Below are 70462 nucleotides of genomic sequence, written 5' to 3' on the forward strand. Positions count from 1 at the left end.
AATACGAAATAGTTGTTTCGGAAAATAGAAGAGATAAATATAATATGATCAATGGCTAAAATTGAATGGCGCCTAAATGCGCAAGATCCAATGATTTAGAAAAGTGGATGAAAAAATGGGGGGAAAAAAATTAGGTTTAGGGTTAGCTTTACGGGTTAAGCTTTAGTAAATAAGATTAATAAATAAGGATTCGGATGGCCAAAACTATAGGAAAACAAATTTCGGATTTAAGTGAATTGATAACAAATTTCGGATATGACCAAAATTATAATTAGAGATAAATATGAAATAGTTGTTTCGGAAAATAGAAGAGATAAATACGAAATAGTTGTTTCGGAAAATAGAAGAGATAAATATAATATGATCAATGGCTAAAATTGAATGGCGCCTAAATGCGCAAGATCCAATGATTTAGAAAAGTGGATGAAAAAATGGGGAGAAAAAATTAGGTTTAGGGTTAGCTTTACGGGTTAAGCTTTAGTAAATAAGATTGCTGCAGACCTAATAAAATTAATAAATAAGGATAATGTAAGTTAATTTGGCCCTTCTTCTAAATTTAGCACCGCAATTTTAATAGTTTTTTTGCAACAATTTTAAATATTTTATGTTTACCTTTTTCTTAAGGGAATGTTTTAGGATCTTGATGCAACAATGTCTGCATATTGAATTGAATAATCTTTTGTTATTAGCTAGGCCTAGTGATTACCTTCATAGATTTCTTAATTGGCTTAGATAATTAAACTAAATTTGAAAAGAAAAAATAACTAAATTGATTGATATTATTCAATTTAACGACTAAACTACAATTTTGTAAACTTTTTTTTTTTTGAACAAAACAATTTTGTAAACTTGAATAATTAAATTGAACAATCTTTACGATTTAAAGGAATAAAACGTTGATTTACTTTATAAATTTACCTTACACTCATTTTTAAGTAAAATCAATTTTAAGACAACAAGTTTTGGACCTTATAATAACTAAATATTCGAATGAAAAAGTGAGGAGGGTGGTAGGGCACGTTGTGCCCAAGAATGATGACTATACTATACTATTTGGCCATATTCTCATTTGAGGCAAAAAGAAACAGAACTTTAGATAGCTGAAGAGATAAAGAGATAGACATGAAGTGATTGGCAATAAACTTAAACTATTTGGGTGGCATGCATGCCAGATACCAACCCGTCATCGTTCAAGCATCAAGTCAAGTGATGTTGTTTACATATACCAACATCAACTTTTTAAATGGTCCAAATTATAAGGATGCCTTCACATGGATTAAGTTCTTCGTTCAAGAGTTATATCATCACCATTTGACACCAACTTGTGAAAAGATATTTGAGAAAATTTCAAATTTCAACATATTACTTGACACAAACTTAAATCCGTTTGATATTTTGGTGTGACTTTACATTTTCACAAGCAACTAAGGAAACTAATCTTGAACTAAAGTATTGTAATACATAAATGGGAGACAAGTTCTTCCTATGAGCTTTGACTTATGTTGGTGGAATGGAATGTATGGCCTCAAACCAATTACAACACGAGAAACCATCAAATCTGCATAAACAATAAATCGATACCAAACCAAAAAATTTGAACAAAAACCATAAACAAGGCCCTGTTTGGATTAGCTTATTTTAGAGCTTATGCAAATAAAGATGCCTATAATGTATTATTTTAAAGCTTGTTAATGTAGTTTAAGAAAAAACAGTTTATGAAGGTATAATTTTCGTTTGTGAGAACTTATGAATTAAGATAAAAACTTATTTATTTGCATAAGCTCTTTTTCATAAGCTCAATCCAAACGAGGCTTAAAACAATAATGCAGTAATTAAAAACAGACGAGAGAAGAAGACCAGCGTCAATAATTTAAATGGTTCAGCCTTAAGAATCACTCCACGGAATAGAGAGAGCTGCAACAAAAAATCCACTATGAGGAGAAACGAGATCCAAGTCAATAGAATACTTCCCTTGGAGCAACAATAAGAATACCCAAACCTTTTTCAACACTCTATTTTCACACATTTCTTTGATATCTCAATCTCTCTAATTCTTTTCACAAGTAGACAGTTTACAAGAAATTCCTCACAGCGCGCACACAAATATTTTCAATGGATTCTCCACAAGATTACTAACATAGTGATATCTTATACTAACAGATTGTAACTTCCTCCCAAATGTTGCACGTTTGTTTATAATGACTGAAGTCTAAGTGTTTCATCACTTCTACTTGTACTAGATTTGTAAGACACTTCAAAACCCTTGCCTAAGTTCGAACATGAGATCATGATTAAATTTCGTGTCTTCTTATCCTAATGCTCATAGATAAATTCATTTGCTGTGAAGTATATGAAGAAACATTTGAATATCAAAAACATTACTAGCTTGTACTTCATTTACTACTGGTTCCAGACCTGAGAATCTACTCTAATTCAAGATACAGTAGCAGTAACAAAACTTTAGTTTTCATTCTAACATAATGACAAACAAATAAGCAAGTTTTCATCCCAACATAATAACAAGCAAATAAATAAATAATGGATAGTGCCTCAGCCAAAAAAAAATAATCGTTGGATAGTAACACGTATATAAGCATCAGAGTTAGATAACACATTTACAAAAGATATGCTATTTCTTTTTTCCTAGTAAAATAAAAATGCTCTTTTCTGGAGCGGACGTCATTCTCACTGAGGATCACCTCAAAAAAAATATCATACTCAGTAAGGGGAAAAGCTCCAAAAAAAAAAAAGGCATGCTATGCTACTACTACTATTATGATGAATTCTCAATTTACCCATTGGAAAAGAGTAAAAGCCACCAACAACATGAGAGAAAAGGCAAGTTGGATGAAATCTGTGGAATTAAATCCCAGAACTAATGCCTAATTGTAAGCAACCAAAAAAAATTCCGAGCTAAAGCTGTTGTCATCTGAAGCAGGCCATAAGTGAATCGTGACAAAGGCGCCAATACTTTTTGTAAGGTAGGGACATCCATGGCATTGGTGAAGGAAGAAGAGTTCCGCGCTTGTATGGCACTCTAGCAAATAAAAGCCAAAATAAAAAATTTAAAAAAGGGAAAAAGCTATTAAATCTAAATGAAAATAGAACTAAACAAACAGAGGAACTAGAAGGAGCATCAAATCACAAGACCAACTTAGCACTAGTTGCCAGGATACATTACCTCTGCCCAATGAGAATTCCATGAGCTGCTTTAGCGATGGTTGACCCAGAAACTCCCAAAAATGCATTTCTGTAGTGAGGTGAGATAACTTTTCCTGAAATACAACCCATTGAAGTAAGCACATAATGTTTTCTCATGCAAACATACACCAGCGAAAAATAATGCGAATTCTTACTGCTCCAATATCACAGCAATCAAAAATTCACAATTGATATTTCAATCAAGTCTTCAAATTCATTTTCAATAAATGTTTGGAAATATCTTTGTTTCTAATATAGGTGTTCTTTTTACGTTGATATGCAAGAGGAGAGGAACTTTCACAACAAAAAAATAAAAAATATATCACGGCCTGATTTACCATGACAGATCATCACGAATAATTCACAAAAGTAGTATACATCCAATTTCTTCAAGTAAAAGTAAAAGCCATTGACATTAATAAGAGAAAATCTACAGAGATAAAACATATATACGGATTTACCACAAGACGTCACAATAAATTTCATTACTTTACCAACATATAGGCATATCATCGCAATCAATCAAGAAAAAACCAAATAGAAGCATCAATATGAACCCTTAAGTAATAGTTTCAGGCCTCACCTATGCTCAAATAGTTGCTGTGGAGAATTGAAACCAGAATACTCGATTTTTCTCTATTGAAATTGTTTAGATGCAATGATTTCTTAGATGAGTTTACTTCATTAGCAAAATCCCGATTTGCAGAAGCAGTATGATTACTCTGACAGTCACAAATTTCAAGCCATATTCCACAAGGGAATCTTCCTGGTCTCGTCAACCAAAGAAATATCTTGATATAAGGTGTAGCATGAATTATCGAAATAGTAACTTCAATAAGTATGCAGATAAGGTTGATGGTCGTGTCAACGATACTAAAGAATATGTAGAAAACGGAAGTAGTTGGTAACAGAAGTAAGAGTGGTGTAAATAATAGAGATCCAACAATATGTTGCTTCACAGTGTAGTCAAAGCTATCCAACCTCTGGCGAAGAGGATTCGACTTCCGACCCCTGCCAAAACAGTCAGTGACTTGATGAAAATAAATGAGAAAGCAGAGCAAGGATTATGCAAAATGTTTGTGCATCTATAACGATTATTCTTCAAAAGGATACTGAATCACAAATAGAGTAGTTCAGCAACTATGAAGGTTTAAAAAAAAATACAGGGGATATCATGATCCTCATTTCTGTTACAAGTTATCTTCAATTTTACAGATGCTTCGACATCTTAACGGCTAACAATAATTGGTTCTTGCTCCCTTAACATCACTGTCAATGTTCTCAGACATACCATAGTAAAAAGGACAGATATCAAATACGACCTACTAGATCACCGATATTAGGTGAGTATAATATGTCTCTGCAACTTGTAATTGTTTAAAAAAAATAATCGTTTCAAAGACCCGTATTGTAAAACTTACAAAAACCTATAGATATCATATATAAACATTCCATTTATGAAACAAATTCCACATTATGATGTTCAATTCTCATTCAAATCAATGCCTTACTTTCAGCCTATCATCTCAAAGAGAACTAGTATTTGTTACCTGAAAAGCCGCCACAAAGCTGCTAATGCCTGTATTTGTGTTGAATATACAAGTGAAATAAACCAATGAAGAGTTGAAACATGCAAGGTTCCCAACGCAATCATGTCTATGATCAAAGAAGCAGGTACAGTGAATCCACAAAGAATTCCTAATATAGAAAGGCCTCGAATAATATAATTGAAGATGAAACCCACAAAGATCCAGAGTGTTGACCATACTTGGATTACATTCAAAGAAAGCATACCAAGTACACCTGCCAGCTCATAATTCAATTTGAAGCCTGCAGGGTCTCCCATTAACCAAACACACCCGGAGCGCAAAAATGTGGCAAACCAATGGATAAAATTCAAACCCGACAAGCAAATTGATTCTTCATGATATAACAGTGACCATCCAACCAAGTTTCCCAAGAGAATATCAACAACCAAAGATGACCACATAGAATGCCTATGCATTGCAGCTTTCTCTGCATATTCAACACATGATTGTGACCTGGCACGCCAAAGAATAGTGTTAAACATGGAGAAAATATACAATCAATATCCTTAAGAATAGTGAATAATTGAACAGCAAAGAAAACATTTAATTTTAGAACATAGATTTAGTTACATATATAAAAAAATAATATAAAATAGCACTGACATAAGTTTAAAGAAGACAAAGACGATATGAAGCGATAAAAACCAGAGTAGTTAATAGCGGCGCTATAGCGGCCAATAGCGGCCGCGCGGTGCGGTGCGGTACCGGACCGCTATGCAATAAGCCATGGCGTAGCGTTATGAGATAGCGGCGCTATAGCGGCCGCAACACTGCATAGTTGTTTTGCAGTCTTGCACCGCTATTTCATTTTACGTGAAGATACAAGATTCTCCTTGGTTTTAAAAAAACAAGGGTATTTTTGTCATTTTCGTCTAACCCTAATAACTTCAGTTTTCTCTCTTCCTTCTTTCATTCTCTACGGCGCCTTTCATCTCCTTGGAATTATCAGTTCTTTTCTTTAGGATTTAATGTTTTGAATTTTGGTTAAGACTTTTGAATTTTGATATTATGTTGGAGACTTGAAAGCTTTCGTAATGTTTTGAATTTTGGTGGTTTGTAACTTTGAATGATTTTGAGTAAAACCTTTCATAAGATTTAGGTGGTTTGTAACTTTGTGTGATTTATGAATGTGTCATGAGATTTGAATGTTATATTTAATTTTATATTAGATATATGTTTGTTTATAATTTGTAGTATTATTTGTATAATTTGTCCTAAAAGTTATGAAATAGCGGTCATAGCGCTAGGCGCTATCCCGCTATAGCATTTTTTGGGTCGACCGCTACGCGCCGCTATCCGCTATTAACTACTATGATAAAAACAAAATATCGCCTATCACTTTCAACTTCAACCAAACGAAAATTGTTCGAACTAAACATTATAGTGTAGTGAAAATTAGGGTGTTCCTGACCAAGTTTGGTTTGGCAAGTTGGTACGCTCAGCTGCAAACTAAACCTTTCTTCACAGCTCACAAATTTAAAAAACCAGACTGAACCACGGATTCTCAAGGAATTACATGAAAAAAAGCACTGTGATGGGATTGTTAGATTCAAACCATAATTCATTGGTGTTTCTCATCATAAAAATATCTTGTTATCTCTTAATACACTCAAAAGCCATCATCCATAGAAAGAATAACTTAAAACTCATAAACGCAATATTTCAATGTAAATAAGCAACATCAATGCAAGCAACTCCAATATTATATTTGTAATATAAATAAAACCGTGTGTGTCTAACATATTGATGAGAAGCATATTATAGGAGGCGAATGGGGAAAAGCAAAGTAGAACAAGTAAAAAGAGAAGAAGTAGAACTGGATGGAGAAAACATAATGGTATTGCAATCCTGAAGTAGGCAAACCCAACTTGACAAACAATTAACCAAATACCCTAAATTTCTAAAAACCTAAAATAACCCAATTTTATAAAAATACTTCACAGTTCACAACCCAAAAGACACTGAAAGCCAAAAAATCACAATCAATTCTCAATATATAATGTTATACACTACACCTAACTGTGTAAATACAAATATTCAATATACATTTGTATATACAAAAATATTATTGAGCTCGTATGATTCAATCTAACCTCAAAATATTTATTTTGGGTAAACGGCACAGTAAAGAAACTGAACTGAATTGCAGTTGGATTTCATTTAACCATGTTAGTTAGGTTTGTTTTCTTGACCACCCATACCCAAGCATCTGTTTTATACGAAACTAAACTACATGGACTTCATAAACTAACAAGTGAGATATCTCCAAATAATGAAACCAGCCACAAATCAGATAACTTAAATATTTTACAAAAAAAAATCATATTACCTGAGGTCATTGTCCTGAAGAAGAATTGGCCAATATAATATCTGACAACAACGGACTCGGATATTTATCCAAGCAGTCTTCTTGAACACATTTACCAATGTCACATACAACCATGATTCTGATTCATGATTAAAATGTGTTTGGAAAAACTGAAGAACAATATAGAAGACCGTGGAGAACGAAGCCAAAAACTTGCAAAATAGATGCCCAATGATAACAAAAAACCTGAAAAAACACGAGATCGTCAAAGCTTGAATAAGAGGGCAAGATATAATGCATTGATAGTTGAAAAGCTTGAATAAGAGGGCAAGATATAATGCATTGGTGGTTGAAGTGGGTACATTGCAAATAGGGAGAGTTGGCTCAAGGATCTTCTTGGGATCACATGTCTGTCAAATGTTCTTTTAGCAGCAGATGTGCAATTAATTGCCAGAACAACTGTATCCTGGGATGAAATTGAAAAGGCACATTAGCATCTAGGACAAAATATGCTTACACAAATATAAATATGGTAAATTTCATTACCAAATCAGTGAATTTCTTCTTTGTATGAAGCTCATCGACCCACTTAGGATTCTTAATGGGAGTTTTCACTTGCTCATTCGAACCAAAACGACACAATGAGAAATGATGAGCACCGTAAGAAGGGGTTTCATAAACTATTACCTACAATTGTTCAAATATGATACATATCTGTTAGAGAAACCGAAAAGGTTTTGATATCGGCTACATGCAAAAAGACGAGATGTAAAAGAAGAAATTGTGACTTACATACGTGAACATCATGTTCTGACAGAGTTAGTCCATTGCAATGAATGTGGTGCACTTTAGGAAGCCTGTCAATTCCTACATCGTTCTGTTCAGAAGAATCAAACATCAGCACGACCCAATTACTTTTTCCAATAAAAGATTGACTACTTTTCCTCAATGGTCCATCTAATTGAAGGAAACTGCAACTCCTACAGTTATTCTTTCTCTGTACACTTGTACTTCCTTCTGCCGATGCATTGCCACAATCAGAGAACTTTTTTCTATCGACTTTTGCTTCAGCTGTCAAACTATTGCTAGTAGTGTCGGTGATACACAGACCAAGTACAGAGAACACAGACCTCTCCTGAAGAATTGTGGGCATGCTTTTGTGTATGTCATTAATGATCCCCTAATAGAGAGCAGTAGCTCATAATGTTAGTTATTCTCATTAAACCAGATCATATCAGAAACCATATATGAAATCTTGTATGGAAGAATTATTTGAAGACTTAACAGAGGAATTTTTCCCACAAATATCACAACAGTCATACGGTCAAAGAACCAAGATTTCCTACAAAACTAGGGATCCATATTCTTTGTAGTTATTGAAGCACACAGAGAATCAATTTCTACAAAATTGTTATACAACATTTCATGTAAGAATTGTGCCCAAGAGCTCATCCTAATCAATTTCTTGTCCTACCAAAAGTTACCTATTTTTCCCGACAAATTTCCAATAAGCTGGCATAAATTACACATGGACCTTATATAAAGATTCGAGATACTGATACCCTACTGAATATCCTAAAAGGAAACTTAATCTTTATTTAAACATGACAACACTTGCAAGATCTTGACTAATAAAAAAGAGCAGTTCGGTGCACTAAAGCTCTTGCTTACGCAGGGTCTGGGATAATATAAAATTTATTAATATCACAAAAAAGGAAACTGAAAATTTCCTCAGCAATTAATGGTTATTTCAGTTGTTTCACGTAAAACTGCATGCAAGAGATTGTGAAGTCGGACATATTAATATACCTCAATGGCAGGACTAGAACTAGAAAGCAAGACTTCACTACAAGTAAAGGCTACAACAATGTCAAGGGATGATGATGAGCAGGTGACAAACCACCCCAATAAAATACTGGAGGAGGATTCTTTATTTGATAAGAGCTGCCTTGGCCACCAAAGTCTACAATGTTTTTTCATCTTCACCTTATGATCTACATGTAAACTAAACTACAAATCATGAAGTCCCTGCACCGGATAAAAAGCACGAATTCACTCAATTATAAATTCTCAAATTCTCAGATAAAGTATAAATAAGAAGGTTTATATGGAAAATATAATGACAGAATTCCGATCATGAGCCACAAGTCATCAATTGATAGAAATAAAAACATATAAACAATTCGTCTGTAGTTTCGTACAGTTTCAATTATTATACATATTACGCATTCTTCATAAATTTCCATTTTAAACCAACATCTGCTTACTTTGTGATGGCTAGATTTTTCTGATTGAACTTGATCTTAATTATTTTTAAATCATTATATAGCATTTTTCTTTTTTGTTTTTATTTTTCGTTTTGGTTTCCATATTTTTCGGACACTAACAACAACAACCAAGCCTTATCCCACTAAGTGGGGTCGGCTACATGGATCAAATGGCGCCATAGTGTTCTATCATAAACCAAATTTGGATCCAACTCATTGACCTCTAAATCTTTTCTAATGGTTTCTCTAATAGTTTTCCTAGGTCTTCCTCTACCTCTTTTAACTTGACTCTAAAATATGGATATTTCTCCCGACCGGGATTCAAACCTTGGCATTTGAGAATACATACAAAGTGTTATTTCACAGAATAAGCTATTCTATTGGTTAAGTAAATACACTGTCATAAAAAGTAGTCAAGTTTTTCAATGGCTATCAAACAGCTTATCGATCGAAATCCAAATAACCTTCTTTTGATATAACTATAACATATCAAAGAAGAACACAATAATAACAAACCTAACAAAATTCTAGATGGAGGATTATGATATATGATGGAACATTATGACATGATTTAATCATCGATTTCAAATTCTAATTAAATAAACCTATAATCAGTTGGTAATTAAATTATAGAGTGAATTTGTAATTAAAACCTAATTAAATAAACGGAAAAAAGAAAAAGTGAAAATTTGAATAGAACTAGGGCAATTACTGAAACTGAGTTAGTTAAAACTCAGATGAAGGATCTGCAACTTTTCTGGGTAGGGTTTGGAGATTCATAATTGAAGAATGAGGGTTTGCATTTCCATCACATAAAAGAGAGAAAAAGGCAAAATATATATAACAGCAAATACAGAGAGAGACACAGAGAGAGAGAGAGAGAGATGCGAAGAGTTACCACGGTGGAGGTATTTAGCATCGGCGGTGGTGATGCGTCGGTAGACGGCACCGGAGGCGAGAATTAGCGAAAAGCGGAGAGTGCGATGGTGAGTGAGAGTGTAAAAGAGGAACCTTGTGAAGACAAGGGAAAATGAAAGCTAAACATATGCTGTCAAAAATAATTTCATTTCCTTTTTTTCATTTCACATTTTTCTAATTTCTCTTTTTGTTTTTTTAGAGGTCATTTTTATATTTTTTTTTTAACTTATAAAAACAATTATCTGCAAAAATTATAATTTAACAGCGTTTAGAGGTGTATTCCCTGTCCGTCCCACTCTTTTTATTAGGTGTAAATTACGAATAATAATTTTCATAAAATTACAATTTGTCTGTCATCCGCCTGGTTATGTTGAACTGTGGACATGTTGGTTGATCGTATGCCCTTAGTGAGACAAAGGGGGGTTGTGTACTTGTACGATCTCCGATGCCTAAGTAAATAAGGGGTTCAAGAGGAGAAGTCACAAGTTTAGGGTAAGAAGTGTCACACATATCCCAGGGCTAAAGCATGGTATATATAGGGGGTTAGGTAGGGCTTGATTGTCAAACCTTATCTTGACAATCATACTCCCTCTGGTTTCAAATGTAAGAAACTTTTCACTTTTTTGGTTCACTCAATAAATGATGTATGTGGTCTTTAATAAAGACCACATACATCATTTATTGAATGAACCAAAAAAGTGAAAAGTTTCTTACATTTGAAACCAGAGGGAGTACATGTTAGTACAGACATGGGTAGCCCTCGGTCTTGGTGAGCTACCCTTGACATGTGTAGGCATGGTCGACTCTCGAACCTTGTGTGTAACCCTCGGCATGTACCGTAATTTGGTGAATTTTAGGACGTGTCCGTTGTATGGTGTCGTTTGCGTAGTGAACTCGGGTCAGACCCGAGCAGAGCCGAATTGAGCTTTATCCTAGTCCAAAATGGTGGGCATGTCATAAATATATCCTTTTACATCCAATATGCTCGGTGGGAACGATTCAAATGCAAATGTTAGTTGAAAACACACACGCCTTGGAGTTCTCTAATTGCACTTCTCATCAATTTCTTCATTGCTTAGGTGTTGGTCGCTTCGTTTGTTAGGCGGTGTGTTTATCACTTTTTTTTTGGTAATTTTCATTAATTAGTTAGGTTGTATTTTTTTAATTGCATTTTTATCCTAAGTTGAAAATGTTAATCCACACTTCACAAATTTAAATTTTTAGCGATGTTGAACATGTTATTGTATACGATGTACTATCAATTTAAATAAACAAATATTGTTTGTTTTTAAGGAAAATAAACAAATATTGTTTTGTTTTTGTTAAAAAAACAAAATAATAACTAGTTAACGTGGCGTGCTCAATTTGATTTTTTTCCTATCAGACAGGATTTTTTTAACGATTCTCTCGAAAAAAGGTTTGAACAATGTTTGAATAAATAGTTTAAACAATTGTTTATAGTGTAAGAACTTAACAACATGCAATTATAAAATGTTAATATAATCTTAAAAAACTTAAGATATTGGAGTGTGCTCCTTATTTATCAAAAGTGTTAGCAAAATAAAATTTAATTTTTATGATTTTTTTTTTGGTAAGGAATTTTTATGAATTTTTATTAATCATAATAGTGAATATTGATTATATTTTAGGATAAGTTATAAAAAAATTAGTATGTGTCCTATAAAGTAATTTTTTTTGAAGAAGTGTCCTGTAAAGTAATGTAAAGTAACGTTTTTTTTCTTATAAATTGATATTTTATGAAATATAAAAAGTCTGCATATATCTCTTTATTTCATAAGAAAATGTCGTTAATTTATTAGTTTATAAAATAAGTGTATCGACGTACTTAAATTTGCTAGTGTATCATAAAAGCTGCCTTCAAAAAGAGGCTCTACTATTATATATTTCTCAAAAGCTATGTATAAGTTCATATGTAGGCCAATGACGAAAGCTTGTTAAAATATGATATAAGTCGGTTATGAAATCGTGATAAGATACGTTATTGATTTATCCAAACAAGTTGATATTAAATTATATGTAGGGGCTGAGATTTAAATCCTAGATATTCACTTATTTATCTTAAAATATTAATTTTTAGTCATCAGACTACTTCAGGAAATTTTAAGTGGTGTGGGGAACACATGTGTGTAACATTTCATTTTTAAAAGCATAAATATACATAATTATAATCTATAGTTTTTCATATTTTTGATATATTGAATGATTTCTCAATTTCAATGTTAATGAAAATCAACAAATTGAGAAGAAAATCAAAACTCCTAGTTCCAAGTGTGACAATGTGGCTATTGCTTCTCTTACGAATTAAAAAATTTGGGGCTTCTCATTTTTGTATTTTTTACTGGAATTAAGGTTATTGTTATGCAATTTGTTGATTGATAAAAATAAAGTATTATTGTACCAAATTTTTTAATAATAATAAAGTATTATTAATTTTATTTTAGTTTGTATATAGACAAAATGAAAATATTTATTTAAAATCTCACACACATAAACCGAGAATCTCATATTCAAACCAGGATCATGACATCTAGCCTAACAATTATTATTTGAAGGTTTCTATTTTGATTTGGATGTTTTTTCACAACGGGTTACCGACTAAGGACAATTTGGTGACACGTAACATCATTTCTCACGACTCTAAACTTTGTGTGACTGGATTCGGTGGATTGGAAACAACTCATCACTTGTTCCTTTCTTGCCCCATTTTTGCCCCTTTGTGGTGTATGGTTAGATCTCGGGTTGGTATATCTTCGACTGATCCGGATTTATTACATAACCATCTTGTTCAATTTATTCATTTTTATGGAGGATTGCGAGCTCGCCGTTCATTCTTGCAGCTTATTTGGTTATGTTGTACTTGTGTCATGTAGAACGAGCGAAACAACAGAGTTTTCAAGGCTATGGAAAATACAATTAACCAGATGTTAGATAAAGTCAATTTACATTCGTTTTGGTGGTTGAAAGCTTATAATGTTAATCTTGGTTGAAACTCTCATGTGTGACGGTCGAGCCCTTTTGTTTGTATGGGTATCGACTCTATTTTCTTGTTTATTTTGTCTTTGGTTACGTGCTGACGATAAACTTTTGAGGTTCTTTCTGACAAACCTTATGCTAGTAAGGACTCTCAATTGGTGTTAATATAATATTTTTTTTAAGAAAAACAATTACTATTTGAATATATTTCTTTTATAATTTTATAGTGTGAGCATTAATGACATGGTTAAACTTCACCATCACTTTCTTGATTTTTTGTCGAAAGTAGTGAGGCTACTTGACAAAAAATAAAAAAGACTTGTGTTAATAGACAATTACACATAAGCTTAAAATAAGTCATCCAAACGTTGGTAAAATACCATTGATATATCTTGATCCAGGCTTTCCATCAATGATCTAATTTCACATCTTACTTTGGTCATATATTATTTTTAAGGGTCCTGCTAACCGGTGTCCTTGGGGCACTGGTTAAGCATACCATAAAAGGGAATTATTCCAACCTTTTTGTTTGCCTCAATATATATCTCTATCTATAGAATATATATTCATATCATAATCCAAAATTTTCAGCAAGACATTTCAGTCATCCTCTTTTCACGCCAAACTACCTCGCTCACAACAAATGTTCAATAATGTATACGTAACTAAGAACATGCATCACGTTATATGTGGGACGTGGGATCCAAAATGTACATGCATGTGTTTTCCAATTGAGACATCTCACGTTCTCAGATTGTTTTTCCAAAATTTGGCTTTTCATAATTTTTCTTTATTTCCAAGTTTTTTTTTCTTCTTCCCTTAACCTGGCCTTCCTCGCAAATAGTAAAACCTTAATTTATTAAGTTGTCCCTCTTCACATTCTTATCGATCAATTATTTAAAGAAGGATTTTGCTTACATACGCTGATAGGGTTCTTTTTAAGTATCTCAAATCAAAAAGTTACTTTTTAAAACATGTAATTATTTAATTTTTAATGTTTTGAGTACACAAATTTTTATAAAAACTCGTTTATATATCTCTCGGTGCTTATGAAACATCAAATATAGTGTATTTTTGGTTCCACTTTTAGAGAGATCATAACTAATTTTGGAGGAGTATAATTGATTCTAACATATGACATATCTAGTTGTTGTTGAGTACAATTGATTATGCTTTCATAATTAATTATACTTGAAGCTAAAATTTGTAGTTTTTGATTCTAGAATTGATTTCCACACACAAATTTTTAATTCAACTCACTTTTACATGAATGTATTAAAACACAAGTTACTTTTAGTCATAATTACTTTTAACCGAAACCAATTCTATATCAATTATATCAAATTCAATTTTTATCATGACACAACCACTCACATACAACGAGTAGTACTTCCGACTTATTCAACCAAAAAAATGTACTCCCACGTACTATTTTGACTGGGCAGTCCATTAACTTAAGTATTTAAATTAACTAAAAAGAACTAATATCATAATTAACGTATTAAAACAAGATTTCATAATAATCATTCAACTATTTCACTAATTTTTTGGTGGCACAATAAAGTAATGAATATTATTATGCGACAATCCCTCCCTCGTGTTTAATTTAGATAATGGTTTATAAAACACACATTTTTTGTTGATGAAAGCTAAAATTTTGGAGGGTTGTGGCAGAGAATGTTGATTAAGTGGGAAATGAATTAAGAACCATTACAAACGAGAAAAATGATGAAAAGGTGAGAGAATTTAAAAAAAAACATTAAACAATTGATTCATATTATAAAAAGAGAGTTGAAAGAAAGTCAAGAAAGGAAATAAGAATACGCGTCATAGTTTAGTTGAAATTGACCTTAATAACGAAGCCACCACCACGTTGCGTCACCGAACCAAGACGCACACTGGACGGTGGACCCCATTTCATTCCCGAACCACATTAGGTTCGGATATTCCTTTCAGTCTTTCTATAAATTAATTCTTACGTGAACGATTCGCTTTAACGCGTTCGTCATTCTCGCTAACCAAATTTCTCTGGTAATTCCTTTTTCTCTTTCAATTACTCATTTCTTGCTTTAACGCGTTCGTCATTCTCGCTAACCAAATTTCTCTGGTAATTCCTTTTTCTCTTTCAATTACTCATTTCTTGAATTTTGAATAATTTTCTTAGATCGATTATCAGAAACTGATCAATTTCTTGTTTCTGAAATTGTAATCACCGATTTTAATTTTAATTTTAACTTTTTTGAATATTTTATTACTTGAATTTAACCGATCTTGACTCCAAACGAGTCAAAAGAGATTTGATTTTGAATTTTTATTTCAGATCTGACTTTTTTTCTTTCTTTTTAATTTATTATTTGCGATCTGATTTTGTTCTTCCAATTGTAAAATAACCATAATTGATGAATCATCATGATTTTATTTCTCGTATGTAGTTTTTTTTTTTTTTTAATTTCTTTGCATATTTACGAAATTATGATAATTTTAGAAGCAGAAGATCATGTTAATTACTATATAGCAGTTAGTTTGCACTGAATGATTATGATTGAAATTTTGAGATGTATTAACATTGTTAATTGTTGATTAATGGTGTAGATTGAGGAAAAAGTGATAAGGGTGAAGGTGATTCAAGATGGCATTAGTTTCAGGAGGAAGATCAACACTAAACCCTAATGCACCACTTTACATTCCAGCTGCATTTCGTTATGTCGAGGATTTTTCTCCGGAATGGTGGCAGCTGGTGACAACACTGAAATGGTACCATGATTACTGGCTTAGCCAGCAACATGATGATGAAGGCTTTTATGATGATGTAGATGAGTTTGACGGCAATGATGTCGTTGATTTGCTTCCTGATGCGTTTGATCTTGATGCGGATGAAGATCTTTCGATTGAAGCTCAGCTTGAAGAGTTTATCAAGTCTTCTGAGGCACAAGGTATATAATCAATGTTGTTAAATAGTTGCGCGATAGTGTAGTGAAATTTGAACAAATCGTTATTTTCTGTAATCTGCGATTGACAACACTAAACATACCGTTATTTTTCAGAGGAAAGTTTTGTGGAGCAAGGAGCAAAGAAATTTACTGGATGAGCTAAAGAGGAAGCTTCAAACACATCTACCATAGACGCTGAATGCGACGGTCTTGCCTTAGCTTTCGGTTATTTAGCTAATGTACCATGTCAGTTTTAACTTTCTGTAACTTCTTGTATAGGCAAGGTTTCAATTTTCAGTCATTCCTTCTTACCAAAATCTATGGTAAAATAGAGAGGAAAAGAAGAAAAAAAAATGTAAAAATATTTCAAGTACCGATGTTGTAAGAGCTGTTATATGTAATATGACAAAATGAAAAGAAAAAAAAAAAGAGAGAAAAAAAAGATTTGTTTACCCATAAACTTTCTTACCTGTCTTCAAAATGGATGCATTCATTGTTTCAAATTTCGTTTGACAGAACTCAGAAGTGTATGGAGTTTGAGAACACCATACAATACATGTCCAGAAGCAATCAATTGACCAATTGTAATAATAAACTTACTCAAACATGTTAGTATTATAGCATTTTTAAAAATATTTAAAACAGAAATGATAAGATTCAAAAGTATTTTTATCAAAACAAGAATGTTTTTAGCTTTTGTTCTTTTCAGTAATGAAGTGCAAAGATGCGATTCCCTTGTGCAAAGCAAAGGGTCATGCTAACTAACGTCCGGTTGACTATAGAAATTTCAAAAAATGTGCAAATATATCGTATGTTAGAACAGACCTCTCATATTCACAAAAATATCACTTATATTTGCAATTTTTTTTAGCTTAAAGCTTTCTCACTTATAGTAGCACAAAGTGATAGTACAAAGAGATCTCACCCTTTGTTGATGAAAAAAAAAGATATTTACAAACTGCAAAGAGATTTGCACTCACACGGAGATGAGTTTTGAACTTGAAGTCATAATTCTTTGAGAAATGCTAGCAATACTCTCTTTTGAACATTCTCTCTAGCACTCACTTTTTTATTGGGTAAAATCAATGTATGTCCCACCACTTTATGTGGGTTCCATTTCCAAAGTGTAGGTCCCACATTGATTTCACCAAATAAAAGAGTGAGTGCTAGAAAGAGTGCTCAAAAGAGAGTGTTGCTAGCATTCCTATTCTTTATTTTTTATTTTTTGCTTAGAAGTTATAGAACCTTATTAGTCATATTAAAGAAATTAAAACTTGAGAAGAGGATTCAAATATAAAAAATATAGGTGCAAACTTTAATAATCATAGTATTAGTGAAGGTTTTTACAAGGGATGGAGTGCAGGTGCAGAAAGGGACTTCAAAATTTGTTCTTAAAAATCCGACAATTAAAAAGTACCAGTTTGAGTAATCATAAAGTGTAGATGTTACTTACCAATTACCACTATATCTGTACATGAAAGACATACAAATCCTACGACTCATTTCAAAACTACATACAATCATCGAACGTGACACCTAAGCAGCAAGGAGTGTACTAATCTCTACTCTCATTCTATATGTTGGTAGGGCAATCACATTCACACCAACTTGGTGGAGAAAAATGAACGCAAAAACTTCTAATTGCAAACACATTTTGCCTCCAAAACAAGTCTGTTCAGTTACATCTACTACTATCCTTTCTCAATGAATACCACACGCAAACTAATTCAACTCATTTTCATGCAGAGATCTCTGTCCTTGCCCCCACGTATTCTGTATCTTCATCTTCAAGTTTTTTCCTTCTTTGAGCTTCAAGTTTAGTTTGGTTGCCAATAGCTTCAGATAGAGCTTTTGGTAACCAAAAACCTGGTTTTTCAAGGGATGGGGCCCGGTCAAGTACCAAGGGTTCTCTCAAAGTTATTTCAATTCCATCATAGGTCCATAATTTCATGGTTGCTTCACCTTGGATACCCAAAGAAAACCAACCTAAGCCAGCTATTGATATGTCCATGCAGTTGACATCCCAACTAGATCCAGATACTTTTACTTCCCTTTCTTTCCATGTACCTAGTTCAGCTGCACGGTCATTACCAATGGGAGGCTGGAATAAGAACAAAAATGAAAAACATAAATTAGGGAAAACTGTGTGTTAGAACACCAAACCTGACTCTAAGGTAAATAGATAAACAAACGCACAAAAGAAACAAATGATTGATCGTACAGTTCGGCCAATTGTGCCTTAGTCTCTGTCAGTTGGATGACGCCTGTTTTTTTCCTTCTAATATGCTATGTTTTGGGTTACAAGGTATAAATTGTGATTAAAAATAAATACTATGGTCTTGATTGTAGAGTTCCGCTACACTCGAGCGTTCGTCCATTTACCAGTGAATATGAGCCATACTCGACCTATAGACAAACTAATTTCGTAATAGAGATAATTTGTTTTACTCCATGCAAGCTGCACAAATTTTCCAAGCAATACATCTGAAAACCAACTCAACCTACACTCCCCATGGGCCATACTTAATTTTTGTCACATTAATGTGGTTATCTATAATGTACATCTGAGATTCCAAGATTTACACTTTAATGTGAGAGTATTACCAGAATCACGATAGCTCACTGTAAGCTTTAAATTAAAGGATTATTTATGACTTTTGAAACAACTTCTGTTGATCAATAATTTATATTACTAACTAGCAGGACAGTGTATAACTTATTTCTTCATAGACTGTAACTGAAAGAAAGATAGTGACAGGACACTGGTTTTGGGCCTAAGACCAATAACCAAGCTGAATAGAGGGAATAAGAGTCTGTTGGAATATTCCCTGATTTTAAGAAATCTCTGTTATAAAAGAGAGGGCAGTGGTTCGTCAAAAAAAAGAATAAAGAGAGGGCAGTGGAGTGGGAAAATGATTCAGAAAAGCTGTTAGAGTCAGTTAGGAGAGGTTTCTCTCTGGTTAGGGAGCCTAGCTCTGGTTTAGGAGTTCCTAGAACTCTGGTTTACATTCTGCTTTTCTGCATTTTCCAACACTGTGGAGCTCTTAAGCTCGTCTTTACCATTCAATAATATACAGTTTCCTATCTTGATTTTACGGGTTCTATGAGATAGTTTAGTTACGACATACTATCTTTTATGTTCACTCAATTACTCCATGTCCATGATGCAGAACAGTTGCCACTAACAGGAATTTTTACTTGCGTTCAAATGGTATCTTGAACTAACTTAGCTACAATGAAAAGTAATAAAACATTTATGGCGTTAGTAAAAATATTAAATTTAATATTAATACATATAATTAAAGATAAACACTTGTGCAAACCTATACGCTTATATATACCTATAAGCTCCTATACTTATAAAGTAATCCCAATCCCAACTTGCATGCTACTGATATAATAACAAAATCTAAAAAACTGAAGAATAGAACACGTGGCCCTTGAAGCATTTTAAACAAATTGGGAACCCTAATAAAGTATGTAATTTCTTTTTTAAAAAAATAACAACGATAACCAATATATTCACTGTGTGTGAGGCAACAAAATTGCCTAGAAACAATTGTAAATGGTGCTCAATACTCAAATATATCGAAGTACCCCTACCTAGTACCCTCAACCCCACTTAAGAAAATCAAAAGATATACTTATCATTAGATTATTCGAATATGATGATGTATTAAAGCATAACCAACAGAGAAACTGTGCAAAATATTCCATCATATCACGCCTAAAGTGAGATTTGCAAGACCAGAGAGGGATCAAGACAAATAAATCAATCAAATGGATTGAACAAAAGATGGTCAGAATATGGAAACGTGCCGATTGTATCTCCTCAGCAGTGCAAAGTATAACAGGAAAAGGCTTACCTGCAGCCTGACGCCAACATGATTATTCCAAATATCATTAGCATTTTCTATTTTTCCCATGTGTAGAGAAACATTTGGTGATGCCCAAACAGTGACATACATTGTTTGAACAGAGGCTTCAATTAGATCAAGTCTTGCCAAGCCACCAACATGTATAGCTTGTCCAGCCTGCAAATTAAAACCAACATGTAAGATTCAAACAGCATCTCCTTGTGAAATATACGTCAATATTGTCAATCGCGTATTGCGTAAAATAGCGATTTGTTCAAATTCTGCTACACTATAATGTCATAGCGTCGCTATAGGATCTATTTGACAACCTACATAGACACATACATACATACTAATACACATAAAAACCTTACAATCTCAACTCAACTCACTACAGATATTCATGGTTCATAATCTCCAGAAATCAGATAATTTCTCGCATTGTTAAATAGCCAACACACATAAAAACATTTAAATAAGAACTATTCTCATTTCTGTTAGCTATTAACTAATGCACATGCAAAAATCACACATATAATCGTACATAATCTATGCAAGAAAATAAGAAAATGACAGTAGCAATAATTGACTTGCCTTAATTCTATATGAACGAGGTTTAAGTTCCTTCCGTATCTCAACCATCTTTTGTTCCTCCCGATTTAATCTCATCGACAATAAATATGGATGCAAGAGCCCTGGAGTATCAAACATCTTAGCCTTGGCTGACAAAATTCCTGCAATCCTCAAGATCCCAAGTGTCGTCCCAGGAACTGGAGCTTCCGTGAGCTTGGTAACTTTGGCTCCTTCTTTCTTCGCAAATGCATTGATCAGAGTAGACTTCCCAGCATTTTGAGCCCCAATAACCCAAACATTCCCACGAGGACCAGCCAAATCCTTTACAAACGACAACACATTCCTCACACCTAAATCCTTTCGAGAACTGACCAAATAAACTGCGCTTAACTTAGGCGCTCCTCCCGCACTTGCACGGTGTCGAACCCATCTATCCAATCTCGTTGGAGAAACTTGTGATGGTAGGAGATCGACCTTAGTAGATACAAGCACAAGCTTTGGCAGTTTCTTACCCTTCTTCGTATTCTCCTGCATACCTTCCAACGCCTTAAACAATGATTTCACAGCTGTTCTCGGGAAAGAACCATCAAAATCAACACAATCCACAACCATAACAACAACAGTAGAACTACCACTACCAGCAGGATTCATCAACCTAGTTGAAATCAACCTATCAAAATCAAAATCCGGTATCAAATTCTCCGCCATATAATTCTTCACTTGCCCATAATTTCTCAAGGAATGACACCTAGCACAAACAGTAACCTCTTCTTTCACCTTCTCAGCTTCCCTAACCATTCTCTTCTTCTCAGCTTTTGAAACCTTCTTCTTCTTAGCCCTCTCTAAAACCTCCTCAGTAACATTACCATACCCAACACCTGCATGTGTAAACCCATCCAAATCAACCTTATCATCATTTTCTTCACCAAGTAACATAGCTTCCAACTCATCAGAATCCCACTCAGTCTCATCATCATTTGACCCTTTATCTTCTTCTTCACCATCATCCTCTTCATCATCTAATTCATAATCTTCTTCTGAAAAAGCTTCAATTTTGACCTCTTTTTGTTGGTAAAAACCAGGAAGATTTGGATCATTATCTTGCATGAAAATTCCACAACCAGGGCAAATGGGTCCAAGAGCTTCATCTTCATCTCTTCCTTCACTCAAAAGTGGGTTTCTACTATCTCTTCTTGGAGTGGTTTTTCTTATGGTGGGGTTATTCTTCACAGCAAAAGCAATAAAGGAAGAAGCTTTATGAAAGCGTTTAGTAGTATTACCTGAGAAATGGCGAAGTGCGTGAGAATGTGAAGTGTTGTTGAAGATGGAAGTGAGGTTTGTGGAGGGAAGTGCAATTGTAGAGAACAAGATAGCCATGGCTTCGCTTCCAACTTCCAAGTGTAGTGTAGACTGTAGACAGAGAGAATGAGATAAACTGGTTCAGGGACTTAGGGGTGGGAAAAAAAAACCAAAAACCGAACCAAACTGTTGAATCGAACCGAACCGAACTGAACCGGTATTAAACTGAACCGGTGTATAAAAGTTCAGAACCGAACCCAAATTGACACAAGAATTTTCGAAGATTAATTTATAATTTTGAATATTATTTTTCCCTGCTAGAAAATTGTGACAGAAGAAAATTCTAAACACAAGGAAACTGTAACCGTCGCTGAACTGAACTCAACTCGCCGGAAAACCAGTCGGAGTAGGTCGCCGGCCACCGGAAAATTCAGTAAACTCGTTCAGGTTCATCTTTCTCCATTTTTCGTAATTACTTTTTCATCTCATTGTATCACCCGCGGATACGATTCCTCCGCGATTTCCGGCCGCGACTTGCAGGAGAGCTCCATTCTCCATACCGCGCTAAACTGACGCGATTGTGGATTCTAGCTTCGCACATTGCATTGCAAATTTTGAAAATTACGCTTTTACATATAACTCTATATATGTATATTTTAATTTAGGGTTTTTGAAAGTTTAGGATTTTTGTCTCTTAAAAGTTAATGTTGCATAAGTTCTTCAGCTTGTTGCTGGTCTATTTGCGGCAAAAATCCGCAAATGGGTCTAAATTGCGGTCATGGTTACTCTTTGAATCATGATATTGCGTCAAACTGTGGCCGATGAGACCGTAGTTACAATGCCGTTGAGTAGATATCTAAAAAATTTATATTGCTGTTGTCGATTGCAAAATAGAACCATAGCTTGAATGTTGAATAGAAATCACTATAGCACTGACACTTCTGATGGGTTTGGAAGGTCACTGACACATGGATACATTCAATTACTTCATTTTTTTTCCTTCAAATTTTAACCTGTGTCAGTGTCAGTGTCAATGTCGTGAATGGTGTCAGTGCTTCATAGATGGAAGTTGATATATTCTTAAAAAGTTCTATAGTGTCTTGTGATTGGTTCGAAGTTTCATGTAAACTGGAGCTTTGATTCTGTGTTTTTTTACTGTTACAAAGCATGTATAAATTTTTCTCTGGAACTCTTGGCAATGAACATGGGATTTTTTGCCTTTTTCTTTTGTTGGAAAACTAATAAGATTCTAATGGATAAATTTTTCTGTGGAACTCTTAGCACTGAACATGGGATTTTGTTCAAACTATGTTCATTTCTCTGCAATTTGTATGATTCAGTCATTTCTACATTAGCTCAGAAGTTATGAATTTCAGAGACATTGTATTGTTTTACACTTTATAAAATGGCTTTTATGAGTGGTGAATTCGGCTACTTATATGTTTAAGACCTTAAGCTTTTGTGCATGCTAATGGCATGTCTCTGGGATAACAGGAAAATTATTCTAATATCTGAACGTGTTTCTTTTATCCTGTTATCAATTAGGATCAAGATAGACCATTTACCTTTAAATTTCTCTTACTACAGTATATCTGGTCTATTCTCCCTACTGGGGCTTTTATAGGTCTTCTCCATATATGTCCAAGCACTAAATCATCTAAGACAAGATTCTACCATCTTCTCTACTATGAGGGTTATCTCAATTTCTTCTTTATAATTGTATTTCTAATCCTATATTGTCTTACGCAATCACTGATCCATCATATCATTCTCATCCCTTGCGACATTAAGTTTATTTTCCTTTTTGGACTCTTATCGCATAATGTTTAGTTTCATTCACTTTAGCCCTAAGATAAGAAATTTTTTATTCTCAGGTTTCATTCACTTGATACATGGAATCGTCAGCTGAAGATTATGCTGCATTTGAAGAGAAAGTTCAAAGGACAGTGTACTTTTTCAACATGTCTCCGCAAGTTACGGAATCTGTGATTAGAACTGCGCTCGACCAGTTTGCATCTGTGAAAAGTGTCAAGTTTATCCCCAACTACCTAGGACCAAGCAGCGTGCCACAATGTGCATTGGTGGAATTGGATTCTGCCAAGAAGGTCAAGGAAGTGATAGCAATGATCAAGCAATATCCTTTCATGATGTCAGGGATGCCGCGGCCTGTAAGAGCTCGTCCTGCTGTAATGGAAATGTTTGATGATCGGCCAATGAAGCCGAAGAGAAAGATGAAGTGTTGTTGGTTGGAGCAAAGTGACCCTGATTTTGAGGTGGCGATGGAACTGAAGAATCTTACACGTAAACATTCTGCAGAAATAGCACTCATGCACAGAGTAAGTTCATTTCTAATAATACATTTTTTTTCTCTCTCTTATTGCTATTACTATTCCAATAACTTCTTCGATTTGCAGAGTAAGCCTCTAGAAGTAGATGTTGAACATATGAATTTCCAACTACATTTTTATTTTTAACGGAATAGCAGTAACCTTAAGCATGTTTATTTGTAAGTATGAAACTTACTAGTAAGTTTGTGGGAGAAGCCAGTGGAAATGCTGATGTACCAAGTGATGCTGGATTTCTTTTGGGCCATTAGAACATAGTTTTTATCACTTATACTGATGATAAGAGAGCTTAGGGTGAAATCGACATAACAGAAAACATTAGGTGCAAAGTTTTAAATAGGCAAAAAGTCGAGATGAAAAAAATGGTCTTTTCATATAAAAAAATATCGGAGACTATGGATTTCAAATTCTACGAGGAGTTGGATCTCAAAAAACTGTTTGGATCATTGGTTGATTTGTTAACACGTATACAGGATTGTGATAATTTATTTTATTTATTTTCAAGAAACTGTATGGTACATCGGTTGATTTGTTTTACCCCTACCATGTGTCATGTGAAGCCAGTTTGCTCTGTATAATCCATACCCTGACATTGTTCTGTGAGAGAACATTACTGGAAGGAAACACTCATGTTTAAAATGTGTTTGTTGTGGGAGAGTTGAAGTAAAAAAAAAAAAAAAAAAAAACTCCCCCAAAAGTGACCTATGTCTTCAAAGTAAATTTTATTCACTTTGAATTTTAGCAAGTTATTTTTCTGATGCACTACAAAATAAATCAGAGGTCAGTACATCCGTAATTGCTAAATATAGAATAGAGACAAGCTCGCATAAGAGAAGTCCAAGATTTTCTGAAAGTTGTATGTTACTGATGCAAAAACTGAAATCAAAATGCATCCTTTTACTTCTTTGGGTTGAAGAACTCACTTTTTTCATATTTTTTAACAGTTCATAGTATGTTTGAACTCTAAACGCAATTGCTTCTAGTTTATTCCTAGTAGATTACACACACTCTTATTTTAATTTGTATGGAAGATCATCTAGTCCCCTCTGGTGCCAAAATAACACCAAACTGACTTGTTAACCATTAAAAGCATTGTTGTCAATCCGGATTGCAGAGAATAACAGTTTATTCAAATTCCACTGCCCTATATTGCTATATTGTTGCTAAAACCATTATTTAACAACAGTTTGTATTAACTCATGTACCGCCACTGATTAAAATTATGTTTGTTGATGTATTCTATGAGAGATTCTGTGTTAAGTTATTCTAAGTGTGTTTATTTGCATGCATTTTTTTAGGTGCTGTTAAAAGAAGAAGAGAAGTTGGCAGCTCAGCAGGCCGAAACTCTTAAAGTTCATTACAAAAAGTTTAGGATGATAGATGGCATTATGAGTGACAGAGACAAAACTGCTCTTACTTTGGCAAGAAAGTACAATCTGGCTGTTGCTGATGAGTGAATGGTTCATTTGGACTAACTATTTGTGTAAATAGCCTTTTCTTTTTGATTAGGATAAAACTAATTTGCACCCCTGACCCTGCTACTGCTGCTAAAGAAATTCCATAGATACATGATAGGTATATAACATGCAATTTGATCCTTGACTAGTAATTGATTTTAATATTGTTTTCTTGTGATCGGATTCATTGTTAGTGTTTTGTCTAAATCGAAATTTTATTCCATTGGAAAATGCTAAAAATCGCCCAAAAAAATTAAGACTCAAGCGAAATGCAATTATTGAAGTAGAGTTACTTTTCTATCCTTATGAACGGTTTTCTGGATTATCCTTTCTCTGTGCATGGTAAGCTATTCACTTAATTTGTAAAATTCTGTAGTGAAATTTTGGTACATAAAATAGCAAAGCTCTATATTATTAGATGAACTTTTAGAAGAACAATGTTATTAAGTATACTGATTCATTTTGGAGAATAAATCATCTGTCGGTTTTGCTGTGGATGATCCATGCCCACTATCACTGCATAGTTTGACATCAACATTTTTAATCTATACATCAAAATATATTATTAAAATTAAAATATTAATCATAATCATTAATTTATTACTATCAAAAAACACTTTCAAAAAATGTGAAAGATTTATCAAATTTCTCATATATTTTTATCTTTCCCCCAATGCCCTTCCTTCCCCTCCCCTCTAAACTCCCAAACAAAGCTTAAGTTTGAGGTTTGGTTTAAAAAATTCATATTTCATTTGTCTTATGTAAAAATAATAAATAATAATCAAATAAGTTTTTTATATTGTTCTAAACATTTTTTTTGAGCAAATATTGTTCTAAACATGTGTGCAAAAAAATTGTAAATATTTTAGATTTAAAGGATAAATAAACAAATTTTATTTTAGCAAGGACTAAAATTGGCAATGCAATTTTTTTCACCAAATATACCAATTATTTAATGAATTACTATCCATTTCCTTTTTAATTATCACTTTTTGACATTTTACATAAACCAAATCAATCAATAAATATTAATACTTTTGATTATCTAAAAAAAATTATAGAATAATTTATAATTTTACTATAATAACCTTATTCAATTAATATCTAATTATATTTTTTCCCGTAATTAATAACTAAGAGCAATATTAGTAAAATAATTTCTAATGTTTGCAGTGAACTTTAAAAGTGAGAGTTAAATAAAAACAAATTTTTTCTTAAAAAAAGAGAGTTACAAAAAGGAAGGGAGGGAGTAAAAAATTGTTATAAATGTGATCGGATTTGCAAAAAACGGAGGGAGTAATTTCTTGATCAACCAACCAACCAAAGACTAATTAATTTGCTTCATATATGTTGATGTGTGTAGTAGTTGGTCGATCGTAGTTGAAATGAAAGTTCAACCAATTCAGTTATTGTAAACCAACAAACAAACATAGAAAGATAAATTCGCAGTCAAGAAAGAGAGAGAGAGAGTTGTGAATTCTGATTCTTCCTTCGAATGGCAGCAACCAATTCTCCACCATGGAAATTTCACGTGTTCTTGAGTTTCAGAGGAGTAGAAACTCGCAACAAATTCACCGATCACCTCTACGCAGCGTTTAACAGAACCGGCTTAACAGTTTTCAAGGACGACACAGAGCTTCAGAGAGGTGAAGTTATTGCACCGGAGCTTCTAAATGCGATCGAGCAATCACTATCTTCAGTGGTCATTCTCTCTCCTGACTACGCTTCTTCCCGGTGGTGCTTGGATGAGCTAGTTACCATCCTCCGATCTCGAATCCAATTTGGTCGTTGTGTTTTTCCTGTGTTTTATGACGTGGATCCCACTGATGTGAGGCACCAGCGAGGTTCTTTTGCAGAGGCTTTTGTTAAACACGGTGAAAAGTTTGGAGATGATAGTGAAAAGGTGAGGATGTGGAGGGAGGCTTTGGCTCAGGTTGCAGAGTTGTCTGGTTGGAGCTCCAAGGGTCGGTAAGTTTTTATGCAAAATTATATATATGTTTGTTGGTACACTGAAGCTCACACAACTGAGAGGTTTCAGATTTAAAATATTCAATGCAGTTCAACTACGTGGTTAATCATTCTTTAAGAAACATGTTAATTAAGTTTAGTAGTTGATTAATGAAAATTACAATGTGTCACAATTTAGTAACCATTCGGTCACAACAACGTTGAACGTCATAAGCAACAATTTTGAAATTAATATTATTAATATACATGCAAACACCTGAAAATCACCGCAAGTTTTTTCATCCAAAAGGATACACATCTTGAACACCTTGGTTATGAAGACTTTTGATACAAGGACTTGATCGAATCATCAGATCTGATACCACTGTTGGGTCGTGAGGGATCAGGGATCATCATATTAGGCTTTGAGCAATCATATACATGACTTGGACACCACATCTTAACCCAAAACCTTAAGGCATTGTGTTTATGGGTCCTCTCACTTATATAATGTTCATTGCTCAACATCCACTTTTTCATTCAAAGTGGGATTCTCACTAAGAAATGATCACTATTTTTCTCATTTCATGACTCTAATTCAACAAGTGGGTTACCAGAAGCAGTACTAACATTTTTTGTTTCTATTATTTCCTTGATGAATTTTTTTTGTTAAAAACAATAAATAGAATTAAAGTAACCTTATTAATCAAAAAGTATGATAAGAATATTGCCAAAAGTAATATGCTATACAATATAGATATAAATGAAACCATAATCAAAATAAGTTGTCACTCATGTTCATTTTGTTCGTTAATTATCATTCATGTTAAATATTAGTTAACTCATTTCAAATTTATTCTTTATAGGCGTGAAACAGAACTCATTGAAGAAATTGTTGCAGAAGTATGGAAAAAGTTACAACCTAAATTGCCACATTATGATGATGAACTGGTCGGAATTGATTCAAGGATAAATAACATGTGTTCACTTTTAAGGACAGATTCTGAGGAAATTCGCTTTGAGGGGATATGGGGCATGGGTGGCATAGGAAAGACAACTCTAGCCAAACATGTCTACAAGAAAATCCATAACCAATTTGATGTCAGTTGCTTTCTTGAGAATGTTAGAGAGGTTTCTAGTGAAAGAGATGGTCTGCTTTGTTTACAAAGAAAATTGCTTTCTCGTCTAAAAATAAGCAGCATGAAAATTGAAAGTTTGGACCAAGGAAAAGAGACAATACGGAATCTTCTATTCAATAAAAAAGTTCTCCTTGTCCTTGATGATCTAAGTTCTGATATCCAACTAGAGAATTTAGCTGGAAAGCAATGGTTTGGTCCTGGGAGCAGGGTAATAATAACAACTAGAGACAAGCATCTCCTAGTATCACTCTGTGTGTGTGAAATTTATGATGCTCAAATCTTAAACAGTGATGAATCCCTTCAACTTTTTTCTCAAAAAGCTTTTAGAAGTGGAAAGCCTGAAGAAGGTTTCGTAGAGTTGTCAAAACGGGCGGTTCAATGTGCTGGAGGTATTCCCTTGGCACTCAAAGTGTTGGGTTCATTCCTCTGTGGAAGGAAGGCATCTGTATGGGAAGACGCTTTGAAAATGTTGCAGCAGGACCTGCAAAATGATATTTACAAGACATTAAGAATAAGTTATGATGGATTGCGGGATATGGAAAAGGCGATATTTCTAGATATTGCTTGTTTTTTCAAAGGGAGCCTCAAGGATCATGTAACACAAATATTGGAAAATTGTGGTCTTAATCCATTGATTGGTATAGACGTTCTTATTGAAAAATCATTAATAACTTATGATGGGTGGCATTTGGGGATGCATGATTTGCTTCAAGAAATGGGTAGAAATATCGTTCTCCATGAATCTCTTAATGATGCCGGCAAGCGGAGTAGGTTGTGGTCTCTAAAGGACATTGATCAAGTATTGAGAAATAATAAGGTAAGACTCTTAATGTATATGTTATAACTTACTCTCATTATCACTTATGTTGTTTTCATTGTCCTATTTTTAAAGGGAACTGAATCTACTCAAGCAATAGTTCTCAATCTGTCTGAAGAATTTGAAGCAAGTTGGAACCCTGAAGCTTTTGCAAAGATGGGTAATCTTAGATTGCTCATGATATTAAATAAATTGCAACTTCAACTTGGTCTCAAATGTCTTCCCAGTGGGTTAAAAGTTCTTGTATGGAAGGAATGTCCTCTCGAGTCATTGCCAATTGGAGATCAATCGGATGAACTTGTTGACCTTGATATGTGTCATAGCAAAATAAAGCACCTTTGGAAAGGAACAAAGGTAATATTCTTCCATTTAATCTCCAGATCCTATTTAATTCTAAGAGATAATATGTACATGTGCGCGCACACACACACACACACACACACACACACACGCGCGTGGGTGTGTGTGTATACAGATACTCATATACATATGTAGAATTTGGGTTTACACCCCTCACAACAGATATATGGTCGACTCTAATACAATGTTTGAATGTCGGTTTGAGACCTTATTCAATCCCAAAAGCTAACCTAAGAGGTAAGGATTGCCCGAGCCTCATATACCGATTACTTTAGTCATATCTCTAGTCATTGAGAGATCTCAACACATGCAAACACATATAATGTATTTATTTTCATATTTTCAGCTTCTGGAAAATTTGAAGACCATTAATTTGAAAAACTCCAAATATCTACATCAAACTCCAGATTTCACTGGAATTCCAAATCTTGAAAAATTGGATCTTGAAGGCTGCATAAACCTAGTTGAGGTTCATGCTTCTCTTGGACTTCTTAAAAAGATGTCATATGTGACATTAGAGGATTGCAAAAATCTTAAAAACCTTCCAGGAAAATTGGAAATGAATTCTTTGAAGCGTCTCATTCTAACAGGCTGCACAGCAGTTAGAAAGCTTCCTGATTTCGGGGAAAGTATGACAAATCTATGCTCACTTGCTTTGGATGAGATTCCCATAGCTGAACTACCTCCAACTATTGGTTACTTGACAGGTCTTAATAGTTTGCTTTTACGGGATTGTAAAAATATTGTTTCTCTTCCAAATACCTTTTCTAAATTGAAATCTCTCAAAAGGCTCAATCTATCTGGTTGCTCAAAATTTTCCAAGCTTCCTGATAATTTGCATGAAAATGAGGCTTTGGAGTATCTTAATATGAGTGACACTGCTATAAGAGAAGTTCCTTCATCTATTGTTCATTTGAAAAATCTTATATCACTTTTATTTCATGGATGCAAAGGACTAGCACTGAACTCAGAGAGCTCACTCCTCCCTTTGGGTAAGATTTTCGGGTTTCGTACTCATCCAATTCCCAAGAAATTAATCTTACCTTCTTTTTCTGGTCTATCCTCATTGAAGAAACTAGACTTAAGCTATTGCAATCTCTATGATGAATCAATTCCTGATGATCTTGGTTGTTTATCTTCACTGGTAACATTAGATATTAGTGGGAATAATTTTGTGAATCTTCGTGATGGCTGCCTATCGAAACTTTTGAAGCTAGAAAGACTTGTGTTGAGTAGCTGCCAAAACCTGCAGTCGTTGCCTAATCTACCACCAAATGTACATTTTGTTGATACAAGTGATTGCGGTTCATTGAAACCCTTATCAAATCCACAAGAGATATGGGGTCACTTGGCATCATTTGCTTTTGATAAGGTACAATACACTAACCATGCATCTCTTTCTTTTATAACACAGTTTCCTGTTAACATTTTAACATTCTGATTTCCCTGTAACAGTTGCAAGATGCAAATCAGATCAAAACTTTATTGGTAAGTCCTGGAAACGAAATTCCATCAACTTTTTTCTATCAAAACTATTTTGACCGGGACATACAATATTTAAAAGATAACTACATATGGGCTGATTCTACTGTGTCAATATCGATAAACATGGCTCAACTTCGTCAGCGGTATGATAGAAGTGAATGGTGGGGACTTTTGGTTTCCCTTGTCGTAGAAGATGTGGTGTCTTCTACACCTTCCCAGGATTATCGTGTTGGTTGGATTTCAAAAGTTCCTGCTACCAATAATTTTTTGCGCCAGCTATGTCAAAAGTTGTTGGAGCATGGTTTCATTTATGGAGTGCCAAATTCCAAGCATCCTCATCTATTGGTTTTGTATATTCCTGTTCCTGCATCCCGTTGGTCTTATGTTCAAGACAAGTTTCAGTTAATATTTTTCAGTTCTAGTCTTAAGAGTAAGTTAGTTATAAAGAAATGCGGGTGGCGCATATTATGTAAGGAGGATGCACAACTCATGCGCACAAAACTGTCTGAATGCAACATTTCTTCTGCCAAACAATATGTTTCACGAGGCAATTGCTTATCTTCTTCTTCTTCTTCTTCTTCTTCATCTTTTGATTCTCCTATTACATCATGGAGATGGATAAGCCGACTCAAGGTTCCCCAATGTTACAAAACTTTCCTGCTGGCCGTCCTATGTGAACGCTTGCCTACTATTCCGAGGTGCAGGTTCTGCAGCATGGAAGGGGCTACCACTATCCATGTTTTAAGAGACTGTAGGCGAGCTTGTGCAATTTGGGTTCAAATGGTTCCTCCTCAAATGCAGGATGAGTTTTTTTCAATTTCACGTCATGATTGGATGCATAGGTTCCTTCGTAGGTCCTGGTTGCCAAATATCAGCGAAGACTATGATGCCGACTGCTTGAAGTTTTCTGTCACCACTTTTCTGCTCTGGAAGGATGGAAATAATTCCATCCCCGAGGGAGATTCTCTAACAGATAATGGGTTGTATTCTATGATCAAGTCTCTAGTACAAGAACACACCTCACCTACCAGGCGTTTTATTAAGTTGAACGTGGATGGTTGTTGCATGGACAATCCTAGAAATGCTGGTTATGGGGGTCTCTTTCGTGATGTGGATGGGAATTGGCTTGGTGGGTTCTATGGCTCTCTGGGCTTTACAACTAATATGAAAGCTGAACTTTATGCCATATGTCAAGGTTTGATCACAGCTTGGGATTTGGGTTACAGAAATATATTAGTTGAAACTGATTCCTTGGAAGCTATCAATCACATTGAGGAGGCCAATATTGAGCATGATGCCTATGGTAGCTTAGTGGCTGACATACGCTCCCTGATGCAAAGAAATTGGTCCCTAAATTTGGTTCATTCTCTCAAGGAAGATAATGCTTGTGCAGATATTTTATCGAGACTTGGAGCTGAGCAACATGAGGTCTATTGCTTCCATGCTTATCCACCACAACAGCTTCAGCTGGCATTGATGGCTGATGCCCTTCATGTTCAACTTCCTTGCATGTAGTTCCTTGTTTCTTTTCTTCTTGCTTGCAAAAAAAGTTCCAAAGATGGTGAATTTTGATTTGGAGAAAACAAAGGTTCCTCGTGAAGATCAATGAGCCCTGGTAAACTTAAGGGAGAAGATGCAACCTGGTCTGATGCTGAAACAGAAATACAAACTGACAAACAGAGAAAGCTCTTATGCAATAATGCTTATATCATAATATGTATGTCCCATCCTTTGTCTCTTTTGTTTAATCAGTTAACATAAAATTGTGGTAATCACAAATGTTATGTTATGGGAGTCTGGCTGCACCATAATTCAGGTTTGATGCAGGAAGCTTTCCTGATGCAACCACATGCCGGTGTACGATTGTCAGACACCAATCTGCAGCTGGTGTGGTGAATTATCACGCAGAAGAGTGCAACTAACAGTCTCTTTTGTTTGCAATGCGCTACGAAATTGAATTTGGAAAGAAAAAAAAATCATAGATAGTTAAGGGTATATTTTGGATTGAGGTTTTTTTATTTTTATAAATGGATTGAGGGTTTAGTCTATGTTTTGACATGTATTTGAGTTTTTTAAAACATTAAAAGAATAACATGATAGATGATTATATATCATGGCAATCACATTTGATTAATTTTTAGATTTTTTTATAGCTTCCTTAATTTAAACAAGAAAAATAATCCCCCTCTCCCGTCCAAATTTTTTCATGCACACATCCCTAAAAAAAGAAGATGCACTTGTGGTAAAGTAATAGATAAAATTAGCCTTTACATTTTTTTTACAATGAATTAAATATAGTTGTTCTAAAATGAAATATTTAGATACTCCTTTTATATGCTAAAGTGGTAAATTTCTTATGATAAAACTTAGGTTAATTATTTTTTCTTTTTGATAGGCAAACAGAGAGGTTAGGTATCAGGGAGAAGCTGAAACATCCCAACTAGGTTGGCACCCAACAACTCCCATCCTTTACCGCCTCTCTAATATGTAATATTATTAAAAAAAGGAAAAATTGTACAAAGGAAGGGGGGACTAGGCCAATACCCTCAAAACAAAGCAGAAAAAAGACAGAAAAGGCTACAAGAATCTATAGTTGGGCAGCCCATTTCTATCTCTAGTGAAATCAAATGACAAAGAAACTGACATAACGTGGAACCAAGAAGTGTCAGGCAGCTAATGCCCCAAAGAAGCCAAAGCGTCTGCACAACAATTTACAAATCTCTAAAAACTAAGCGGGAATCATTGTTACCGATCCCCCAAATGTTCTAAAAAAATAATCTTCATTTAAAGGTTGGAAGAGGACCCTATGAACGGGTTTTGGTTTGAAAATCTACCTTCTGCTTATTCAATTTTTTCTTTTGAGACTTGGAGAGCGCGGGGGAAAAGGCACTTCTGTTGCAGCAACCTTATCTAACCATGCTTGCATAAAGTCCATTTCTTTCCATAAAGTAGGGTCAATATTTGCATTAGGGTTTGCCTATATAGAGGAGACATCTAAAGTCCGGACCGACGTTAAAATTGGCTCAGCATTAATAATTTCAGTACGAACAATTTCATCTGTAACATTATTATTAAGTTGCATACTGAAAGAATTTTGCGACAAAGCAGTGCTGTTTACCGTGGCTGCCTGAATAGGTATATCACTTGTCTGCTCCAAATTCTCTGTATCATGAGTGCTCATGGTTGTGTCTGCCACATGTTGTGCATCTGAATTATCTACCTCTAGGGTCTCGTGCTGGACGTCCTCTACCGTGAGTGTAATGTCTTGCTGAACAGGGACATGGGCAGGGACAACCGTGGCTATATGATGTGGTGCTGGAGGTGGAGGCACCTGTGTTGTTGGTATTGGTGGTGGAGGCACCTCTGTTGTCTGTTCTGGAGGTGGAGGCACCTCTGCTGTCATTGCTGGTGTCACATCTTGTTGAGGGCAAGTGAATGCAAGAAAAGACCCTATGCCGGAAGGATTTTCAGTAGTAGGAATCCATGTCTGTTTCTTTGTTGGTGCTGGCTTTTTCCCCTGTGCAACTGCTTGTTTGTGAGCATTATTATCCTGACGGGGATAAAGCCATCGACAAACTGTGACGTCATGGCCAATGTTTTGGCAGTGTGAACAAAAGTCAGGGAGCCACTCATAGGCCACCTCTACATTATAAGAGTATCCTTCCCTTTCAACCGTTATTTCATAAAACATCTTGCGAGAAAAATCCATATCGACTAAGATGCGAGCATAGTGTCCATAAAGTCTCTTGGACGTTGCATTATCAATAATGAGTGGTGTGCCCACGACACTAGCAATTTCTCTTAACGTCCTATCCATCCAGTACTCTTGTGGCAATTCCATCAAACGAATCCACACTTGAGCATGAGTGTTCCTTTGCTTGTGCATGTTAAAATCTTTGGTCCATTCAAATAGTCTTAGAACCCCCGGCTTGAGATCCACACTTGAGCATGAGTGTTCCTTTGCTTGTGCATGTTTAAAATCTTTGCGTAAATCATTATCAGAAGCAAATGTGAATTCAAAAAATCCCCTCCCTAGGGGCCTCATACTCCATTCACCAGTCGTCTTCCACTGTTTTTGTAACCTAGGTTAATTATTGAAATAGCCCGATAAAAAATAAAACACAAATTCTACCTTTATAATTTGAGATTCTTTCTATTTTGGTCATTTAACAACCAAGTCACACAAAAGACGGTTACCGAATAGAGAATCTTGTCATGAGGCATATTTTATGCCTCAATTTGTTTCTCAAACATTTGTTTTTGTTCAATTTTTTTTGTAACATTAATTGGGGACTGAAATAAAGAAAAAATGAACTATTTTTATCCTCTTTATATAAAGTTCAAAAAATTGATATAGAGGTCTAATTATAGTAATATCACATTGGAACTTGTGCAGTCAACTCATTAAAAGTCTAAAAAGTATTTATTTTAATTTAAAATTTTCTTTTTTTAGTTTTCTTAGTCAGTGGGGGGCACCGGTTAACATAACCTTTTTTTTTTTTTTCTCTCATGATTTTTCATAGCTATGTTTATGACGTTAAAATAAGGAATCCCACGTAAAATTAGAATTTTTCGACAAGGGAAAAATTAATTAAGATTTTTTAAAGTGCTAAAATCATAAAAACCAAAACAATGAAATCCCCAACCTATAAATCAAATTTTGAATTGAGTTATTTTTTTTTTTTAAAGACTTCTATAAATTTACATCAAAAAGATCTGCAAAAATTGAGTTTTTTTTTTAAAGACCTCTATAAAATTACATCGAAAAGATCTGCAAAGTTTCATAACATTTATGAGACACCTCGATTTATTTTGATTTTTGACTAAAACGTGCAAAATCATAATTTTGTTCCGAGTAAGTAAGCATGCTCGACCCTATAAAAAATACATATTAGTGGGGCAAGGTTTGTCTATCTACAATAAGTTCAAAGGTTTGAGCATCATTTACTTGTTATTAACAAGTTTGGAATGATCCATTTCTTCATTGCTTTAGAAAGTTTTGACTCTATTTCATTCTATTCACTTTCGATTTTAAGCAGAAGAAACCTCATTTTTTTTTTGTTCAATCTAGGTCTAACAACCATATGATTATTTTTGTCATTTTATACTTTTTTTTTAATGAACTATTCTTATTTGAATCCGCTCATAAAAAAAAAAAACAAAAGTGAGTTTGTTTGACTAGCTTAAAATTAGGCATTGACCGTGCCCTCCCTCCCGCTTCTATAAAGTTGAAGAATCAAACCCAATCGCAACACCAAAACAAAAAAGATGGCGCCAAAAAGAAAACATTCCTCAATCTTCATCGGTGAATCTTCAAACCCTAAAAACCCTTCATTTCACCCCTTTTTCATTCACTACTTCATTTCTAATCTCTCGATTTCTATATTCTTTTCATTTCTCAGGTAACTGCGAAATTACCGTCGAAGCCAGCACTTTCACCTGCAATTCCAGTTCCAACGAACTCTTAATCTCTCTTCCTCGTAGCGGAAATATCAAAGTATCTGGTAATATTTTTTGTTTCCAATTAACTACGCTTCTATTTGTATTCATTTGATTCCATTAACGATTAACAATTTTTTTTTTTATCATGTTTCAAGATGTTTCTGCAAACCATAAAAACGCTTCTGGGAATTTCACTCCTGAAGAAAGAGGTAAAACCCTAATTTTACACGATATTCTTTGAATTATTCATTTTAAGTATTTATCTGTGTGATTATAATGCTTGCTCTTGGGTTGATATATTCGTAGAACATGAGTTCATGCTGGTTAATCCTAAAGATGATGATGGTATTACCAAATCATACCTTCAGGTAGTGCAACACTGGTATCTCTCCGTTGTTATTCATGTTTATTCATTTTATCGTTATATAAATGTAGAAATTTTAATTTTTTAATGCTTTGAATGTAAATTGTTGGGTTTACAGGAGGTATTACAGATGTATATGACCGAGCTACCTGGGATGAATTATGCTGCAAATACCGGAAAGCAATCAAAGTTTCTTGAGAGATGTGTGACTAATGGGTATTAGATACTTTTCATTGTCTTTGCTTTTCCTGTGTGATAATAATCCGTGTCAGATATTACTCTAACTATGGTGATTTTAATTGATTATTTGTTTATAGTATTGATTGTCTGTTCGTGCAGGAAATATCGAACACTACTTCTGAAATCCAGTTTGGCTGGAGATTCAGGAAAGGTATTTTGCCTGATGACTATACTTCTGTTTTGTATTGGTGTTTTATGTTTATGACTTCATATTTTGGTCTTGTACTGTGCTGCCATAAATAACCTAATGCACTATCTTAGTACATTTCCAAATTAAGAAGAGTGTGTGTCTATTTCTTAAACAGAAAGCCTAACCTTTTTAGCCCCAGGATACTAGTCTTTGTGATTGTGTATCGAATTACAGCGTGTGTTTACATTTAGCCATCGTTGCATGCAGTGTTGGTTCTACAAGCAAGTTGACAGTTTGTCAACAGTAGTCCTAATTGATATCTGCTGATACTCTCCCTTTTCATTCTAAGAGGCTAAGACCATCCGGCTTAGAAATAAAAGAAAACAATACTTTTGCTCCTTCATCTAGTTTGAGCTAGACAACAATGCATAGCAGTAAACATAAGGGAAATATAATAAAATGTGTTATAAGTTATAGCATCTTAACTCATAATCCACTTTCATCATTTTACAGGTTATAGCTGCAATTACTTATCAAATCGTCCCTGCAGACACAGAATATGCAGAGATCCCACTTGCAGCTGTCAATGCAATCTATCAACGGAAGGTCAGCTTATATTTTACATATTCCTTTATATTCCAGTTTTAAGTTTTTTTTTTTTTTTTTTTTTTTTTTTTTTTTTAAATTTGAAATGTCAGGTCTGGAGTTAGTTTCATGAAATAAACTTGCAATGGTCAATCTCAGTAAGGTTCTATTGGTTTTACACACAAAGTTTTATATAAATTTTATATAAAGCTTCTGATATAGATCTAAATTCTAATTGTAGTTTGCTCGTTCAAGCGTATAATGAAGTTAATTAGATACCTTCATGATAAGTATTCTCAGTATCAGTGTTTGTGCTAGCGACATTTAGTGAAAACATACACGGTCATCTTGTAACTTGCTTGTTCTTCTCACTTATTTGCATCTCAATCATTTTGAGCTGTATCTACTTATATGAAATGTTACATCTTTTCTGAATTCTCCTAATCATGCCATCTGCTGTCTTTTTACATACGTTGATAGGTGTTCACAATAAATAGCTATAATCTATGGCTTCATCTAAGTTTTCTTAGTTAATTACTAGTTGATATCCTGCAGGGTTTTGGTCAGATATTGTTTCTAGAGCTCCGGAAGAGACTTCAAAATGTTGGCATTCGCTCTATTTTCTGTTGGGGAGACAAAGAATCTGAAGGATTTTGGCTTAAACAGGTAGCGTTTTAACAAAAAAAAATCTCTGGAATCTTGAGCAGATCTAAGTTTTGAAGTATAGAAATTGAGAAAGAATTCAAAGAGTGTAGATCTGAGGTCTATAGACTTAATGAAAGGATCTGCTTACATCAGAATATGTAGTTATCACAAACTGTAACTTACTCTTATAGACTTTAGAAGTATCTGGATTATACTGTGAATTGGACTCAAGACAGCTGTTCCAACACCACACTGCAGAAGCTACACTACAGAAAATACAGTATAATATATGAGTGAAGAAATATTCATTTTTGACTGCCACTCATTTTTTAGTTTAGAATTTTCTACAGACAGCTGTTTATTATATGAATGATTGTTATTCATTTTTTAGAATTTTCAACAATTGCAGCTGTTTATTATATGAATAATTTTTTATTATATGACTGCCTTTCATTAAGTCTATAGACCAAAGATTTCAGAATTCAGATCTACACTCTTTGAATTCTTATATTTTTATTCTCTAAAATATGCTTCTTTTGTTTGGGAGTTGCAACTTTTCCGGAGGGAGTTAACTTTTATTCGACCAAAAATGCAGGGTTTTTCATCAATAGCACAGGTGGATACAAAAGGTAGAGCCCGCAGGTTACCTGTAAAAGCTGATATTCGTAAAGCATTATGCTTTCCTGGTGGTTCGACTCTCATGATTCTCCATCTAAAGAAGGAATTGTTTGATGACAATGCTAACTCTGGGAAGTGTCTCCCCTCACAGCCTCATCAGAATTCCTTTACACCTGCAATTGTTGAAAATGAGCAGCTCGAATTCTCAGATGAACTACTCATTAACTTGAAATCTTCCCATAGAACAGACACAAGTCAAAGTAAACCCAATGCTTTGGTAAAAGTTGGATCTTCACGAGGACGTGGAAAACTCAATGGTAATTAATCATCAATCTGTCTGTCTCCCATACTCCAAATTGAGATTATTTTCTAAATTAATATTTTTTGCTGGAATTAGAAGAAAAAAAATTTATCATGACTATTTGGTATTTCATTTTATATTTTTTGTAAGTTGTGATCTCTTGCACAATGGACAGGATTTGACAGTCAGAATCCTAAGAACTGCTGCAATGACACTGTTGATTTTGCCAGAGCAAATGATGACAGACAAGCAAATGGTGCAGATTGTACCCAGGATGAAAATTATGCTAATATAGCGCATTGTTCTCAATCTACAAAAGTTTTAAAGAGGGCCTGGGAAGCCTCTTCATCCTCGTTGAAGTCAAAGAGAGTGAGGGGAAGCCAGTTTGTTGACTGTCGATCAGATTCTAGCTGGGGTTTTGTCTCCGAGGCTGGTAGGGCCAATCCTTGTTCTGCGGAATCCCCTCATTGTGATACTTCAATTACAAAGAACTCTGAAAAATGTATTGGAGACCATATGCATTTAGAAGCTCCGATCAGCCTAAAACTGCCATCAACTGAACAATGCTTTAGAATCATGTTGATGAACATCACTGATGACGCTAAGAAAACACAGCTTACAAAGGTTTGTGATAAACCCATGTATTTTTTAAATGCTTTAGTAAACTGATGAGTAACATCTTAGTCTTTTTCTAAAAAAAAAAAAAAAAAAAAAAGAACTGACGAGTAACTTGTGTTTTTTTTCTTAAATTGTAATTTTTATTTAGAGACCCGATCTCTACCTTTCGAATGTAACACTCTTTTTAGGGTTTGGTTTACTACAGATGGTAGGAAAAATAATAGGGGTCTAATTTTGTGCTTCCTAATTTTTCTTTTTGTAGATCCTGGCAATTGATTTAAATTTTGGAGTCTAGATTTCTTAGAGATTTGTTTTACATATAGGTGATTGAAGACCTAGGTGGAACTATTGCCTCTGATGGAAGCTCAACCACACATGTTGTCACAGGACAAGTGAGAAAAACTCTGAATTTCTGTACTGCTCTCTGTTCCGGGTAGGTTCAAAACTTCGAAAATGTCAGCAAGCCTAAATTTAAACTGAAATTTGTTTATAGTTGAAATCAGGTTTTAATTGTCTAATAATTTGCAGATTATTAGAATCTTAGCATCTCTTGGTTTAAATAAATTTTTGGAAGTACATTCCCCTAATCTCTATTGTTATGAATTTTGCTTATGTTTCTATACTACTGCTGCCAGATGTGCTGATCTACTTTCACGTTCTCTTTATCGATTTGTAATTTATAAAGGGTATTATTTTTTGCGCCATTTAAAGCTAACTTACAATCTTTGCCAGAGTCATTATTTATTGCAAACTTTCATATTTTTGAATTGTTAGTTTTCCTCAAAATTTCAGTCTGGTCATTTAAGAACTATTTGAGGTTGGGAAAATGTTATTCCAATTTTTCAATTTCAAATTTACCATTGAAATGTGCCAAAAGGTAGTGGTCCATACTTTGAATTGAAGATATTCTTTAATCTTGTTGGTTCCGTGGAACGTGATTAGTGGATGTACAGTATTAGTTTTACCAATTTATATCATCTACCAATTTATTGTTTTTGGTGTCCATTACTCCTTTTAATCAAGTTAAATAAGTAAAAAATAAGTATCAATATTGGAAATTGGAGTGTTGGACATTGGATGAAAACTGGGCTAGAAGTAGTCTTTGAAGTGTGTCCAGCTATCGAGGGACGTGGGTGATGGTGCATGCAGGTGTTAACAGATGGAATAAACTGAATAAGTAACTAGTGAAGGCCATTTATAATTTTATATTGAACTAGGGTGCATGCCAATAAGTATGAAGATGGATACTTACAGAAAGCTTAACCTTTTTTCTGATGATTAATGGCCGCTTTCAAATGAATCCTTTTTTTTTTTCTGTGGTATCAAGAATTCATTTTACAGTAACCATGACATTATTTCATATTCAACGCCATGCCCAACTTGGTAAAATGCAAAACAGCATCCTTTGGATGATTAATTGATCCTAGAAAGATAATCAAAACAAAACATGCTGATATTGTTTTATATTTTTGTGAAGTTGTTCTTATTACTCACTAATATATGCCCTACCACATTCTTACATGTACACATTGTGTTGATTATTTATAATTATAACAAGGAGTTATTGTTAACTACACAGTGCTTGGGTGGTCTCATCGACTTGGTTAAAAGAAAGTTTTCGACAAGGCAGATTTGTTGGTAAGATGGACCAAACTTTCTTGTCTACATTGAGTTATTATTCCGGCTACTAACACAATCTTAAAAATGGATATGCAGATGAATTACCTCACATTCTGAATGATAAGGATTATTTGTTGAAGTATAAATCGGATTTAAGAAGTGCAGTTTTACGAGCAAAAGCTTGTCCCCATTCTTTGTTTAAGGGTTATAATATATGTATTGCAGCTAATGTTCAAACTTCTGCAAAAACTCTGTCTGCTATTGTTAGGTCTGCTGGTGGTAATGTAAGTTCTATTATTTTTCTGGAATTTAAATTTTAACCTCCCTTAAAAAAACTTATACAGGTATTCTCCTTTCATCTATGGCTAATGTATATTAATTAAAAAAAGAATGGCAGAGATTAACATTTTAATTTTTTCTATTACTCTTTTTTGTCAAAGAAATCTCATTTTTTCTATTTTAACTATCTCTGTTTTTTTAAATTATAATTTGACCATTACCTATGAGAAGAACACCAGTTATTTATTTATTTTTATATTGGGACCACTTTAAATGCTTCCCATGCATATGCTAAGTGTGCTAAAAGTACAAAGTATTGGAACGCAAGTAATTAAATGGTTTTAAGAATCCTAATTTGGAGATGTATATACTGTTTAACAATAGTGTTGCTAGGGGACTCAGTCTGTGCAATTAAAATCTAAAGGACCCAAAGTGTGATGAAGCCTATAATCTAATAGTTTTTGATATTGGAACTAGACTACTAGAGGATAGTGTCATTATCAAGCTTTATACACCCTCCGTTCTATATCTATTCATGTTTTAACTTTTAACTTTTGTTTCAAACTACTTCTAGTCTGAAAATTAATGGTCTATTTATTTTTTTTCTTTGTTTTTCTTTCTGTACTATACCCTTTTTTGGGGTAGTGAACTCAAAATTCTGCATAACAAATAATGACAAATGCTAGGGAATTAAAATAAATATATTTTAGTCTAAATACATATCAATTTATTGATTTTGCATTACTCATTCTATTTCCTTTATGCTAAACATGTACTTTTAGTTTGTATTCTAAGCTGTTTCAATTAGATGTATATTCATATCAATAATCATTTATGATGCACCTTGGATGCATTTTCTGGAGTGAGTCCATGTCCATATAGTATGTTTATTTAATGATACATCTTATTCACATCACTGCAGCACTTCTATGAACGATCTGTTTTCCCTTTTCCTTTGAGGAACCAAACCTTGCCGGTTAACAAGTTTCATTAATTCTTGTATTAGGTTATTAGTGGACTAAGAAAAGTAAATGAAGCATCAACAACAATCTTTGTGACTCGCGAAGAAGACATTGAAGAAGCAATGATGGCTGCAAAGAAAGGTATAAGGACTTTCGACAGTGAGTGGTTTATGAACTGTGTCATGAGACAAGAGCTCGACATGGAAGCCTCCCAATTTGCAGAGTCCTTATCAGATTGTTAACATGCCTTTTGAAATGTATATAAGAATATTTATGTTTCATTTAAATAGATGACCGGATTTTTTTTTAGTAGAACAAGAGTTTGTTAGCAAGCTTGTCCTTCGCATGGTTGATGACTAATTGGACTAAATCTCAATCGAGGTTTCAAAAGATACTGTAGTTAAGCATATATTGGCTCTTGCATTGATTTTTCGGTTGGAGTTGCGAATTACTTGTATTATTACTCATGGCCCAACATGTTCAATTAATTCCATTTTTTTCTCTATATTCAATTATTGTATTATTTTCATATTAAAAAATAAATTATTTAATAGTTGTAAATAATAGTTGCATTTGAATTTGCTTGTAGGAGATAGCCGTTGGAAATTTGGCAACGCTTTGGGAGTGATAGTGAACAAGATTAGTTGTAATTTATCATCATTCATTTTATATTATTTTTTCAAGTTTTAACTTTTTCTTGAATTATTAATAAAAATAAAAAAATAAAATCTTCGTTTATTTTTTTTATAATTTATAATTAAATTACTTTAATATTTTAAAGTTATATAATTATGAATTAGTATATAAATTATTGTTAAAATTTAATGATATAGAGTTATTGCTTGGACCTAATTAATAATTATTTTGAGGTGCTGGGTTTGAGAGGTTGGGTGCTTATTAAGTATTAATTATAAAACGATTGACGTGTACAGTCGAGACCCATTTAAGCACCCAAATGGGGTGCTGCATTGTGGATGGTCTAAAAAAGAGAGAAAGAAATAACATTAACCGATGCCTAACATAGTGAACGGACTAAGCCACCAACCATGGTAGTTGAAAGAGAGATTGGCGAATTTCGGATTCAACCACAAATAAGTAAGAGACTTAATCTTATCAACAATCTAATATGTCGGACATTCTTTGCCATTGAATAACCTGCTATTTCTTTCTTTCCATATTTCCTACACAGTAACATACCACATCATATGCATAATAGATTGCCGCACCTTAGAACAATTGCGACCAACAAAACCAAATTGATTGAGGTAGTCCGCAGGCACACTAGGGATGATCGAATAGACACCCAATCAACAGTGAATAAAGTGCCATACTTCCCAAAAAATATGACAATGTAAAAATAAATGAGGGGGAAGTTTCCAACGAACCACAACCACCAACGCAAAATCTAGCATCGGAAGCTATAACTCCACGACGAAACAAATTATCCTTAGTTGACAACCTGTCACGGAACAGACGCCAAGCGAAAAGAACGATCTTCAGAGGAATATCCTAATGCCATTGAACCTTCATAGAAAGTGTCAGTATGATGCTGATGAACCATGACTTTATAAGCACTCCGAATAGTGAAATCATTACTCGATTCCAAGTTCCAAAGCCACATGTCCTCCTTATCAACCTGCAAAGTCACATTTTGAAGTAATAAACAGAGTTCCCCCACGAGCTTCTCCTCCCACGCAAACAGCCCCCACCTCCACTTCCACGCCTCACCTTTCTCCCCCAGCCTAACTGACACATATCAAACACAGACACCTCCTTAAACAACGACAGGTCAAAAAGTATCATAACATGTTTTGATAAACCAATTACCAATAGATTATATTCTCCTCTAGTAAAGCATAACATTTATTTAGCAAATAGGTGTATTCTTATAGGAAGAGTACTGCGTGTAATTTTTAGACAAAGAATCTCACTCAAATATGACTTATGCATCATATCATATCATATAAATTGGAATTAATATTAACCATATAGAAGCATATTCGCTGGATATTACTATTAGCAATGAGTTCTAGAAACAGTGGGTGATTTTAGTTTGGACCACTTAAAGTTTGGATCCAAGTTGAACCAGTTTTTTGAACCATTAGATTAAATCAGTCCATCAAATTTTATCATGGTCTCTCCACATCAAATCCCTCTATATTTGTCTCATCTCATTGTCTCTTTCTCTTTTTCTCTCAAAGAATCATGCAGCAAAAACTTGTTATTTCAATAATTTTTTTATAATGGGCTATTTGTTTTTTTTTGTGAAATAAGACATTAATGTAATGTATTTAAAACATTAATGTGAAAAAAACTGAATGGGTGAAAAGAGTTTGAAAGAAAAAAAGAACTTTTATTAATTTTTATCAAGTTTTTTAGTTCAATTAGGATTTAACTAACTTAATTAATCTTTATTTTAACCTGGGTTTTGATTAACAAGAAGGGAAAAAAATGAAGATAGCACTATCAATTATCATTACTCTTCTGTTTGGTAAAGAAGTGATTAGTGTTTGTTCAATAGTTATTTTTTTTAGAAACAAAAAAAATATTAATAACACTAACCTAAGCAGAAGCCAGAAAGCATACACAAATTAGATCAAAACAAATTTACATTAAACTGCTCTTTCATAGTACAAGCAGATAATACAAAAAACCAAAAAAAAAAAAACCACACTTCAGCTGGTAGTGTCGGTGTAATAAAATCTTCGGTGACTAGTGTAAGTAGTTTACTCTAATGGTGAAAGATGAGTTTTTGAACAAAGTTGAATGTGGTGTGGATAGGGACACAAATTCAACAAATCTTCATTCAGCTAAAAAAAATATGTGTTGATGATTTTCTACTTTCTCACACTTCCATTTCTAAATTTTGACAGAGACATGAATGAGAGAGGGGAGAGATTTGGTGTAGATAAACTACCATTAAAATTGATGAGCTGATTTAATCTATGGTACAAAAAACTGGTCCAACTTGAACCTAAACTTCAAGTGGTCCAAACTAAATGCACCCAGAAACAGTTCCTGCGTTTGTTGCACGCCGTGAGGCTTGTCATGCATGTTCTTCCACGTTCAATTTTGTTTTGCTCTTACTTTCAATTTTCTATTCTCCCTACTCTTTATCTTTTTTCTGAAACACACCTATTTTGACTTTTCCTCACACAATATATTAGTTGACTTGCAGACATTCCTCAATTTTCAATTTGAATTAATTAGCACATTCCTTAAATCGTTGCAACCATTTTTCCTAGGAGTACTCGTATGATTTTGTTTTTACTTGGTTCAACTAAACTTCTAATGAAAATCTTTATAAAATAAAATTACTATTATTTGAAACTTAAAATTACATACAAAAAATTTGAAACATAGAAGAAATCAAATAGTTGAACACAGGGGCGATTGCTTGTGTAATGAAGGGGTAGCTTTGGCTACCCCAAAATTTTTATTTTTTTTTGAATGGTTAGGTATATTAATATAGTTAACTATCCCAATAATATATTTTCAGCTACCTCAAACAAATTTATTTGCAAAAAAATTAGCATAAATAAAAAGGTTAACAAACTATTACTTGATTAATAAACTTATTTGTCATATATTGACATTTCGGTCTCTACAACAACTATAGAGAAAACATGTTTAGTTATAAAAATTATCAATAGTCAAGCAAAATGGGCTATAGTTTAATGGAAATAGTTTCTCTGTTTACATTGAAAAAGAATTTGTTAGTCTATTTGTCATATATTTGACTCCTTAAAGCTTAACTTTATAGAGATTAAACGTATTAAACCCTTAAATTTAATATATAAAGTTAAAAAAAAGTTAATTTTTCTTTGCTTCAAAAAATTCTTTGTATTTGGCCCCCTCATAAAAATTAAGCTAGCTTCGCCGATGGTTGAACAAGTTCACACTCTTTGATCAGTTATATTAGTTAGATTAAATCTTCTTACACAAAGCAAAACCTAATTTACCATTCACGAGTCGGTTTTGTATTGAATATTTTTTTTGACTCAATCAGTGTAAATATTCTGAGAAGTGTTGCAAATTTGGACGAAATAACATCAAAGAAGGCAAACAAATTAAGATAATCATTAGCTTTCAATTTTATTGATTTCCATATTCTATGAGAAACATGAAAACTGAAAAAGGGTTAAAAGAAGAAAACTCTAAGGTTGCAAATAGTAGAGCAAAAAAAACAAAAACATGAAGGAAAAAAGAAGAGAAATTAATCTCTTAAAAATAATTTACATAGTCTTAAACATCAATAGTAGATCAAAATATTATAGTCTCCCAAAAAAAAAAAAAAAAGCTTTTGTGCTCTATTCTTCATCCTCCTGATCCATCCAAACCATCAAAGAAAGTGGGTCTAGTGAAAAGTTTGATATGTTATTGTCAACAACACCAAAAGACTGTGTCTTATGTGTATAAACCAAAGAAGAAGTAGAAGGGTTGACTTAGATCATGATCCTAGCTGGTTGTTTTTGTTGTTGTTGAATCTGTGGAAGATCTTCACTGTTTGGAGTTTGGAGAGGAACCATGTTAGGAGAAGCAGTAGATTGTTGTGGTTGTGGACGAGGATAGAAGAGATCGGTGGGAAAAAGTTGTTTGATTGATGATGTTTGTTTGAAATAGGGTTTTAGGTTTATGTTTTATTTTCTATAGCAAAAGTGGTTATATGAATAGGTGTATTTATAGAGAAAGATAGTGAAAAAAAAATAGGAAAAGAAGGTTCTAAACTTTTCTTCTTTGGTGGCTTGGGAATCAAGGTGTGGTTTTCTTGGAGAAGTGGAAAGTGTACTTTTTTGTTGGATTTTTTCTTAAAGTCGATGTTTAAATGACATTCAATTTGTCGGTTTTACACCAATTGGAATACCCCAATTGATTCCAAACAAAAGCAAGCAATTCTCATCGGGTCATGTTAACCAGTGCCCGGGGCACTGGTTAAGGAAGCCAAAAGTGGAAAATTTAAGTTAAAAAGAACACTTTTTAAGCTTTTAATGCAATGACAACACAACTTTCAATAAAAAATACTACTATATTTAACTCTTTAACCAGTGCCACCGGGGTACCGGTTAACATTTCCTATTCTTATTTAGATTTTTTTTTAAGTAGTATCATCTCTAAAAAAAAAAAAAGGAGTTTAGTACCTTTTTTTAAAAGAAAGTTTAGTACTTAAAATTCATCTTATTAATTGAATTATTTTCCTAGACAATTTTATTTAAATTTTATTCACCATTTCTTAATATTTAACTTATCATTTCAGCCAAATTTCAAACTACAAATATTATACTCCAATCTTACGAGTTAAATGCTAAAAGTGGAGTATATACACCTTAGCATATTTTAACAGGTAGCCATGCTACCTTTTTAAGCTTCGTAAAATATTTCGTAAGATATATTTGAACACTTTTGGCTACCTTTAACATACTCAAATACGCTACCTGATTATAATATCATATCACAATGTTGGTCCTTCCAATCTTACGAGTTTTCTACAACCATTGACATAAGAATTTTTTTTAGTCTTACACCACTCCCAAAAACAATAAATTAATATAATAAAAACATCATTAACAAAATCTGATAAAATATATTAAAGTTTTTTTTAAAGATCTTATATTTTTCTTAACAGGAAAATAGTAAAAATTTGAAAGATCATTTATTATAGGTAATAAAAAGTCTTTTGTTTTTTGCTATGTGTATTTAGATAAAATATTTTAGCAAAATATATTAAGTTATTTAAATCTAAATAAAAAAAAAATGTCCCCGTAATTAGTCAAAATTTTGTCAAAATCTGTGCTGAGCTACGAAATAAAAAAAATAGGATAAACTATCGCACAATTAAAATAAGGTGGTTTAATATTACACAAGGTAAAATGAACTTAGAGTGTTCAAAATCGCAAAATTGATCGGGACAATGCATAAAACATACAATGTCCGGGGTTCAAACCCCGACCACTACAAAAAAAAAATCGCAAAATTGAGAAATAAGAAGAACTAAAAGTGCAATTAAGAAAATCATATAACAAGTTTCATTCAATTTTCTTCTTCCCGCCAATTGATAATATGACAGCTGGCTCATTCAATATTGCAATGATGAAGTTAGTTACATTCCGTTAGGATTCTGTTGAGACAGTTATCAGTTCGTTGAGTCTATTATACCCTTCATTTCACACATATATATATAAATACATAGAATATGCATTCATTCATTCACATTCACTATTTTTCATACTTCAAATCATTACTCTTTCACTTACAATCACAATCAAAATCACTCTTTTTTCTCACATTTCCTTCTCCTTCAAAGATGCATCCTTGGCTTGAAAATATAGTCAATCTATGCAGGAACAGGCAGAATGACAACATGGCTTTATTCGATGAAGACCGTCATGCAAGTTCGATTGATCTTGAAAGGCATTGCTATGGAGCATTTTCTAGTGCTTATGTTCAAGCAAATGAAGCTATGGAAGATCATAGCCAAGTTGAAGTTGGCTCTAGAAAAGCACTCTTTCTTGGAGTTTACGACGGCCATGGTGGCTTCGAGGCTTCCCACTACATCACTCAACACCTCTTCGACCATCTACTGAGTTAGTATCTTTCTTTAATCAAAAAGTTTATTTCTTTTTATTAATCTTTTAATTTTGTTCTTGGTTTGAGAATTAATGGAATTTTTATTTTATGTTATGTGGTTACATTATAGGGCATGCTAAAGATAATGAGAATGATATAACTGAAGCTACCCTGAGGGACGCTGTTTCTGCTACTGAAGCGAGTTTTTTGGATCATGTAGAAAAAAATTACATGATAAATAATAATCTTGGAAAAGCTGGTTCATGCTGTCTTGCTAGAATTATATGGAAAAGGAGGACACTACATGTTGCGAATCTTGGAGATTCCCGTGCTGTAATTGGTACTATGGTTAATAACGAAATCCATGCTGAGCAGTTGACAAGAGATCACAATTGTAATGATGAAGCTATTAGAGAAGAACTCGAGGAAAAACATCCTGATGATCCTAACATTGTGATGTATGAGAGGGGAGCGTGGCGCGTTAAAGGCATCATTACGGTATTATGTTTTACTTTTAACAAATTTAATTTGATCTGATATTGGTTTATGACTTTTATAATGTTATCTTGTTACATATTTGATAATGATATGCTATTGATCTGATATGTATTAGGTTAGTAGAAGTATTGGTGATACATATTTGAAGAGGCCTGAATTTAGTTTGGATGAATCGTTCCCCAAGTTTGAAGAAGTGCCTGAACCATTTAGAAGAGGCGTGGTATCAGCAGAACCGGAGATGCGTTCTAGAGATTTATCAGAGAACGATAAGTTTCTGATATTTGCTTCTGATGGACTTTGGGATTTCTTGTCAAATGAACAAGCAGTTGAAATTGTTCAAAACAATTCAAGAAAGGTATGTATATATCGATTTCTATGACTTTTTCTTTTCTTGGTTTTTCCTTTCATTTTGATTCAATCTTTATAAAATGAAAATACGTATTTGTGTTTTTTGCATCAAAGACGAATTTGAGTCATCACTGTTATGTTTGCTGGCTTTTGATTTAGTTATGCTATGGTGAATTTTTCAGGGAATTGCAAAAAGGCTTGTGAGTACTGTTCTAGCGCAAGCGGCTGCTGATAGGAATACTACCTATAATACCATGAGGTATGCTAATCTGGGACGTGGCAATGGGAACAGGAGGTTTTTTCATGATGATATAAGTGTGATTGTTGTGTTCTTGGACAAAAAGCCGTTTCTGAGGATTCCCCTACATAATTTGTCCTACAAAAGCTCAACTGACAGACCTACACGATCAGCTTTTGCAAAGTCTGGATTAACCATGCATGGGCTGCAGAGGCTGAAGGAGACTATTAAAAACAAGTTTCAAGCAAGTTCATCGCATGCATCTAGCTCTCCGGCTCAGAACCGTCAAACCCTTGAGGGCGAGAGCTCTCAGACTCGGAACCCTCAAAACCCTGAGGGCGAGAGCTCTCACACTCAGAACCCTCAAAACCCTGAGGGCGAAAGCTCTCAAACTCAGAGCCTTTTGGGTCAGAGTTCTCGGGCTGGGAAAGAAAAAATATTAGAATAAGAGCTGTTATAACTTCCTTCAACCATTGAGATCTGTTAACTCTATTGGTTGAATGTTTTTCTTTTCACTGCATATCAAATTAGGTTCTAGAAGTGACAGTTTTATGTGATACATTGATTTTTCCTCAGTTGTAACTTTTACGTATCATACAATTTTCAATAAGTGTCCTGGAGTTTATGTGACACAGGAGTTTTATGTCTGAAACTATATAGCAAATAAACTTGTTTGGTTCTGCCTAGCTTTGGATATTGTTTTTACAGAAATCAATTGTAGTATTATTTGCACCTTTAAATTGTAGTTTTTCTATGTTAAAGCTGAATTTTGGGCTTAACTGAATCATTGAATTTGATTCAACATCTGCTATCTTAGTTTTTGGTTGCATCATTTGAGTTGAGATGCTCTTATAGTCTTTTCTGTCAACTTCACCCAAACAAGTTATCTATGTGCTTACTATCAATTGTGTTAATACAGGTATTCAGTAAAAAGTTATTGCATGATATAATAGTCCTCAAATATAGTAAAAAGTTAATGTATGTATCATGAAATTTTACAAAGTTTGTGGTTGTGCCTTGTTTGGGAAATGAAAGTGCAAAAGTATTCTGAAATGCTGTATACTGTTTTTAAATTACTCAATTTTGTTAATTTTGAACATTTTACTTGCACCTTTAAATTTATGTCTCATGTCTGACTTAATATGTTGGAAATGGTAATAATTTCACTCTTAATTAATTTGAACATATTCAATGTGCTCAACAGATTTGTGATCATCTTTTCACAGTTCTCCCACTAACCAAGTCCATTTATCTTCCTAAAATGAATATATATATATATATCATGCGCGACGTCGTTGTCAAGACTAGAGCTAAATGATATAAAAAATTCAACCCCATACATTTTAGTTTTCTTGTCTATCCACTCCAACCCATGAGGGCCATATAAAGAAAGTTTGTGTTTTTTCATCTATGATGAATTTGAGCCTTAACTACTTTATTTGCTAGCTTCTGAGTTCTGGTATGCAGAAGCTGCTAAAAGAAGGGGTTTTACCTACAGGAACATTCTGGCTGCTTCTGCGGGACACGAATCAGTGAGCAGGAGGTCTTTTCATGATGATATAAGTGTGATTGTTGTGTTCTTTGACAAAACGTCGTTATGAGCTCATCTTACACAAGCTCATCTTACATGTCTCTACTAACGAATTTTGCGCGTTCTGGATTTTCTTACAATAGTTGATGACTATTCTCGTTTTACCTGGATTGTGTTGTTGAAAAGTAAGTCTGAAGTAAGGAATAAAGTATTAGATTTCACTGCTCTAGCGGAAAATCAGTTTGCAAAGAAAATCAAAGTGTTAAGAAGCAATAATGGGACATAATTTCACTTAGAAGATTTGTGCAGAAAGCAAGGTATTATACATCAATTTAGTTGTGTAGAAACTCCTGAGCAAAATGCTGGGGTAGAACGCAAACATCAACATATTTTGGGAGTAGCTAGAGCCCTTATGATGCAATCAGCCATCCCGAAATATCTTTGGACTTATGCAATTCTTCATGCTGTTTTTTTTATTAATAGAATGCCGTCTTTGGTTCTGGACAAGTGTTCCCCATTTCAGCTTCTTGTTTTCTTGTCTATCCAACTGAGAAAAATAATCCACTGTCCGAGAAGATACGACCAACAAAGAGGTAAGCCAGAAAAAATACCTTAAAAAACCGATACTTTGCCAATCTCTGGATTATATGGCTGATACGAGCCTTTAATTTCCCTATATCTCTTTTTTCTTATTCTGGTGTATTGATAAATGATAACGGATGATCCTAACATTGTGATAAATGATAACGGATCGTGGCGTGTTAAAGGCTTCCTTATGGTAATTTTTTGTTTTTCTTTTAATCAATTTAGATAGAGTTATTGTTTGATTTGATATTGGTTATAACGCTTTCTTGTATATTGATTAGGTTAGTAGAATGCATATTTGAAGAGGTCTAAATTTACTTTGGTAGTTATTGTCAAATGAAAAAGCAGCTAAAAATGTATGTATGACTTGTTCTTTTCTTGGTTTTTCCTTTCGCATTGAGAAGAAACACAAACACTTTAGCCTTTAGAAAATGAAAATAAGTCTTCCTGTTTTTTGATCAATGAAAATTTGAGTCTTTACAATTATGTTTGCAGGCTTTTAATTTAATTATGCTATGGTGGATTTTGCAGGGAATTGCGAAAAGGCTTCTGAGTACTGCTCTAATGGTAGCTGCTAAAAGAAGAAAGGTTACCTATAGGAAGACTCAGGCTGCTGCTCCGGGTTGCGACAATGTGAACAGGAATTTGAAGGATATTATCCGGTTTGAATCAGGTTCATCACATGCATCTAGTTCTCAGGGCCCTCGGACTCCTCTGGCTCTGAACCCTCAAACCCCTGAGGGCGAGAGCTCTCAAACTGAGGGCGAGAGGCGAAAACAATTGCATAAAAGTATGAAGAACATTAAGGAAATCCGGAAAACAATTGCATAAAAGTATGAAGAACATTAAGGAAATCCGCATAATAGGTTTGGGTATGTTTTCTTACTCTCTTACAATAATTTATGGCATAATGAGAATCATCATATCAAGATCTTGAATGAAATTTTTGCTAACAAATGGTGGTGACAATGTGAGAAATAACAATCCAAAAAGCTCAAAAGATAATTAGCCATCATCAAAAGGAGAAAAATATAAATTTATTAACTAAGAACTATCAAAATTTTGAACTGAATACCTCACTTCCAAACTACCATTGATCTATTCAATGAACAATCAATGAAGGCTATAGGGCATTAGTTACTAAAATAATTGATAACTAAGAAAGAGAGCAAGTAGTTAGAAAGTTAACTATAATGGAAAAAAATATTTTTAAAAGTGTCTAATCAAATTTCAATAGCCCATTAGAACATGCGAAATGAGTACAACTTCTTCTTAAATTTTTCCACAGCTTTGTATTTTCCCTGGATTTGACTAGCAAGGGAGAAACACATGCTCTCCAAGTTAATGCCATTTTTCATAAAAAATTTAGCCAAAAATAGATCATGATTGTCTCCAATAACTTCTTTAAATTTCACAAAATAGAGAGAAGCCAAACATTCAGGCACAACAGCATAACTTAGACGCTCTTCCGCAAATTTACGTATTCCCTGACAATGAAACATTAAAGAAAAAGTTAGAGAAAAAACAGTAAGACGATGCAATAAGTCACAATCGACCTTGTGAAGCTTTTGTATGATATGAAAAATGTGTTATGAATATAGTGCAGCCAGAGTAATGAATTTATCAAATACTAGTAATGACTAACCGGTGTCTTCTGAAGTAAGGCTAAGAGAATATCAACACTAACTAAGCCAACCTCCAAATGTGTCAACATTGAAAATACACATAGATATCCCCGTATCAGATCAACCTGGCATAGATGACACAACGAAACTAATTTGTATTTCAACAGAAGAATCAAAATATAATTGATAGCAACCAAATTATAAAGTATTCAAAGATATTCATTGTTAAAAAGGCTAAATGGTATGCTTACCTTTGATGCCTCGAATTGGATAGACTTTGCATGACTGAATTGGTTGAGAATTTTAAAAACGAAGCAATCTATCATATAATTGCCGACATGTAAAACAAATTTAGGAGAAACATGGCATGAGGACCGTATTAATATGTCTTGTGGTCTACGAACACCATAGTAAGTTATTTCTTTCAAATGCAAAGAATCACAGAAAGAGATACAAGAGAGATTGAATGAGTGAGGATTTCCAATTCTTTAATGGCTTAATTAATGATTTGGTCCCTTAAGTTATTTGTTGGTTACATTTTGGTCCCATAAGTTATTAACGTTACAATTTGGTCCCTTAAGTTACTTTTTGGTTTCGTTTTGGTCCCTTAACTATTAAAAGTTTCGTTTTGGTCCCTTAACTTATTTTTTGGTTTCGTTTTGGTCCCTTAACTTATTTTTTGGTTTCGTTTTGGTCCCTCCAAAAAATAAGTTAAGGGACCAAAACGAAACCAAAAAATAAGTTAAGGGACCAAAACGAAACTTTTTTCTATATATATATATATATATATATATATATATATATATATATAGAAAAAATATCTTTCAGCTCTTTTGGGTTAACTTTTTTCTTCCAAAAATGCCCTCAATTTGCAATACAAATAACAAATATAACAAACAGACAAGAATAAATTTAAATATTAAAAAAAATGTAGTATAATTTAATTTAATCATTTTTTATTTTATTTTTGTTTGGAGCATAAACAATTTATTTTGTACGTAGTCGAAATTGTTCGATCTAACCATTTCGACATTTTTACCGAGGGATACATTTTTTTGTTGGATACTTTGTTTGTAATGGGAATGTTCATTTTTTGATGGCTCTGACCCTTTGGAAACAAACTAATATAACGATGATTGAAGGTGATGCATTTGCACTTACCCATTCACATACTTTGGTGGATTCTATTTCCTCCTGTAGACGTGGAGTTTCTGAATTTGATGTCATTGTTTCTTATATTATTGCTTATCTTTACATTTTAACTTTGAGGTTAAGGTTATTCGGCAACAAGTGAACATGATCGCTCATTTCCTTGTTATAGCGGAATATTCTTAGTCCAGTCGTCATGTTTTTGAGAATTATTCTTCTTGTATTGCACTTTTATTATTATTATTAATGATATCAGTTAATTTTGCTTTGGTAAAAAAAAATCTTCCAATTCTTAGAGGAAGCGAGTCTTAGTAGTTTGATCAAGAATTGTTCCTACCGTGAATCGAATTAGGATTCCCCTGAATGATTCGTCCTGGTGGGACCTCATTAACCACTTGATCTAATACTTGTGGAAGAAACAAATTTTTTTAATATTATATAAATATTATAATTTATTAATATTTAACGACACAGACACAACACAAACACGACACTAGCTGACACGTCGACAAAGATAAAATTTTGAGAAAATGACATAATTCAATGTAATCACAAATGTTAGTGTAGGACATGACACGTGTCAGATATCGGGACACGCTTTCAATAAGAAGTGTCGGTGCAATTATCTATTTCATGTTATTAAACTATTTATCTCTCAAAAAAAAAAAAAACTATTTTTAATGTTACCATTGTGGTCATAGCAAATTAGCAATGGTTTCACAGACATTTTAAAAGATTTTGCATCATATTTATATTTGTACAATAGTTCCATACAAATCACTTTGAAGAAAGAAAGAAAAAAATGCTAGGTAGTTCCCAGGCTCGGTAGCATCAAACTTAGCATCTTGGTTTTACTATTGTTTGTTATTTGCATTTTGGATTGAATGTGTTCAATAAATTTTCAGTATATTGAATTTAACATAATTCGATTCATCACTAAGTGCAGTGGTGAAAATGGTAAAACAGCAACTTCTGAAGAAGTAGTTGATGATTCTTATTGTTGAGCTTGACAACATGGTAAAACTGGCAGAAATGTGCAGATGCGTTGCTTCCTTGCACAAAACAAATTGTGGTTCCTTCCATTGGGGAGAAGATCTTCATGGTCGTAGCAGTGAAGCCGGTGAGTGATTTTCATGGTACAATTATTGGTCAACCAGCTGCAACAACAAAGACGATGTTCGACACTACAAAATCACTTGTAAATTGTAAAATTGTTGTCGAACACCATTTCGTTTCACTTGTGCCCGCAGCTTTGAAGCTATTCCCAAGCCAAAGCCGAAAGCTACTGGTTCGTATGTCTCTTCTCAACAAAGATGCGATCTACCCACTCTTAAGTGAGTATCGTAAGGGTATCCGACATGTTGCAAGCTACAGAAATGAACCTTGCTCTAATAAAAGTGCTCTCAAGTTACACCATACTGGAATTAGGCGTGGCTTTGAATTGAATTATCTTATCCTTGTTCATTGTTTAAATTCCATTGGTGAGGCGTTCAATACTAATGTTGTCATTGATCCAATAGTTCAGCTCCCTTGTTACACAACACCTGCAGGTTTACTTGTACAATAAAAAATTGATGGAGTTGCACAAAGTGACAAGGTGGGTGATGCACATGAGCATGTGGGGATTTGTCTCAATGATACTCAACTATTGTTGTATACCATCCTTTGTGCTTCCTTAGCTACACAATATGTGGCAATCAAAATCAAGGAGAGACTATACATTTGATGCACGGTGCAAAATATTTAAGATTCAATTCAACCCTTGTGTATTCCTACTGGCGTGGAAGGAAAATTCCAACATTGGAAGCCTATATGAAATTGTGGGCTATACAACAGACGAGAATTACTGCCTCACAACAACAAAAAAGCTTATAGTCCCACATCATTAGAAATTAGGACAACTCTGCTGTTTATACTAGGGTGACAAAACAAAGATAAATGACTTGAAATGAAATTACGATGGATTTGTAAATACAAATTAGTGATTCAGGTTTTTATAGTTTTTTCTTTTCTTCTTCCAGTTGTTAGGTGTTAGGAAGGTCAATTTGAATATATCATTAATAACTATTGAAACGAGGACAAAGTTTACCGACCTAAGGAAGTCTACTCACATCTAACACTCCATGCTCATTAAATTAACGCAGAGTCAACAACCATTTTGGTCCATTTACATATGAATTTCCAAGCTTCAAATCTAAGTTTTATATGCAGACATGGGTGAAAGGCATAGATTTGAAGACTAAGAGGTCACAAGAAAATAAACCATAAATATGAAGCTTGATAATCCATATGCAAATGGTAATCCATATGCAAATGGATCAAAATGACAAAAATAACGTGAAAAAAAGATAAATCAAATAGTAACCTGAAATTAAGTTAAGGGACCACAAGTGTGATTTTTCCTAAAAATCGATTTCTTCTAAACCTTAAATTGATCTTATAAACTCTAAAAGCTTATTTAATTCTAAAAATTGGCTAAACCTTCTTTAATTTTTTTTTTGGACTAAACCTTATTGTATCATTTACCTAATCAATTAACCTCATCGTTAACCTATAATAATTAGGGTTCAAATAGTTACTTAAGCACTCTCTAAGTTTTTCAATCTATACATCAAGTTTTCCTAACCAAAAATCGACTATTCAAACTGTTCTTCCCAAAATCGATTTTTGAAAACCTAAAAATCGATTATTCTTAACTCATTTTTTAGATTTCCCAATCATTAACTTATAAATCGATTTTGCGAGTCCTAAAATCGATTACTGGACTCAAAAACATACCAAAGGACAACACGAACACAATTGGCAGACATTTAACACATCAAATAACACATTTATAGTATCATCAAACAACTGGCATTCACCAGATATACACATACGTACATCAGAGATAAAACATCACATTTATAGTTCAGCTCTCTTGTTACACAACACCTGCAGGTTTACTTCCACAATAAAAAGTTGAAGGAGTTGCACAAAGTGACAAGGTGGAATTTGTTCAGCAAGTCATGGAGAAGTCCGCTAACTTTCAAGTGGCTGATGCACAAGAGTATGCAGTGATTTGTCTCAGTGATACTCAACTATTGTGTACCATCCTTTGTGCTTTCTTAGCTACACAATATGTGGAGATCAGAAATTCAGAATCCTACTGGCGTGGAAGGAAAGTTCCAACATTGGAAGCCTATATGAAGTTGTGGGCTATACTGACAATACATTAGATTCAATCGTGCAATACACATTCCTATGCATATATACTCCATGGCCGTGACATTGAAAACAAGGTCAGTTTTAATGGGGGAGGTAAGGTAATGTTTGGATACGAATGGAGAAAATGTATAGTCATCAAAGTGCAGTCAACAAATCAATTGAGGAGATGAGACAAATGAAAACTGATCATAAAATCAAAGAAGATATTTGAAGAAAGTGAGAGAAATTTGCTAATAGAAAATTCTCCTTGGATGGTGTATCAATAGCACATTGATTACCAGTGATTGGTGTGTAGAAGGTTGACGAAAATTTCCTTACTCCATCTCATAGTCTCGAGTAGAGTAATGGCTTAAGAGTTTGTACTTGGCACCAATTGTATTGTTTCATTGATTAAAGAGTGAAATTTCTGCATTTGTATTCTACCACTACTTGTTAAAAGATCATTGCCCTTACAATGCTATTTATTAATTAGTACAAATATTGTTAAATAACGTTGCTATTATAACACTGTTTCATTTGTCTCCATTGCGCAGCGAAGCAATGCTTCGTTATTTTTGTAGCTCTCCGATTTTCGTTTATCTATAAAGCACTAAAATGGGCATGAAAACATTGGCACACAGATGACACCGATAGTAGTTTAAAAAAATAGAAGTTATTAAGGGTAGCTTTATGTATTTGTAAAAGATTAGATGTGAAGTCGAACTACCTTTATCATAAAAAAGCTGGAATGACTAAGCATTTGTGCACCCGAGAATTACTACCTCACAACAGAAACAAGCTTAGTCCCACATCGTCAGCAATTAGGGCAGCTCAAGTGTTTATATTAAAGTGGCAAATCAACAAAACATAGATGTGTTTGACGTGGCTATTGATATTGAAAGTTAGATATGAGGTCAATAATATCCATCCAATTGACATAAACATCCAATTGACATAAACATTTCTTTTTTCTTGACCCAAAGCTGATTTTTTTCCATATAGAACCCCGATCACGACATTCTATCTAGTAAGTTCGACAATTTTATCGAGGATTTGTCTTCACTTTTGTTTTTAGTTCCTATAAAAAACAAATCACACTTTTTGTTGACATAGACATTTCTTTTTTCTTGACCCAAAGCTGATTTTTTTCCATATAGAACCCCGATCACGACATTCTATCGAGTAAGTTCGACAATTTTATCGAGGATTTGTCTTCACTTTTGTTTTTAGTCCCTATAAAAAACAAATCACACTTTTTGTTCCTCAAAAAATTTGCTTCAGAGTTCTTAGTCTCTGTTGTTAAGTGAGACTAACGGACGTTCACATGGCTCTGACAAGTCATTTATTTTAATTTGTTATTCTAAAAAAACACGCCAGAATTTTCTATTTAATTGGGTTTTTTTAAAAAAAATAATGGTAAATTATGAAATTCCTAATATACCCTTAATGTATAATTTAAAGGAAAATGCTATTTTTGGCCAATATGCCTTGCGAATTTTTCCCGACACAGCTCGGAAATTTTAATTGCATAATTTATTTGTTCACTCTCTATTTTTCAGCAACATCTCCATGCAGGGGCGTAGCTACCTTATAGAGAGGGGTAGCTTTGGCTACCCCAAAATTTATATTTTTATTAGTATTAGTAAGTGTATTTTGTGTCTAGCTACCCTAATAAAATATATTTAGCTACCTCAAATAAATTTATTTGTGCAAAATCAAGAGAAATAAAATACTCAAAAGATTACCACTTGTTTAAAAGATTTATTTTGTCTTATTTTGACATTTTTGATATCTTAAGCAACTAAAAAGACAACATTATTAGCAATGAAAATTGTAAAGATAAGTTAAAAAATAAAATTACCTAGTTGTTTAAATAGTAAATATAGATAAAGTTAATTTTATATGAATTTGACTCTTGGAAGTGTTGTTGAGCTCTTTTTTTTTTTATTTTTATAAATAGCTACTTTTTGTGTTATTTTAGTTTACATTTTATATCTGTAAAATGATTGTGATTTTTTTTTATTATGAATTAAATTTAATATAATAATTTTTTAAAAAAATTCTTATGTTTGGCCACCCCATATAAAACTGGCTAGCTTCGCCGCTGTCTCTGTGTATTGTGGCAAGCAGTGAATTACAATTGGCTGCTTTTTATTCCTGAAGAAATTGTGAAGCTTTTTTTTTGAGATATAACACTGCAATAAATTAAAGGGTAAAGTGCAACTTTGGCCCCCTATCTTTCAAAAAGTTGCGATTTTGGCCCCCTAACTTTGAAAACTACAATTTTGGCCCCCCATGTTTAGGGAAATATGCTCTTTTAACCCCCTAACATAAGGGAAATATGTCTTTTGACCCCTTATCTTTTCAAAATGTTGCGATTATGACCCCTTATCTTTTCAAAATGGCCCCTTTTTTTGGACACGTGTCGCCTTCTCAGCAGTTTTCAAAGTTAAGGGACCAAAATTGTAATTTTCAAAGTTAGGGGGCCAAAATCGCAACTTTTTGAAAGATAAGGGGCCAAAGTTGCACTTTAGCCTAAATTAAAAGTCCAATTTTTTCTCTCTTTTCTTCTTCACCAACGACACCCAGCCTTCCATTCCATATTTCTTCTTCATCTTCAACTTCTTCTCCCTCACCTTCTTTCTGTCAAACCAAGCCCCAATCATCATTCATTATGTTCTTATTCTCTAGATTTAATTACTCTTGGTTCCATCATCAAACATTATCACAACACATCTCTCCATTTTATTCCATCTATTTGATTCCTCACACCATAACCTTGTTCTTGTTTCCAACAATGAACGATGTCATCATTTTCATCGAATTTTATCAAGAGAAATCGCAACACATCTGTTTCGAAGGGAAAGGGTGTGGCTGGATCGAGACCAACTCACATGATGCGATGTGAATGGTCTGATAACGATGTCATCAACCTTGTTCTCTTCATAATTTTTTTGGCCTACCAGGCCCACACTTGTAATTAGAAGGGAGTATGTCATCAGTTTTTGGCCACATTATTTTACCATTGATAGGGGTAATGGTCTGATCATAACAATTCAAATATGTATATTTGTGATAGTATCTATGAACATAACTTTTGGAAAAATTGTGTGTAGTAGAGTACACATTCTTATGCATATATCCATGGCCATGACATTGACATTGAGAACAAGGTCAATTTTAACCGGGGAGGTAAGGTAATGCTTGGATACGAATGGAGAAAATTTCAAGTCATCAAAGTGGAAAATCAATTGAGGAAATGAGACGAAAATTTATCATAAGATCAAGGAAGCAATCTGAAGCAAGAGAGAGGAATTCTCAAATAGAAAATATTTCTTGGATCGTGCGAAAATAGCACAATGATTGGTGTGTAGAAAATTGATGAAAATTCCCTTTCTCCTTTAGATATTCTCTGGTAAAGTAATGGATTAAGAGTTTGTATTTCGCCTTCTTCTATTTTTCCTTTAGTACATTACTGTTGTAATTTCCAAACTCACCGATTGTATTGTTTCATTGATTCAATAGTGGAATTTCTGCATTCGTATTCTACCGTTACCAAAGATGTTATAAACAATGTATTGCAACGAATCAAATAACCAAAGGAAAAACTCATGCTTTAAAGGTTGATTCTATTTCTTGTTTTATATATTAGATAAGTCTGTAATTTTTGTTCTCATTATGTGGTGTTCCCATATGTTTAAGGAACTGCTTTAGCTCAACATAGCGTTATGTTTGGGACAGAATTTGCACAAGCATCTTTTGGAAGAGCTGTAGCAAAATTTCCTTGATGAGGTCGAAACTTTCGTTGTTGTTTTACATTAATACGAATCTCGGCCATTTGCAGCTATGTAGGATTTGACCCTTGTGGCGCACGCAAAAAATTGTACTGTCAAGGGGAGATGTGAGAGTTAAAGTAGAGCATTGAGTGATATGGTATATATCTTGATGCATTTGGCATGGAACTGTCGATAGTTATTTCTCTTTTTGAGCTTTATTGTTTCATTTGTCTACATAGTGCAGCTCATCAATGCTTCATTATTTGTGTAGCTCTTCATTTATGTTTCCTGTTTATCTATAAAACACTAAATTTAGCATCAGACACTGATATTGCCACGTAGATTACACCAATAATTGTTTAAGAATATAGAAGTGATTAAGTGTAACTGTATGTGTTGGTGTCATGGCGGCGTTGGACACTGGACACGGCAACACACATTCAATCTGAAGTGTCGCTGTTACATAACTTTTATAGAAAGAGTATAACTATCCTTTTATGCGTATGTTTTTAATGAGCACAAGAGTGTTAGAGGTGAGTAGACTTTTCCTAGGTTGGTAAATTTCGTCCTATTGATGGAATGGAATTGATTTAGAGACTTTTACATCCGATGGCGGGGTATTTTTTATTTAGAGTCGATCTCAATAGTAATTAATGGTATTTTTGCTTTAACAATTTTTTCTCTTCATTTTGTATTTATAGGAACTATGGATACAATATTTGAGAAGACTAATTTAGTGAAGCTCATGTATCTCTTTAAACTTTTTATATCTATGTGAAATGATCTATTTGATAATTCGATACAAGAACAAAAACGTATTATGAAATAAATATAATAACGTCATTATGAGTTTGTTGTAGTTTCCTACAAGACTAAAAACATAAATATAAGGGTTTTTCAAAGTGTTTACTTTAACCAGCATCATAAAGATTTGATGTCAGTCAAGTCGAACTACCTTTAATTTTATTATAAAGCTGGAATGACTTCACGAGTCAAGCATTTGTGCAACTGAGAATTACTACCTCACGAGAGAAACAAGCTTCAAGCTTCTAAGGTGTCAGGATTGATGGTTTAGGAGAGAAAGAGAGGGGAGAGTTCGCTTTTATTTTTTTAAATTACGAACAATGTAAAATGTATTTTAAAAATAAATTGTGTTTTTGAAGTATTATATGATCATTTATCATGTTAATTCAATTTTTTTTAAAAATCATTTTATAATGTTTGTAGTTTAGAAAAGAAAAGTAAGCATTCCCCTCCCTTCCCCTTCTAAACCCTCCATCCAAAAACACCCAGTCCCACATCGTCAGCAATTACGGCAGCTAAGTGTTTATATTAAAGTGGTAAAAGGAAAAGGTTTAGATGAATTAGAGGTAAACAATGACAATCAAATATAATTTGTGATGTTATCCTCTAATATATCTTTTTTTAACGGACGTTGATGTGACATTGACTCATCATTTTTATTTTTTATTTTATTTTTAAAAAACACTTAGAATTTTCTATTTAATGATTTTTCCCCAAAAAATAATGTAAATAAGTAAATTTCTAAAATACCCTTAATGTATAATTTAAAAGCCCAATTATTTCTCTCTTCTCTTCTTCACCAGCGACAGTAGGAATGGGAAAATGGGTTGGACCCGTCGAGTTGGCCCGTTTAGCCCGCCATTTTTAGCGGGGTGAGTTGAGATTTTGAAACCGTCCGCTTCGCCTAACCCGCTAAAACGGGGCAGGACGGGTTGACCCGTTGGGTTGATATGTTAAAAATAAAACCTCTCTTTCACTAATTTTTATTTATAAGTCACAATCAATTTTCTAATTTTCACCTCCATATATCAGGGGAAAAATTGAATTTATTTTATCACCTTTGTTTTATGATTTTAGCATAATATTTTTAACCGTTAATTAACTGATAACTCATGGAGTTTTTATTTTCAATGTCTTATTGATTTATTATAGAATTTTAGAAGATGTAATTTATATGTTTGAATAATTATTTTCATATTTTTAGTAGAGTCATTAGTTATATATTTAGATTTCTTTAAATTGACTTTAAATTTATATATTTTTACATTGTTTATGTGAAGATTTTAATTAATATTTTTTTTAAAAAAACATTGATGGGTCAACCCGACGTAAAACGGGGTGGGGTGAGATTTTCAACCCTATTTTTCTAGTTGGCCCGCCCTCCTCCGTCCCTTTTTAGACGGGTTATTGACAGGGCGGGACGGAACGGGACGGGTTGGCCCTTTTTACCATCACTAAGCGGCACCCCAGCCTTCCATTACATATTTCTTCTTCATCTTTAACTTCTTTTCATCAAATCAAACCCCGATCTTCATTCATTATTTTTTTTTCTTCTCTTGATTTAATTACTCTTGGTTCCATCATCAAACATAATCACAACTCATCTCTCTATTTTATTCTATCTATTTGATTCTTCACACCATAACCTTGTTCTTGTGTCCATCAATCAACAATGTCATCATCTTTATCGAATTTTATCAAGAGAAATCGCAACACATCTGTTTCGAAGGGAAATGGTGTGGATGGATCGAGACCAACTCACATGATGCGATGTGAATGGTTTGATAATGATGTCATCAACCTTGTTGTCTTCTTCGTAATTTTTTTATGCCTACCAATTTAGGAGGTAGTATGTCAAGGAACTCATTTTTTGGCCACACTTTCTTACCATTGATACGAGTAATGGTCTAATCATAACAATCCAAATAGGTTTGTTTGTGATAGTATTTATGAACATATCTTTGTGGATTTTCAAGTGCCATGCCTAGGGGTGGGCAAAATTAACCAATAACTGAACCGAACCGGTTAACCGAACCGAACCATATCAAAATTAACTGAACCATTTCACAAATTTTTGAACTGAACCATTATTTTGATAACAGTTCATTAACCGAACCGAATCATTAATAACCACAGTTATCCGAACCGAACCATTTTGTTGCTTTCACATTGGATTTTTAGTGATCTCAAGTTTTGGTTACTGATCTGTGATCTGGTTATTACTTCGAAAATGTTTCTGTTTTTGATTTGTGATCTGTGATACGTGGATAACTCAATCTCCTGTTTGTATCTCATTGCTAGAATCATATTATGCCTTTTATCAAACTGTTTGCAATTTTATGCAGAAATAGCGCATTTGGAGAACATGATAAATTGATAATGATAATCGAATGAGCAACATATATTTGTCTGAATTCAACTTTAATTCTTTGCTTTTATATTCTATGGCTAATGAATCAAGTTGGTGAAATTTCAGAGTAATTTCACAAACAATTAGATTAATTACACAAATCCTTCAATCGAGTTCTTTAACACAGTGAATTTTTTTAGAATACCCTGCAATTGAATTTAAAAGGGACAAAAAAAAACACAATTAAATTAGCAAAGGGATAAAAAAAATGCATTTCGGTTCAAAATTTTGGTTTTGGTTCGGTTCGGTTAATAGGCAAGCAAACGGTTAACCGAACCATAACTTTGGTTCAGTTCGGTTAGTTCCAAACCTTAAACGGTTCGGTTCGGTTATTCCGAACCATTTCAACACTTCGGTTCAGTTCGGATAATATGGTTAACCGAACCATGCCCACCCCTAGACCCATACCAATTGAGACCACGACATGTCTACATGTATCTCTACTAAATCTCAGAAATTACCAGAACAAGTGTGTTTATCTAAGTCAACAATAAAAATATCATTAGACATAGTATGTGTTACTTGAAACTTCCTCTTTCGGTTGTGGTTGCAAGCCAATGACTACTCTTTTCAATCTCCCTATCAAGTCTTCTCAATGGCATCACATCTATAGAATAAATAGAAAAAGCATGCTTACACCATTGCATAGTGGGAATAGCCTTCAACCAATCATGTGCAACTTCTTTTTCTTCTTAAATCCTAGTCATCTACTCCTCCCATGCCTCATAGTAAGTAGTTTTAGCTGCCCCCTCATCATCAAGTGTCTAAGCAAGGAACCACCACCAAATTTCTTCTTAAAATTAGCATATAAATGCCTTATAAAAAATCTATGCTCTTTTCCTGCCAATTTGTTTTCAAAAACTTGGACCAATCCATATAATATGCCATCAATGTAAATAACAATAACTATACATTTATTCAACAAAACATTGTTAAAATAACTACACATTTATCATATTTTTTTTCATAATTTAGTCACCAATATAAAGCACCGCCTTCTGTCAATATCTTCCAACACGAGAGTCATGAACCAATATCTTAGAGCCTTTTGCTTGTTTCCAAATACTAGAGTTTGAAAAGATATAATCTTGAAGTGTAATCACCAAAGAACAATATTATTATGCAAAAGAACCATAAAAAAGAGACATGTTTTGGTCCTTACGAATATGTTACGAACATTAAAAAACTCTTTTATAAAAAATATATTTTTTTTAACATGAATTAAATATCAATTTTTCTGAACTTCAAAAATTCAACATTAAAGGAAATTAAATTTGGACATAAAATCAAATATTGAGCTAATATTTTACGGAGAAACATTGTATAATATTCTAAATAAATATGCACAAAAGAATTCAAAATTTTAAAAGTTTAAGCATTGATTAAACAAATTTTGATCTTACAAGAACTAAAAATATGTGTGGAAATGTTTTTTATAGGACCAAACATAAAACCATTTTTACAAGAATTCACTTTTTTGTTTTTAAATATGTGTAGAAAATTATTTTACAAGAATTTTAAATATGTGTAGAAAAATATTTTACAAGAATTCACTGTTTTTTACGAGAATTAAAAACATAAATGATTATATTTATAAAAACAAAGACATAATTTTTGTTATGGTCGGGATTCGAACCCAAACCTTAGTTGTCCTACCAAGCTCACAAGGACAACTTAATTTTTTGCAGTGAAAATAAAACTTATTTAACAAAACAAAAGAATAAAGTAGACATAGAATAAACAAAATGGTTTTTTTTTTTTGCCAAAAAAAAAAAAAATAAAATAAAAGAATTATACTAAACCAATTAGGTTTTGGTTAAGACAGTGTTGCCATTGTTGTTTGCCGCTTCATAGCACAACAATGGAGAACGAAGCCGAACACAAACCCCTTCATCAAACTGAACCCAAACAAATTGAACAACACAACGAACCAGAACTTGAAAACGAAGAAGACGACGATGATGTCTCGTCGTTTTCTTCAGATTCCGAAATCGACGACGCTTTAGACTGGTTAGATTCAAAAAACGACGATTATTACGATTCAATCGACGGTACTTCTCTTAGTTCATGGCGCCCCAATGCTCACGGTGGTCACCACTCTCATTCTTCAACACTTCAACCTCTCTCCAATCGTAACCAGAAATTCTCACATCATATTCGCGCTTCTCCATTAGAGGAATGGGAAGGAAGAATGAATATTGCTATGTCGAATACTGTTACTACCGCGATTCGTGGAAGTGTTCGAGAGATGGCTATTGGTAAAACTAAAACCACTGAGAAAGCTGACCGTGCTACTGTTGAACAGGTAAACTACAATTACTCGTAGTTTATAGCTGATAAGCTAGTTTATAGTTGATGAACTTATAGCAGATAAGGTTGCCGATTGAATTTTTAGTGTTCGGTAAAATTAGTGGATGGGCTGGTTTGTAAGGGCTTGTTTGGATTGACTTATTTTTTAGCTTATGCAAATAAGTAAGCTGTCATGTATTGTTCATAAGTTTTTTATGAATATACAATTTTTGTTATTGAGAACTTATGAATTAACACAAGAGCGAGCTTATTTATCCGCACAAGCTATTTTTCATTAGCTAAAAAATAAATCAATCCAAACTGACCCTAAATAGCTCAAAAATGAGCCAATCCAAACTGGCCCTAAATATGAAATGACATAAAGAATATTTGTTTAATCAATATTTAATTTTTTTCAATTAATTGGTAAAACTGGGAAAAAAAACGATCAAGTTATAAGCTATTTGAATTAACTTATAATAATTTAGTAAAAATAAGCTATAAGCTTGTGAGAAAATGACGGTTTTTTAGTCATATGAGCTTATAAGTTAAACAAACCCTGAAGATAATTTTTTGTATTAGAAATGACGAATTTGGTCCATGTCAAAAGATTCGACAAAGTTTTGTGTTAGTTGTTGTGGTTTAACATGGCCCTCTTCTTTTGTGCATAGAAAGGCTACCATAAGCGTAGTGGAGATGAGGAGGTTGTGTTGGGTGTGTGGTAAGGTTAGATATGATAGGATTAGAGATGACAATATTAGAGAGAGATTTGGGGTCGGACATATAGTTGAAAAAATGGTGGAAAAGAGGCGTAGGTGTTTTGGGCATGTAGAGAGAGGACTTGTACATTTTCTAGTAAGGAGAGTAGATCTGATGAAGGGTAGTCAGATCACTAGAGACTGAGGAAGACCTAGAAAAACTATAAGAGATATTATTGAGAATAATCTAGATATTGAGTTGAATCGAAATATTGTTTATGATAGACCATTATGGCGTAATTTTATCCATTGAGCTGATCCCATTAGTGGGATAAGACTTGGTTGCTGTTATTGTTGTTGGAAATGATGAAATCTGGTACATTCAAAAGCTGCACATTTCAATAAAATCTTTCTGATTTTTATTTCTTAGTGGAGCCCTGGTTATGGCTTGCCTTTTTAAAAGGTCTTGAGGTTTCCTTGTTTGTTGTATTCATTTTCAATATTTTGCATGCAACTAACAATACAACGCTCCTAGGCAATTGATCCCAGAACGCGCATGGTTTTATTTAAGATGCTCAATAGAGGTGTGTTTCAAGATATGAATGGATGCATTTCAACTGGAAAGGAAGTATGTCATACACCAGAACCTTTATTTACATGTTTGTTTCAGTTTTTTTTTTTTTTTTTTTTTTATAATCTTTGGCTTAAGGTTTTATGATGGGGATAATTGATTTTATATGTTATCATATTGATGATTGTTACTCTTTTAATTTTCTAACAGGCAAATGTTTATCATGCCACCAAATCCATTATTTCAACTGAGAAGGAAGTATGTCATACACCAGAACCTTTTATTTACATGTTTGTTTCAGTTTTTATTTTTTGTTGTGATCTTTGGATTACGGTTTTATGGTGGGGATAATTGATTTTATATGTTATCATATTTATGATTGTTACTCCCTTTTTAATTTTCTAACAGGCAAATGTTTCTCATGCCATCAAAACCAATGGTGAAGAACCTGAAATTCAAGAACTTGCAATTAAAATATACAAAACATCTGTTCTGGTATTTAAGTAAGTACTATAAGTGTTAGTTTGTTCTAATTTCTGTTATTACAGGTTATCTTGAACGATGAATTTTTAAAAAGAATTACTTACACAGGCTACTATAATCTTTTAATTCATGGACTGACTTTTATAATGTGATTGATATCAGGGATAGAGATAGATATGTGCAAGGAGATTACCGGTTTAGAAATGGGTACTGCAGGCATAATCCCCGAAAAATGGTTAAAACATGGGCAGAAAAGGAATTCAGGAATCTTAAGAGGTTTGCATTTGCTCTTATTTCATACCTTTTTGTTTCTTCTTTTGGATATAATTTTCTTTTTCTTCTGTTGGATATGCACTTAGCTAAAAGCTGTTAAGATAATACTGATGTACAATGTGATATACTAAATTACACTTTCAATTA

The 70462-nt window shown here is 33.5% G+C and overlaps 8 protein-coding genes and 1 pseudogene across 13 annotated transcripts in view; 6 read left to right on the forward strand and 3 right to left on the reverse strand.

The window, feature by feature from the left end:
* Nucleotides 1-2531: 2531 nt before the first annotated feature.
* Nucleotides 2532-10379, reverse strand: LOC146909726 (N-acetylglucosaminyl transferase component family protein / Gpi1 family protein). 2 transcript variants are annotated; one of them, XM_085726555.1, is made up of 10 exons: nt 10264-10379; nt 8908-9126; nt 7895-8278; nt 7645-7785; nt 7461-7564; nt 7120-7344; nt 4752-5243; nt 3785-4212; nt 3182-3275; nt 2532-3037 (listed from the first exon to the last, which is right to left on the reverse strand). In XM_085726555.1, the coding sequence occupies exons 2-10, from the start codon at nt 9076-9078 to the stop codon at nt 2926-2928; spliced, it is 2151 nt and encodes a 716-aa protein (XP_085582681.1). In that variant the 5' UTR covers nt 9079-9126; nt 10264-10379; the 3' UTR covers nt 2532-2925. The 2 variants fall into 2 exon arrangements, with proteins under 2 accessions (XP_085582681.1, XP_085582682.1); XM_085726556.1 differs by having other exon boundaries at nt 7891-8278.
* A 4893-nt stretch (nt 10380-15272) lies between these two features.
* On the forward strand, nt 15273-16667 carry ERD15 (dehydration-induced protein (ERD15)). 2 transcript variants are annotated; one of them, XM_085726561.1, is made up of 3 exons: nt 15273-15308; nt 15870-16210; nt 16322-16667. In XM_085726561.1, exons 2-3 carry the CDS (start codon nt 15907-15909, stop codon nt 16363-16365), a joined length of 348 nt encoding a protein of 115 aa, XP_085582687.1. In that variant the 5' UTR covers nt 15273-15308; nt 15870-15906; the 3' UTR covers nt 16366-16667. The 2 variants fall into 2 exon arrangements, with proteins under 2 accessions (XP_085582687.1, XP_085582686.1); XM_085726560.1 differs by lacking the exon at nt 15273-15308 and adding an exon at nt 15349-15384.
* A 966-nt stretch (nt 16668-17633) lies between these two features.
* BPG2 (P-loop containing nucleoside triphosphate hydrolases superfamily protein) lies at nt 17634-22055 on the reverse strand. Its single transcript, XM_085726557.1, has 3 exons — nt 20659-22055; nt 20074-20241; nt 17634-18308 (listed from the first exon to the last, which is right to left on the reverse strand). The coding sequence occupies exons 1-3, from the start codon at nt 22012-22014 to the stop codon at nt 17946-17948; spliced, it is 1887 nt and encodes a 628-aa protein (XP_085582683.1). The 5' UTR covers nt 22015-22055; the 3' UTR covers nt 17634-17945.
* LOC146909729 (ASI1-immunoprecipitated protein 1-like) lies at nt 22051-25925 on the forward strand. Its single transcript, XM_085726558.1, has 3 exons — nt 22051-22383; nt 23811-24272; nt 25580-25925. The coding sequence occupies exons 2-3, from the start codon at nt 23829-23831 to the stop codon at nt 25736-25738; spliced, it is 603 nt and encodes a 200-aa protein (XP_085582684.1). The 5' UTR covers nt 22051-22383; nt 23811-23828; the 3' UTR covers nt 25739-25925.
* A 1185-nt stretch (nt 25926-27110) lies between these two features.
* On the forward strand, nt 27111-33620 carry LOC146909730 (TMV resistance protein N-like). 2 transcript variants are annotated; one of them, XR_015019021.1, is made up of 6 exons: nt 27111-27706; nt 28552-29641; nt 29717-29995; nt 30348-31373; nt 31457-33203; nt 33314-33620. XR_015019021.1 is itself a non-coding variant. In XM_085726562.1 (5 exons), exons 1-5 carry the CDS (start codon nt 27234-27236, stop codon nt 32999-33001), a joined length of 4413 nt encoding a protein of 1470 aa, XP_085582688.1. In that variant the 5' UTR covers nt 27111-27233; the 3' UTR covers nt 33002-33620. The 2 variants fall into 2 exon arrangements, 1 of the variants encoding a protein (XP_085582688.1); XM_085726562.1 differs by having other exon boundaries at nt 31457-33620.
* A 721-nt stretch (nt 33621-34341) lies between these two features.
* Nucleotides 34342-35648, reverse strand: LOC146909731 (uncharacterized). Its single transcript, XM_085726563.1, has one exon. It carries the CDS (start codon nt 35529-35531, stop codon nt 34464-34466), a length of 1068 nt encoding a protein of 355 aa, XP_085582689.1. The 5' UTR covers nt 35532-35648; the 3' UTR covers nt 34342-34463.
* A 1091-nt stretch (nt 35649-36739) lies between these two features.
* Nucleotides 36740-43802, forward strand: LOC146909732 (N-acetyltransferase). Its single transcript, XM_085726564.1, has 14 exons — nt 36740-36791; nt 36889-36990; nt 37084-37137; nt 37235-37296; nt 37411-37508; nt 37632-37683; nt 38176-38268; nt 38803-38913; nt 39488-39827; nt 39987-40435; nt 40753-40862; nt 42009-42067; nt 42146-42333; nt 43335-43802. Exons 1-14 carry the CDS (start codon nt 36755-36757, stop codon nt 43530-43532), a joined length of 1953 nt encoding a protein of 650 aa, XP_085582690.1. The 5' UTR covers nt 36740-36754; the 3' UTR covers nt 43533-43802.
* Nucleotides 43803-49534: 5732 nt separating this feature from the next.
* Nucleotides 49535-52545, forward strand: LOC146909733 (putative protein phosphatase 2C 43; annotated as a pseudogene). Its single transcript, XR_015019022.1, has 5 exons — nt 49535-49871; nt 49985-50352; nt 50468-50707; nt 50883-51345; nt 52385-52545. The product of XR_015019022.1 is annotated as a putative protein phosphatase 2C 43 (transcript).
* A 15282-nt stretch (nt 52546-67827) lies between these two features.
* The window catches only part of LOC146909734 (uncharacterized), a 9461-nt gene continuing 6826 nt past the window's right edge, over nt 67828-70462 (forward strand). For both annotated transcript variants that reach the window (XM_085727266.1, XM_085727267.1), the window contains exons 1-5: nt 67828-68306; nt 69524-69616; nt 69770-69817; nt 69968-70062; nt 70205-70318. In XM_085727266.1, the coding sequence (XP_085583392.1) occupies nt 67863-68306; nt 69524-69616; nt 69770-69817; nt 69968-70062; nt 70205-70318 (794 nt within the window). In that variant the 5' untranslated portion in view covers nt 67828-67862. The remainder of the gene's footprint in view (nt 68307-69523; nt 69617-69769; nt 69818-69967; nt 70063-70204; nt 70319-70462) is intronic.

Source organism: Medicago sativa, chromosome 7 (genome assembly GCF_051527215.1).
Source record: "Medicago sativa cultivar Bolivia chromosome 7, Bolivia_mono, whole genome shotgun sequence".
Lineage (NCBI taxonomy): Eukaryota > Viridiplantae > Streptophyta > Magnoliopsida > Fabales > Fabaceae > Medicago > Medicago sativa.

Excerpts from the sequence above, each read along its gene's own strand:
- LOC146909726 (XM_085726555.1), bottom strand. The coding sequence starts at position 9,078 with ATGAAAAAACATTGTAGACTTTGGTGGCCAAGGCAGCTCTTATCAAAT. Across the intron at positions 8,279-8,907 it reads GTTCTAGTCCTGCCATTGAG|GGGATCATTAATGACATACA; the intron begins GTATATTAATAT and ends GCTCTCTATTAG. Across the intron at positions 7,786-7,894 it reads TGTCAGAACATGATGTTCAC|GTAATAGTTTATGAAACCCC; the intron begins GTATGTAAGTCA and ends GAACAATTGTAG.
- ERD15 (XM_085726561.1), top strand. The coding sequence starts at position 15,907 with ATGGCATTAGTTTCAGGAGGAAGATCAACACTAAACCCTAATGCACCA. Across the intron at positions 16,211-16,321 it reads CAAGTCTTCTGAGGCACAAG|AGGAAAGTTTTGTGGAGCAA; the intron begins GTATATAATCAA and ends GTTATTTTTCAG.
- BPG2 (XM_085726557.1), bottom strand. The coding sequence starts at position 22,014 with ATGGCTATCTTGTTCTCTACAATTGCACTTCCCTCCACAAACCTCACT. Across the intron at positions 20,242-20,658 it reads CTCGTTCATATAGAATTAAG|GCTGGACAAGCTATACATGT; the intron begins GCAAGTCAATTA and ends TTTAATTTGCAG. Across the intron at positions 18,309-20,073 it reads ATGTTGGCGTCAGGCTGCAG|CCTCCCATTGGTAATGACCG; the intron begins GTAAGCCTTTTC and ends TTCTTATTCCAG.
- LOC146909729 (XM_085726558.1), top strand. The coding sequence starts at position 23,829 with ATGGAATCGTCAGCTGAAGATTATGCTGCATTTGAAGAGAAAGTTCAA. Across the intron at positions 24,273-25,579 it reads AAATAGCACTCATGCACAGA|GTGCTGTTAAAAGAAGAAGA; the intron begins GTAAGTTCATTT and ends GCATTTTTTTAG.
- LOC146909730 (XM_085726562.1), top strand. The coding sequence starts at position 27,234 with ATGGCAGCAACCAATTCTCCACCATGGAAATTTCACGTGTTCTTGAGT. Across the intron at positions 27,707-28,551 it reads GGTTGGAGCTCCAAGGGTCG|GCGTGAAACAGAACTCATTG; the intron begins GTAAGTTTTTAT and ends TATTCTTTATAG. Across the intron at positions 31,374-31,456 it reads CATCATTTGCTTTTGATAAG|TTGCAAGATGCAAATCAGAT; the intron begins GTACAATACACT and ends TCCCTGTAACAG.
- LOC146909731 (XM_085726563.1), bottom strand. The coding sequence starts at position 35,531 with ATGAGGCCCCTAGGGAGGGGATTTTTTGAATTCACATTTGCTTCTGAT.
- LOC146909732 (XM_085726564.1), top strand. The coding sequence starts at position 36,755 with ATGGCGCCAAAAAGAAAACATTCCTCAATCTTCATCG. Across the intron at positions 37,138-37,234 it reads TTTCACTCCTGAAGAAAGAG|AACATGAGTTCATGCTGGTT; the intron begins GTAAAACCCTAA and ends ATATATTCGTAG. Across the intron at positions 40,863-42,008 it reads TGTACTGCTCTCTGTTCCGG|TGCTTGGGTGGTCTCATCGA; the intron begins GTAGGTTCAAAA and ends TTAACTACACAG.